At 35.0% G+C, this 72,089-nt stretch overlaps 2 protein-coding genes across 2 annotated transcripts; one reads left to right on the top strand and one right to left on the bottom strand.

Annotated features, from left to right (window-relative positions):
• The first annotated feature begins 14,883 nt into the window (after nucleotides 1–14,883).
• LOC114302215 (uncharacterized) lies at nucleotides 14,884–45,916 on the top strand. The gene is given in 32 exon segments (XM_082894896.1): nucleotides 14,884–15,078; nucleotides 16,309–16,587; nucleotides 16,681–16,900; nucleotides 17,033–17,372; nucleotides 17,480–17,593; nucleotides 17,683–17,811; nucleotides 18,074–18,730; nucleotides 19,022–20,099; nucleotides 25,707–25,828; nucleotides 25,922–26,017; nucleotides 26,354–26,506; nucleotides 27,159–27,332; nucleotides 27,428–27,672; nucleotides 27,908–28,040; nucleotides 28,181–28,306; nucleotides 28,698–28,720; nucleotides 28,722–28,740; nucleotides 28,938–29,260; nucleotides 31,734–31,830; nucleotides 32,638–32,647; nucleotides 32,984–33,140; nucleotides 33,267–33,455; nucleotides 33,636–34,069; nucleotides 34,159–34,211; nucleotides 38,431–38,557; nucleotides 42,358–42,461; nucleotides 42,555–42,692; nucleotides 44,746–44,892; nucleotides 45,005–45,140; nucleotides 45,301–45,348; nucleotides 45,430–45,568; nucleotides 45,662–45,916. Coding segments are annotated over 29 exon segments (5,694 nt in total). The 5' UTR covers nucleotides 14,884–15,078; nucleotides 16,309–16,466; the 3' UTR covers nucleotides 45,330–45,348; nucleotides 45,430–45,568; nucleotides 45,662–45,916.
• On the bottom strand, nucleotides 30,503–32,675 carry LOC145795387 (ethylene-responsive transcription factor 4-like). Its single transcript, XM_082879614.1, has one exon. It carries the CDS (start codon nucleotides 32,465–32,467, stop codon nucleotides 31,811–31,813), a length of 657 nt encoding a protein of 218 aa, XP_082735740.1. The 5' UTR covers nucleotides 32,468–32,675; the 3' UTR covers nucleotides 30,503–31,810.
• Nucleotides 45,917–72,089: the final 26,173 nt, after the last annotated feature.

Below are 72,089 nucleotides of genomic sequence, written 5' to 3'. Positions count from 1 at the left end.
TCCAAAACACATCTCTTGGCCCCCAAAACTTGAGATAACATAGTAAACTTGTAAAACATGAAGAATTTAGGATCATTTCATAAAATCATGGCCTAAGGGTTTGTTTAAAAACTCACAATTTCAACTTAAAACATGATGGATGTTCAAGAACACAACATGCATGAATTTTTCTTGTATCAAACTTCTCAAAACATGATCAAACACCACAAAACAACTTTAAACTTGATGATTTCCCTAAATGAAGATGAATTTCAAACATGCAAGAGAGGATTCATGGAAATCATGCTCAATTTGTAAGAAAATGTACATGCATGCATGAATTGCAACTCAAATCTTCCTTCTAAGCTCAATACACACCCTTAAACACATAATCTTCATGTTGTAACTTAGATTCATAATTTAGGGGTTGAATTCATACTTATAATCTTGAATTACTCTTGTTCTAGCACAATCTTTGATCAATTCAAGCTATAGCCTTCAATTCTTCTACAATCTCTTCCTTTCTCTCACTAGAATTGTGCTCCCTCTCTCTCTAAAATGTCTCACCAAATTTTTCCACTCAAGAGATAAAAGGAAATGAGCTCAAAAATGAGTTAAGGCTCATATATAAGCTTATGGTGCTAAAACACATTAATTAGAATATAAGCCTTGCCAAACGCAACTTAACGAATCAGACTGAATCAATTTTTAATAAAATTTGCCATATGGTTCTAAAAATTCCAAATAACACATCGGTATAGTCAATTTCGGTTTCGGGTGCCAATAAGGCTTTCGATTTACATATTAAAGTGGAATTCCAAACAGATATTTCCATAAGTAACAGATAGAAAGCCTAAATCATACAAAGTGCAGAATAAACGCACAATTTATTTTAATCCTCTCATTAACATCATTAAATACGGATTAGTGGCTAATTACGGATAGGGGTTGTTACAGTTTACATGGGTGTCGTTTGACGGTTTCCCGCGGGACGAAATATCCGTGAAAAGTTGTACTGATTTGAGATTTTTCCTTTTTCGTTTTCTATTCTAAAGAGCATGACTTTGAGAATGGTGATATAGACTAAGCATGTTATTGTTTTCGGAAAGATAATGTAAAACGTTTTGATATGGGCATTGCATGTGCATAAAACCTTATATCTTTGTTAAGATTCATATATTGTGTTAGATTATTTCTACTGGGTTTTGGTTCACCCTATATGGAAAAAACATTTTCAGGTGCTGGTGAGATGCCTCTACCAAGGCAATAGCTTGGGAGGATTGGAGTAAAGGCTTCATTTTGTTTACTTGTTAATATTTTGTACAAGCCTAGGGCTTTATATGTATTGGATTTAAATCCACTTTGATATAACCAAGTATAGTCTTGGAAAGTTGTAAGCTTTTAGGGCATATGATTATCTGTGTAGCTTTCATTTCTTTCTAAATCTTGTAATACATGTTGTAGATTCATGATGTACTATTTATGAATGTATATTGCATGTATCACCTTTTGTATATCAAACTCTGATTAATGAAAGCATATCTTTTCCCCTATGTTGCTATTTGTTGGTTATTATGAGATAGGTTGGTTTTATTTATTTCAGGGTGTTACATGGAGGTTCTGGTAAGGCACTAATTTCTAACCCTAGAATTGGAAGCCCACTTAAATGAGCTACATCTAGAATGGTTGGAAATATCATTCCAAATCTAAGAAGCATTAAGTTACAAGATTGTGACCAAAAGTAAGCAGCAACAACAGTTATTAGCCATTTGTTCATATCGAATTTGAGGGTCAACAATCGAATTACCTCACGAATGATTAGATGTGTCCATACATTTGAGTCATGGGCTTCAATTCATTTGACCCAATTTTTCCAAATAGAGTTTGGTTGTTACCATGATCGAAGAGGGTTTTTGATGCTCTCCCAATTCACCCAATTGAGTTTTAATTGATTAAGAAGTAGGGTTTCACCATTTGTAATTAGGTAATATGGAGCTAATTCATCTAGAAAATAGGACATAAAGGTAGGTCCCAGGGCTGCTTTGGCTACTGTTGTGGTATTGGGAATCATAGTTATGTCCAGCTTTAGAGAATTGGTGAGTTCTCTAATGGTTTGTGGGAATCGAAGATATTCATCACTTGTTTCATCTACTTTTTTTAATTTTGACTTCTTGGGAGCCATGGTTCAAAGTTTTGAGTTGTTTGGTTTCCTGGTATGAGAATTTCGAAAGAAAGATGGTGGACTTGAAGTGAAGTAAAGTTGAAAGGTTTAAGTTTTTATAGCTTGTGTTAGGCCCAGTGTTTGAATTCGTTCAAATTAAAAGTATATTATTTATTTGGGCCTAAGTGATGAATTTGTTTTAAGTCAAAAATCATTCTTATTTATTTAACCTATATAAGGAGGGACATTAATTGTACCCATTTTTGTAAAATTTCCTGTCAACAGGTGGATTAATTGAATGATGACATGTGGCAATAGAGTCAAAGTGGAGTCATTCAACATTTGGAGGGGTACATGGCATAAGGAAGTGATCACAGATAGAAAATGGTTGAGGCAATTATGGAGCAGTTACCAAACAAAGTTGTGGACTTAGTGGGCCATTTGCAGAAGAGAATATGTATAGAATGAGAAACTTTGTTCTGTCGATATGATGCTCAAAGTGTTGAGTGACACATGGCAAGATGTAGGAGAGTTAATTCGATAGGAAGATTGAAAGACTTGGTAGAGTTTGAAGGCTTGAAAGTGAGGAGGCAGTTGCGGTAGCAGTTTGGAAGTTATGCCTGCAAATTTTCAGGAAAATAGGGTTATGGGCTAGAGTTTCAAAAATAAGATATAAAAGTCAGAAATTTGTAAAAAGAGGGGACATCAACAACACAACTACTTAGATTTTATCTTAGGAGTAGATGCTTGTATCTAGGAGTAGTTTTCTCAGTGTAATTTGCCAGTTAATAATTTTGTGAACTTTGATAGTTTCATCTTGAAATTATCTTCATTTACTTTGTTTATCTTGTTACTTCTCTTGTCGATTGTAATTTTGTTTCAAAAAAGTCCTTGTACTTTCAAGGCATTGAATAAAAAACACAGTCACTTGATGTTCTTGTTTCATTGTTTGGTTTGAATTATTGTTCAATTCCTGTCAATTGGGAGGTAGTGTAATTTTTACTAACAATAACTGTGTTGGATTTTCTCAGATTATTGAGAAAATTATTCTATTCTTGTTTTGAAATTGTTTATACGTGGAAATTTTATTTTATTTTTTTTCTGATTATTGACAAAACTATTGTGTTGTTATTGTTAAATTGTTTGTCTGTGGAAACTTTATAAGCATAAAATTGATCCTTTGTAGTTTGCAAACATTCTGTAACTTTTTTTTTTTAAGGTAATTCTGTAACTGAGAAATGAAAAAGAAAATAACATGTGATTCTTTCACTTGTTTAAGACAATTTTTTTTTTTGACACCGGTTGTATTTCGTTCTGATTATGGCTCCGACCTAACTATTGGAGAATCCGATACCAGAAAAAGCTAGAGCATCGGTGTTTCTCATATCTGAATTGCGATCTCCGTGCGTAGATACCCTAATATGGTGGATGATAGAGGATAAGAACTGTAATTTCCCCAGAAGTGAAAAGCAAAGGGAGAATAGAGAATAAGTCAAAAAAAAAAAAAGAGAAGAGAGAGAGAGAGGAAAAAGAAGAAAAAAATAGAAATTTTTATTAGAGGGTAGATAAAAATAGAGATGATCTAGACCCCCACTTGGGGGTGACCCCACCACCCTCATATACACATGGGGGAGCAATGAGAGGAGGACAAACAAAAAAAATAAAAAAAATAGGACCAATCAGCATTCACTGGGTGGTGGGGATCTCACTCTTTTCTCAAATAAAAAAAAGATATTGGTTGAGGAGAGAACAAAATAAGAGTAAGGGAAGTTTGGTCTCTATTAAATAGGTCTCAGTCAATAAAATACGTGGCAAGCGGTGATTTAACCAGCACATCGACCGCACCACAATCGTGCCTTTGCAACAGTAGCAAAACCGTGCCCCTATAGTCTATATCTATATACATACATATATATATATATATATACCATGGGAATCTCTTGTATATTTTGATGGCTTGGTTTTTTGGTTGTCCATTTTATCCTTTTATTTATTTTGGCTACTTCATTATTATTTTAATTTATTTTTTGATGATTGGGTGTTTGGGTAAGTTTATACGCTTCTCAACTAATCTTGGGACTCACGCAAAGTGTCCCTTCCATGTGGATTGAAAAAATCTCTGACAGAGTCCACGAACGTGACCCCAAAGAATTTATAGTACCTTGTGAGAGCTGAACCTGAGATCTAAAAGGAGTGCACTCTCATACTCCAAGTTACATTCACTAGTCCAACCCTTTGGGGTTTTGACTACTTTATTGTTACTTTAAGTCTTTTAGATAATTTGGTTATTTTGTGATTTCTTAGTAAATTCACATTTTCTTTATTTAATTAACTTTAGCCTCACGGATGGATTAATGATTACGTTTGAGGGAATTTATTTTATTTTCCTTTTTAATTTGAGAATAGGGGAAATTATAAATACACACCTTGTGAGATTTGTTTAAAATATGATTTGTTCTTTGTAATTTTAGAAATTACATCACGTCCCTTGAAATTTATAATTTCATAACAAATCATCCATTTTATTAATAAATCATCAAGTTAATTAATAGTTTTTAATTATGTTAGAAATTTATTTCAATTAATAATTTTAGTAATTTTATCATTATATATGAGAGCAATTAGAAATTTTATTTTTTAGTTAATTTTGTTAAAAAAATTTCTGACAATTTGTAATTTTCAAAACACAAAATGCAAAATATATTTTAAGTAAATCTCAGGGAGTGTATTTGTAATTTACCCTTAAAAAATATTACAACTCCACCTTTGATGGGCCTATGGTAATTTTTGAGTTTGAAAGTTTTTTTTTATTACATTTGGATGACTTTAGTTTTATTTTTATTTTTTTGAGAAAAATTAAAAGACATATATATTGACAAAACAAAGTTCAATACAACATATTCACATCCAATATATAAAAAGAACCACCAACAACCAAAAAGACATAGCAAACAAGAGAAACCCATCAAGCAGAGCAGCAACATTCAAAACCACCAGCCACTACAGCAAAACCCTACAAAAAGATTAAAAAAAAAAAAAATACGTTCAAAAAGATAGAACTAGATGCTATCAAGACCCAAACATCTGGATCAAAGAGCTCTACGCCGAGGGGCCGAAAAAGGCTTTGATTGCTGATACTATCTTCAATTCGTGACTTTCTCTTGCGCTTGCCTTGATCATGGTCTTGGGGTTGAGGAAATTCGTCTGGATCCACATTGTGATATCTTGGGGCTCGGATTTGCTTAGAGGACCCCATACGAAAATTCACATCTTGCTTAGAGACATGTCCTAACAGTGGGTCATCAAGATCACTCACAACTGGGGAATGGTGTTTGGGCTTGGGAATTTCCTTAGCATGTGTTATTGGTTCAATGGTATCTTGTCTTGACTAATAGCTTCTGACTTGTCAACTTGAATATCTGTCAGGGAAGTCTCCTGTGTTTGAACCTCAACAACCGACAAACTTTGCCGGTGTAAGAACTTAAATGAACCAATGGCTATAAGGTTGTGCCGCAGGTTACGATCAATTAACAGGATATTCCTACCCAATATCACTTTTCTCTTTTGCTTGAGAGACCATTTGTGAGTAGCTCCACTTGTGAGACCCTCTCCTAATTCGCCACCATTGCCTTAAAACAAATCATTGCCCCCTCTTACCAAAATCAACTCCTTTGTCACCACCATTAATCGAAAAAACTGATTGGAAACTAGAACATGGATCAGAAACAACACTGCTATTCAAATCACTACTTGGACCCCGTGGCATTGTCTGGCACTACTTCGATGAAGTGTTGTTCATGACTAGGTCTTCATCCATAACATCTAAATCTCCATTAGTAAGAGTTACACAATAGTTTCCCAAAAATCATCACAATGGGTATCTTTGATTAAAGCGTTTTCAAGAGGGTCCAAACCGGAAAACAAGTCATGTGGTGTCAGACATTTCATATTGTCTTGATTTAAGTTTGTGTACATTACAGTACCTTTACCTTTCTCTTCCTTAGAGAATCGCCTAATATCCGACTTAGAGCTGAGAAGGAAGCCCCTTTTCAACATTAGTAACACTCTAAAATCACCAAGTATAAATCAAGAAGAACATAGTAGTAGCTCAACAACTACAAAGTCACACCCATAACAGTAAGAGGCAGACAATGCAGAACCAATATCAAGCACAATAGGACCAAAGAAAACAAGACTAGTAGCAACTAAACAAAAGAACAACAAAAGAACAAGCCCTAAATATGAAAAACAACCCAAAAATCCCCACGAGAGAAGTCCACAAAAAGCTGATAAAGTCTAGATTTGTTAGGATCGGGTTGGGAATCGGGATCGGGCTTGTGAGAAAAGGGATTGCAAAAAAAACTGGAGAAAGAGGAGGGGAAGACCGGGTTACCACCGGACACAAAGCCGAAAGTGGCTCAAACACAATCGGTTACTATGTGGAGTTGATCACATGTATTATTCTCATAATTTAAATTGTTTATTTTATAAGTAATTTACTGTATCATTTAGATTTCTCTCAACCTAAAATCTAAACTTGAGAGAATTGTAGACTCCATCACATGTACTATTTTTGAAGTGGGTGAAAATTAATCAAGTCTTGGTGCTAGGCCCAATGCAACACTCACTCCAAGGTGGAGCTAGGTCGGACCTCAGCCCTATGGCCAACACTTGCTCCGAAGTAAGACAATCATAGGAGTTCGGCCCAATGTACGAGCGTCACTCCAAAGTGGAGCTAGGCCCAATGCAACACTCACTCCAAGGTGGAGCTAGGTCGGACCTCGACCCTATGGCCAACACTTGCTCCGAAGTAAGACAATCATAGGAGTTCGGCCCAATGTACGAGCATCACTCCAAAGTGGGCCGAGCAACATGGTGGACCTTCTGGATGGACAGAACCACTCCGAAGTGGGTTGAGCAACATATTGGACCTTCTGGATGGACAGAACCACTCCGAAGTGGGTTGAGCAACATGTTGGACCTCCTGGTTGGACAACCGTTCTAGAGCAGACCAACTTAGAGAAGGCCAATTCACTGAAGATCTTTCTTGGGTCCACTAGAGACAAACAACTCTGCTCCTCTCCCTCTGTATGAACATAACGTGGAGACATGGAGGTGCAGAGGGACAAGGAGCATATATGACAGACCTGCGTCTGAATGGCAGGCGGAGTGGTTGTCCTCTTCCAATGAGAGATGTCCGCTAATGAGACAAACAAAACAGACCTGCACCCGAGTGTCAGGCGGAGTGGTCGTCCTCCTCCAATAGGAGACGACCACGAATAAGACACGTTGGACAGATGGCGGAGAGAGAAAGACTTGAACGACAAACAACCTTCTCCTATAAAAGGTGAACACTATTCACTCTGAAGGGATCCGAAAAATACACACACTTAACACATATACACCCATTCTCTCTTCTTCTTCTTCCTAAGTCCCTGACTTTACCATCGAAGGGGTTTCCGACCAAACCCCGGTCGGGCAGCCTCACCGTTTGTTATTCTGTGCAGGTCTTCAATTCCCAAAGCACGCTGTTCATCCACAAAGTTCAACCCTTCTTCATAGTGCGGAAATCACCCCCGCACAATTTTGATAACTTAAATTATTCATTTTGTATGTAACTTATTATATCATTTATGGAAAAAAATTAGATTGATCCGATAACTATAACATTTTATTTTTATCGCGTTTGTTAAAAAAAATAAAATGATAACAAGTATATTTTTAAAAATAGACCGTCTATTTTTTTAGAGACAAACATATTAAAATAAAATAAAAAAGTTACAATTGTTGGATCAATTTATTTTTTTGAATGGATGATTTGATATTTAATTAGTCTTATTAATTTTTATTTTTTCATAAAAAATTTAAGATTAATTCTAAAAATCAAACGAAACAAAACATAAATTTGTCACAATAAAACCAGGGCCTCCATGGATCCACTATGGAGCCTACATCCGTTCAATGTGTAGGGTTCGCCAAATACTTCATGCTTGTTAAAATTCATGTTGATCGGATATCGATAGCTACTTGATCAGCTCAAATTTGTGTCAACACTAAGTATATTTTAAAAATAAATTATAGACACAAATGTGATCTGATCAAGTGGCTATTGATATCCAATCAAAGTGATTTTTTACAGAGATGAAGTATTTGACGAGTTCTACACATGGAACAGTTTGAATAATTAAACGGACCCCAAATGGCCCCAAATGGGCAGAATTAGGCCGTCAAGTTAGAATACCAAATTAGAGAGGGTCCAATCCTCTATATATATATATATATATATATGTATATGAGATAACAGTATTTGATAAATAAAATATAATAAAAATGTAATATCATACGGGTTGTTGCCCAACTCAAGCCAATTTGATATTTGTAGGGTTTGAAAATTTTATTTTGTTCATAGAATCGGCCTAGACTAATATTTTGTGTGCATCTAATATTTGGATTGGGCTTGCGGTAAAGAGTTCTAATCTAGTCTGGTCCGTTCATTTATAAAATATTAATTATAATTTTATATTATTTTAATTATAAAATAAAATAGAATATATATATATATATATATGCACTTTGTTTTAGAATTTAAATTAAAATATTTGTTAAAAATTAAATTTATTTTACTATTAAATTTTGTTAACGTTTCAGATTCAAATAATAAATAAAAGAATTTAATAATTTAATATTCATCAAGATGAAAATAAAAATAAAAAATAATAATAATTCACAGCTTGGGATTTAATTTTTTTTTTAGGTTCAAATTTGGGATGGCTAGTTTAGACCATATGTCAAGCTAGGTTAGGTGTGAAATAACATATTCTGCTGCCATTATATTTAAACCTAAATATTATCAGTATCTTTGACTCAAATTTTAAAATTTTAATTTATATTATATTTTAATGTAAATTTACTAATAAAGACAATATATATTATATCTTAAAGATAAATTTAACTAAAACTCTTTTATTGGACTCTTATTTGGTGACAACCCAATTTATTTTGTTTCATAAATCTCCTAAGGAGGAGGCGCATAATTAAGTATAAACAAAGTAATTTTTTTTTCTTGGACAATATTGTTCATACACATACACACACATATATCACAGAACTCTTTTCATAAGAAATACTTTTATTTTGTTTAATACAAATTTAAAAATGTTGTGTTTATGTATTTTTGGTTGGTTCATCTAGTATGCACTCTATTTTTTGTAACAGTAAAATGTTATTGTGAACCAGAGTAATATGTTACTATTTACATCAATTTTGACGGTATTTTTTTTTTTTTTTAAAAAAATTTCATAGTCAACATGATTCTTACTTGATAAATCTTGCTGAGAGAAAATACTAATTTTATTAAAAATCGACATTTATATCAAAAGTTATATTATTTTAAAATTTAAAATATTAAATTACTCACTAAAGTGTATTTTGGTAATAATGGTATGTATTGGATTTTATAAAAAAAATATTTTGTATTTATCTTTAATGTATTAAAATTTTATTACGAGAGGGCTTTGCCCAATTCCCCCATCTTACAACATTATTTTTTTTTTCTGATTGTATACCTTAATCAATTATACGTCTTTGTCCTATTCAAATTTTTTCATCTTTTTTATCAAGTTTAAATTATTTTTTTTTCCTTCTTCATCGCTTCAAAATTCTAATCCATCACACCAAAACTCATCATTAGTTGCAAATAGAATGATAATAATAATTAAAATAATTTTTTGAAGCAATCTATTAGAGAGGAGGCGAATATCCATCTATTTATCTATATATTAAAGAAAAAGGAATTTCTAATGAGAAGTCTCTCAAAACTCTCATACTATTTTTTAAAAAAATTATTTTTTAAATAATTAAAAAATCTTCTATTGGCTATTTTTTATTGAATTATTTTAAAAAAAAGAGTAATTAATCCATTTATATCCCTTGATTTGTGACTTTCAAATTGAAAGTATATAATCCATTTCAAAATTCAAATTCGAAATGGATAAGAGATTTTCAAAATATTTTAAAGACAAAATATCAGTTTGACTTTAATTCAAATTTCTTTATCAGATTTCTAGCTTAGAATACAAAAATTGTTAGATATTATATGTGGTAGACACAAAATAGAGTTAAAATGTGTATAATAAGATATCATAAATACTTAATTTTTAACTGCACGAAATTAAATTTTAAAAAATCATAGGTGACATTAAACTCGTATTTAATTTTTAACTAATTATACATCAGTTCTTATTTTTTAAATTATTTTTCTTACAAATTTTAAAAAATCATAGGTGAAATTTCACTCTTATTCAATTTTTAAACTACTGCCCTCTTCCGTTCTTCTATTATTAGAGTTATATTTGATTTTTTTTTCAAGTTTATCTTATTTTATTTTTAAAATTTTAAATTTCAACTTTATTTCTTTTTTTCAATGTTCATTTGATATTTACTGAATTTATCTCTATCTCATTTTTTTAGAATTTATTTAATTTTCTCTTTCTATATTCTTATAGTTTATCTTCAAATTTAAACTTAATTTTTTTTTAATCTTTATCTTATATGTACAAAATCTACTCTTGCTTTTGATTTTCAATTGAGTTTATTCTTTTTCAATAATTTATCTAATTTTATCTTTCTATGTTCTTGTAGTTTATCTTCTAATTTAAACTTCAATTTTTTTTTTATGTATTTTTATCTTATATTTATAGAATTTCAGTTTTACTCTTCCTTTTCAATTGAATTTACCCAATTGAGTGTATTTCAAAAAAATTGAATTAGTCTTGCATAACTATATAAATATACTGAAATCAATCAAATCCATTATTTAAATATCTATCTAAATTAATATCATAATATTTAGTTAATTTTTAACATGTTTTATATTATTTATCACCTTTTGTTACTTACCTGTACATAACACATATTTTACGCTAATTCACATAAATATCAAAGTACAATTATTGATTTATGTGCTTTTTATTTTTTATTTTTTACATAAAAGCGAATATTCAACCTTTTTTCTATCATTATTGTTCAGACTTCCAGAACCGAATTCAAACTTTCAGAACCAAATAATTTTACTTTGTTCGGTTCTAGAAGTCCGAACGCGAAGTTCGCCCTCTTCTTTTGTCACGACCCAAACCCGCCCCTATGAGTTTAGCATCGTAATCGGCCAGTAATCCTTAGATTACCAAAGGCCTCTGAATAGAATAATATATAAACAGGGGCTGCAGAAGTAAATATACAAAATATAAGTGGTCCATTGAGCTGTGGAGATATACATGAGACGTATAATTTAAAACCTTTAGAGCATCTCCAATGCACTAGGCATATAATGCTTGTTAGGTAAAATGCCTAGTATGATTCACTTTTTTCAACTCCAATGCACTAGGCATGTAATTAGGCATTTTAGCTCAACTCAAATTCACTAGCTACATGTAGCTAGCCTTCAAGGCTAGGCAAAATGTATTTAATCATTAGGATTATTTCCCTCCATCTTTGTTGCTGATGTGGCATTTTATAAAATTAATAGTATTTGGATGAATAGTTAAAATGAAGAGCATGGTTGGAGCAGAAATATGAAACAGTTGATAGGCAAAATAAAATGTATACTTTATAGTAATATTTAGATAGGTAAAATGCCTATTGCCGTTGGAGATGCTCTTATAAACTTACGAGTATTGTCAAAGACACAATATCTACATATCACTCCTAGGAGTATAATGGCAAACATCTTGCCCAAGACTTAACAAAACATACCAAGTCTATTATGATTATAAAATAGCCATAAAAAAAAAAAAAAAAAACTTGACTTCTTTTGGAACCTCCTCGGGTGGCACAAAGGTTGGTTGACAAAACTCCAGGCAGCAATTTAGGCCTGGTTACGCGCTTGCTCACCTACATACATAATATAAATTGTGAGCGGAGGCCCAGTGAATAATAACAAAGTAAAGGGGTATATAAATGATGTCCCTTAATCGTAGCTGAAATAAAAGTTCACATTCATGTTTTCGTTCTGAGCATACATACAAAAGTCAAAGTTCATACTTATTCTTATGTATTACATCCATTAGTGCTAATAGATCGCACACAGAGTGACGTAAATCATACTTATCAGTTCTATAGAAGAACCTCCGGCCGGGTAAGGATAACTTGTCAGTCCCTTACAGGGACCTCCGGACTGGGAACTTGTAAACTTGTCAGTCCACTTAGGAACCTCCAGCCGGGTACAGATAGCTTGTCAGTTCCATTAGGAACCTCTGGTCCGGGAACTTACAACATACTTGAGTCAAAACATCATGTCACTTATAACATACTTGAATTGTGGCATATATCACTTGCAACATACTTAAATCATAACATAATGTTACTTGCAACGTACTTGAATCATAGCATAGCACCATATATGCTGGTTATTGTTGGACAATCATTTATAGTATAAAACATGGCATTTCTTTCAACAGATCTTATTTCGTATACAAAAAATACTTAAATTTGAACATAACTTTACTAAGTTATTACTCACAGATAATAGGCGTTGTAAGTAGGCAATTCAACTTCCTTGTGGCACTTGACCTACACAGTTACAAAACGAACATATCCCAAATTACACACCCGTAAATGATAACTTGGTCCTTTCTTGTTTTGGTGCATTTCTACCTCATTATGGGGTCTTAATCATGGCTTAGAAATGCCTTGGATGGAATGCGGATGCAAAGATGCACTTGAAAATATTTTTCAAAGTTGCTGAAAATAGGGTTCATGCTCGAGCGTGGCTTTCCTCGCTTGAGCGGACATGCAAAATGTGAAGGTTCGCTTGAGCGTAACTTCCTTCACTCGAGCGGACTGTAAACTTTGAAAAAGTACTGGTTGCTTGCATTTCACGCTCGACGGACGCTCAATACCTGCTCGAGCGTGAGACTCAGACCCTCACTCAAGCGTGACTTTTGTCGCTCGAACGTGCTACAAAATATGCAAACTTCTGGGTATATGCATTTCACGCTCGAGCGAGAATCAGGTCGCTGGAGTGGAAGTGCACGCACTCAGAGTGTTCGCTCGAGCGTGAATTCAAATTCTAGAATTTCTAGATTTGATCTTCAAGCTCAAACTCAACCTTTAAAGCATCAAACTTGATTTTTTTGGGTCAAAACTTGGGAAAATACATGAAAACCCTTAAAACAACATGAATTAAAGATCATTTCAAGAAAATCATGGCCTAATGGCTTGCCAATTATGCAACAATTCAACTAAAAGTTCATGAATGAACCAAGAACATGACATGCATGAATTCTTTTGGCCTTAAGCTTCTCAAAACATGATCAAATGTTACAAAGCAACTTGGAACTTGATGACTCCCTAAAATTAAAGTGAATTCAAAACATGTATGAGGGAATTCTTGAAAACCATACTCAATTTGTAAAGGAATGGACATGCATGCATGGTATGGCTCCCTACTCTACATTTCTAACTCAATTCTTGCATTATTCTACATAATTTTCTTGTGTTCATGCATTAGAGTCTAGACTTCAAGGCTTAAGGACAAAATTCTTAGCTAGAGGCTTGAATTCACTAGTGATAAAGTTGTAGCTCTCAAATTCTCATTAATTCACCAACAAATCCTAGCAATCTCCCTCTTTCTCTTGCCTTTGATCTAAATTTTCCTTCGCTCTTTCTCTCTCTCTCTCCCACGTTTTTGTTGTATAGGCTCAAAGGTGTATTTTCAATGAATGAAAGAAAAGATGAGTGGAGCATGTGAGGAGTTTATAGGAGCTCTCTTGGTGACAATTAACTAAAATAAATCAAATGTGCATTAAATTAATCTAATTTAATCGTTCTGAATTGAATTTCAATTAAACCTACCATAAGGTTCTAAAAGTTCTAACTAACACATAAATCAAGTCAATTTCTGTATTAGATGTTGATAAGGCCTTCAGTTCGCATATCAAAACTAAAACATGAACAGATGTTTCTACGCTGAACAGATATAAACACAAAATAATGCAATGCACATATAAGTAACTTAGGATTTCTTTTTAATTTCTTGTTAGGCACATTAAGCATGAATTAGCGTTGATTATGGGTCAGGGTTGTTACACATTTGCTTTTTCATTGGTGTCGGGTTCCCTGTTTGCGTTCCTTGTATGTATACGAACAAAATAAAGATTTTTCAAAAGTAATTTGAATTTTTGAATTTGTTTTATTTAGGTGTACCTCAAAAGGGTAATTTGGGAAAAAAATGAGGTAGCTGAAAATAAATTGTAACCTAAATAATTTAATAGGGTGTATTGAAAATTTGGGCTGACTTAAATATTTTTTGGTGTAAATAAAATTTCTTCATATTCTCTAGCTATATAGTATAAACCCAGCTTGATTCGAAATTTGTTTATCCCTATCATGCTATGGGGATGTTAAAAAAAACCAACGAAATCGATAAATTGACCTAATCTGGTTTAAATCATCGATTTCGTCTGATTTTTAGTAGTTTCTGTTCTGGTTCTAAAAATACTGAAACCATTCAAATTAGTCTGTTCTTGGTTCCAAAACTTTTGTTATAATTCCAAACTGAACTAGACCGTGACGTATTTATTTATTATTTTTTTTTTATACTTTTAAATGTAAAAATTAAAATATGAAAAGCCTATTATAACTCGTCTTCATTGTACAATTAATTATCAATAATTTGTTACTAACAAAATATATATCATATTTATTAACCAATCCAAACCGATTTTTATAATTCCATTCTAGTTCAACTCAAGGGCTTCTTTCTCACACTCCCCCTCCAAACAAAAGCCTATCTCTCTCTCTCTCTCTCAAATCTCCAGTTCACCAATCTCGATCGGTCGATCAATTAAATTTCACAATCGCAATGACACATTTCTCTTCACTCGTCTCCAATCAAATCCGGTTCTTGTTGCAGAGCCTCAACGATTCCAATTCCGACTCAGGTATTTCTTCCACATTCTCTCTCTCTCTCTCTCTATATATATATATATATATGTATGTATATATACATGCACATAATGTAATAATACACGCGAGAGTGAATGGTGATGATGACCCTGTCGTAGTCGTGATCACTTTAAACTGTAAAATGTATTTGGATTTTGATTATTCTGGTGTCCATCACAATGATCATAGCCTAATACTCCACTGAATTTGTCATTTTTAATGAGCTAGATAACTTTCTTTTACCTCATTTTTTTTGTTTACCAAACAATCGATGGTTGTTTCCTACTGCATTTTATTAACTGAATCATTACTTGAATTCGAGGCTTCCAATTCAGAGACACACGTACATTTTCATACATACATTATGTATCTGTTCACCGTTAGAATTTATGTAGTTTAAAAGAGTTTTTTTCCCCCCTTATTGGTTTGGTTTGAGTTGATTTGATTTTTCATTATCCCGAGAATGATGTGATCATAGTTGTTAAAGCCTCAACGATTTAAGCTCTTGCAAGGCGCAAAGTAAAGTGCGTGCTTCAATGAAGTAAGGAGCATGTGCGATAGGCTTGCATATTAAATACACTTGCAAATAAAAACAAATGGAAATATGTAACACGATTGAAAAAAAAAAAAGGAATAATCTTTGACATATCAGCAAAGAGAATTAAGTAAATGGATATACATGTAACTTTTGCAATTATATGTATGTATGCATCCACTAAATAAAATACCGATTGCATATTTGTAATAATGCAAAAAATATTTGTACCCTTTTAAGTATATTTGTAAACACTAATAATTATGCATTATCAAGTAGTCAAGCATAACTCATTAATGTGTAATGAAATAAGAAATATATTAAAAATGAGTACACACAGTAATATATATACAGGACCATGAATATGATATAAGGAAATTCAATCAATGAGTGGGAAAATTAGAAAGTAAAGATGAAGATATAGTTGGATTTAAAAAAAAGAAAAGAAAAGAAAAAAGGTGTATATTTCTGGTGCTTGGAGTCTAGCAGAGAATGAGACACTTTCTTTGATCTTGACTAGCTTGGTACTTTTTTGGGGGCCTAGGTGTGCCTTTAACAACTATGGATGTGATGAGTCAGTTTTAGTGTTTCTGGTGATGGGTTTGTGATTTGTGAATGGAAATATTTCATGGTCTAGTGCAAGCATTTCTAATTGATTAACTCATTGCTTGTTCTTTTTTTGTTGGTGTAGTTTGTTGAATATGGATGCGAGGGTAGCATATTGCTGCTTCAAACCTGCTTGGATCATATAAATTTTCGTGAGGGAGACGTGCACAACGTGCAGCTTAAGCCAGATTTAGTAGCTGCGATCTTTAGATATTTACTGCAATGGCCAAATTTTAGTAGACCATGATGATAAGTGAACAACTTCTCACGGATTTTTGTGATGAATTACACTTGTCGGCGTCTGAAAAAATTGGAATTGGCCTTGCTTTGGCTGACTCCGAGAATGTTGACATCAGGACAAGTGGTACATTATATGGATTATATTTTGTGGTATCCTTTCTTTGTGGTTCATCCACTTTGCAAATTATGATTTGAATAACTGTTGATTGTTTCTCAGGCCAAAACTTCTGCATGGGCCAGATTGAGGAGTTGTGGAGAAATTCTGCTGTTATAGATTCTTCCGTGCAAATTCAAAATATTATTATGTTTTTGATTAGCTCAGAGGGCCTTTCTAAGCATGTTGACTCATTTATGCAACTACTGTCTTTGATGGAGCCAAAGGAGAGGACTCCGCTAATATTAGCCCCATTGCTTTCTGATGATTTCTATGATGCCAGGTTCTCATCTCTCCATTATTTGTTCTCTTCTGATGAACCAAGAAGTGATGAAATTTATTGTTTGCTATATTCTACAGTTTAGTCTAGTAGTAGCCCTCCTAATTGTCTCTGTGCCATTTGTGGTTGCTGTAGGAATATGGAGTTATTCTATGGTTGCAGAGAAAATGAGTTTGATGCCATTTTAGCGGAGATGGTGAGTGAAACCAGCATGGCTGATATTATGTCTGAACTGGGCAATGGATGCACTGTTGACGCTTCGCATTGCAATGAGGTGTTATCTCTCTTCTTGCCTCTCACTGAAGCCACAGTTTCTAGAATACTTGGCACAATTACTCGCACTCATACTGGTCTTGAGGACAACCAGAATTGTTGTTTAACACTCTACTCTGCCATTGGTAGCAGTGCCACATGTGAGGCATCATGCCTGAGCTCTTGGAATGTTCATGTCCTTGTGGATTTGATTAAGCAACTTGTAAGTTTGATTTGCAATTTAACTTCTAATGTTTATTATCTTCTGGTATTAACAACGCGCCAAGGAAAAATTGGTTTCTTGCCTAGATTATTATTTTCTGAGAGCAGGCTCCTAACATCAACTGGATAAATGTTGTGGAGAATCTGGACCATGAGGGTTTTTACATTCCCAGTGAGCAAGCATTTTTTCTTTTCATGTCCATTTATCTTTGTGCATGTCAGGTATCATATTTATGCTTCTCTATTGGAGACTCAACACTTTTTACTTTTTGTGAAGTTAGTCCTTGATCAGTAGAAAATAATTTACGCAGGATCCCTTTCCGCTGCATGCCATATGCAGGTCTGTCTGGAAGAATGTTGATGGTCAATTATCTTTTCTCAGATATGCTGTATCAGCATCACCAGAAATATTTACATACTCTTATTCTGCTAGGAAACTGGTATGGATTGCTGCATTTTCATGTCTATTTATAGTTTTCTTAATTTGTTGTTGTTGTTGTTTCCTTTTGGGGGGGATGCGGTTCTTACCGCGGCTTACCTTATTAACCGTATGCCCTCTAGTGTCCTTCACTTCCAAATTCCTCTTGAGCTTCTTCCTGTGACTTATCCCGCTTCTTCCTGTGACTTATCGCACTTCTTCCCTTCCGCCTCGGGTTTTTGGTTGTCTGTTTTGTTCTTTTTCACCCTCGTACTCGTTGGAAGCTTGATCCTAAGGCTGTCCGGTGTGTCTTTCTTGGTTATTCTGCTACTCAGAAAGGCTACAAATGCTATGACCCTCACTCTCATAAGCTGTATGTCAGTATGGATGTCACCTTCCGTGAATCGGAGTCATTTTTTTCTCGTCCTCCACCATCTCTTGAGGGGGAGCGTGGTATCGATGAGATTGCGGATGAGACGGCATCATATCAACATGAGTTGTCTTTTTTCCTTCCTACTCAGCGGGCTGTTATTTGTGGTGAGGGGGAGCCTAGAAGTTCTGTTGATGAGGAGTCGGATATCGGTGGTCGTTTGGACAGAGCTGATCTTAAGACTTATTCATGGCGTCAGAAAGAGCCGGCTTCTCTTGTGCCACCAAGTCAATCATCATCTCCTATGCCAGTTCCACACCCAGTGTCCCCTAACTCTTCAGGTAATGATCCTCATCTCATTTCTTTACCTGTTGTTGATGGTCCTGTTACGGATGATTTGAGTCTTCCTATTGCTCTCAGAAAGGGGGTTAGAGCTTGTACTCAACACCCTATTTCTAAATTCGTGTCATATGATTCGTTGTCTTCTCCGTATCGTGCTTTTGTTTCGTCCCTTTCTTCTATGTGTATTCCGCAGGGTTGGAAAGAACCCATCAATGATCCTAAGTGGAAGGTAGCTATGGTAGAAGAGATGTAAGGTTTGAGTAAAAATAACACATGGGAGTTGATGTCTCTTCTAAATGGGAAAAAACCAGTCGGATGTAAGTGGGTGTTCACCATTAAGCACAATGCAGATGGGACGATTGAACAGTACAAAGCAAGACTAGTGGCCAAGGGATTTACCCAAACATATGGAATAGATTATCAAGAAACTTTTGCCCTGGTAGCAAAGATGAATTCCATTCGGGTTATTCTGTCATGTGCGGCTAATTTGGGATGGCCTCTATAACAATTGGATGTGAAGAATGCTTTTCTTCATGGGGATTTGGAGGAGGAGGTATATATGGATGTACCTCCAGGATTATCATCGCAGTCTATAGTTGGAAAGGTTTGTAGATTAAAGAAGGCTTTGTACGGTTTGAAACAATCTCCTAGAGCCTGGTTTGGTAGATTCCTCAAGGCAATGTTGGGATTTGGGTATCAGCAAAGCAATGCGGATCACACCTTGTTTGTCAAACGCAATGTATATAAGGTAACAGTGCTTATTGTATATGTGGATGACATAGTTGTGACAGGTAATGATGAGGAGGAGGTGACCCATCTCAAGATGCAGTTAGCCAAGGAGTTTGAGATAAAAGAACTTGGTCCATTGCGATACTTTCTTGGGATTGAAGTTGCTCGGTTTGATAAAGGCATCTTTATTTCTCAAAGGAAGTACATTCTAGATCTTTTTGAGGAAACGGGCATGTTGGGCTGTAGACCAGCTGATTCACCAATTGAGACTAATCATCATCTTCGTAGTGGAATTGGTGAGCTTGTGGAGAAGGAAAGGTACCAAAGGCTTGTGGGAAGACTGATATATCTCTCTCATACTTGTCCAGATATTGCCTATGCAGTTGGGATAATGAGTCAGTTTATGCATGATCCTCGTGCAACTCATTTGGATGCAGTCTATCGCATTTTGAGGTACCTTAAATCTGCTCCTGGAAAAGGAATTTTGTTCTCTAATCATGGTCACTTGCGGTTGGAAGCGTTCACAGATGTAGATTGGGCAGGCTCTATAGATGACCGACGCTCTACCTCCGGTTATTATGCTTTTGTAGGGGAAAATTTAGTCACATGGCGTAGTAAGAAGCAAGCGGTCGTTTCTAGATCTAGTGTTGAAGCTAAATACAAGGTTATGGCACATGGAACATGTGAACTAATGTGGCTTCAATCTTTGTTGAGTGATATAGGGCTTGATTGGAGTGGTCCCATGACTTTGTATTGCGACAACAAGGCTACTATTAGTATTGCACACAATCTTGTTCAACATGACCAGACTAAGCATATTGAGATTGACAAACATTTCATTAAGGAGAATTTGAATAAGGGTGTGATATGTATGCCTTTTGTTAAGTTTGAAGATCAACTGGTGGATGTTTTTACTAAGGGTCTTAGTAGTAAAGTCTTTCACCCTATTTGTTGCAAGTTGGGCATGAGAAACATCTTTGCACCAACTTGAGGGGGAGTGTTAAGTGTTAGGGGTAGTTTGGTCTTTATGTATTATTCTTATTAGTATAAGTAGTTATGTGTAAGGGGGAAACCCTATGCTTTTTGAATCAATATTGTACAGCAGCTTTCTCTCGTTCTATTTCTTCTTCTTATTCTTCTTCTTCTTCTCATCTATACATTCAACAGTAAACATGAAATTATGACTGTCTTGGTAAAACTTGATCTGAATAGAACTTTCATTCAAATGCCACAGCCTGAAGATCCTCATGGCAATGTCTCCTTAGACAGAACAATTATTTATTTATTTATTTATTTTTAATGCAATGTGGAAATTTGGCGTGTGATGTTTGAAAACATAAATTGTTCAATGCCAAGACAGGATCGGGTTAAAGCTTGGTGTGAATTGCCTGGCTTAGTGGACGGAGAGTGGTATCATAATAACTTATGTTTTTTATAAAGATAATTATGAATGAACATAATGTTAAGTTACTAGCTGTCCTAAAAGCTTAATCTGTTAGGAAATTAGCCCAATAATGTATATCAAGGTATTTAGCACTTAGGAGAAACTAGATGATAGAGAGTTTAGAGTATTGATTGATATGCGCATAATCAAATTCAGAAACCATTCTGACAATGAAGGTAATAAGAGAAGCCTGTGGCCTACCAAAAAAATAAAAAAATAAAAATGGAAGAAAAAGAGCAGCTTGTGATCATAGTTGTATGCATTTTAAAAGACCAGGTGGCTCCATTGGCTCCTTTCTTACTTGGGTGTTTTGTTATCATCTCCTACTCCTCTCTATTGTAATTTGTGATTGTAAGAGTGCCATCTAGATTGCTCACAACTCTATTTTCCATGAGCGCACAAAGCATTCCTGTAAAACATCGCTAACCTTATAGATGTTCTTCTTAAAATGTAAATATAATACACAGAACTATTAAAATTTCGTAGGACTTGGATTGTAATTGGATCAGATGTACTAAAATTGAGTTCAATCCATTATAATTGGATTTTGTGCTATCAAGTCAAGTCTACTCTAGCATCAAAGTAGGTTTGGGATCATAATTGGATTTGATGAACATAAATTTGAGTATATCAATTATAATTTTTTTATTGAGTTGAATTGAAACAAATGAATCTTTTTTTTTTTTTTTTTGATCAGCTTGAAACCAATGAATCCAAGTCAACATCGTAATCAGGTTTTAATTGGATCTTGATTTACCATTGGCAGCCATACTGCTAAGCATAAAGAGCATGGTTCATTTAACTTAAGTGAGTGGAGTTAGTTTTTAGATCCTGCATGTTGTGGTTCTTCTTCAGAATCATGTTTGGGATCATTTGAGTTTCGTATTATCTTCTACCATCATCAACCTCGACACCTAGAACTGAACCCTGTTAGCCAAGTCATGTCTTTCTTGAGAACTTAAAATGATGAATTTTTGACAATTAAGAAAGAAATGGGTTATACGTGGGAAGTGTCAAATTTACATATGAGAAAGAAGAAGAATAGAAGAAGAGTGGAAGAGAGTGTATGGCTGAAGAGAACAGCTAGAGTTGTATTAACACTGATTTTATTATTAGGGTTCTCCCCTTACACAAGTATTTATAATAATAGGCTAAAGACATAAACTACATAACTACCCTTAGGGACAAATAAACACTTAACACTCCCCCTCAAGTTGGTGCAAATATATCTCTCATGCCCAGCTTGCAACAAATTGGATGAAAACCTTACTACTAAAACCTTTAGTAAACACATTAGCCAATTGATCTTCAGACTTCACAAAAAACATGCATAACAAGCCCTTATTCAATTTCTCCTTGATAAAGTGTCTGGCAATCTCAATATGCTTGGTCATATCATGTTGGACCGGATTGTGAGCAATACTGATGGCAACTTTGTTGTCACCATATAGAGTCATAGGATCACTGCAAACAATTCCTATATCACCCAATAAGGACTGAAGCCACATGAGTTCACAAGTACCATGCCCTATAGCTCGGTATTCTGCCTCTGCACTAGACCTAGATACCACTGTCTGCTTTTTACTACGTTAGGTGACTAAATTTCCCCCCACGAAAGCATAGTAACCAGAAATAGACCTTCGGTCATCCATAGAATCTGCCCAATCTACATCTGTTAATGCCTTTAACCTCAAGCGACCATGATTAGAAAACAGGATTCCTTTTCCTGGGGTTGATTTCAGGTACCTCAAAATGCGATGCACAACATCCAAATGTGTTGCACGAGGATCATGCATAAATTGACTTACTATCCCAATTGCATATGCCATATCTGGTTGAGTGTGAGATAGATATATAAGCCGGCCCACAAGTCTCTGGTATCTCTCCTTCTCAATAGAGTTACCAACCCCACTGCAAAGATGATGACTAACCTTAATAGGCGAATCAACTAGTTTACATCCTAACATGCTAGTTTCCTCAAGGTCTAGAATATACTTTCTTTGAGAAATGTAGATGCCTTTGTCAGATCTAGCAACTTTAATCCCAAGAAAGTAAAGCAACGGGCCAAGATCTTTGATATCAAATTCTTTGACCATCTGCATTTTCAGATGTGTCACATTATCCTCATCATTCCTAGTCACAACTATGTCATCCACATACACAATAAGCACAGTTACCTTATTTCCATTGCGTTTAACAAACATGGTGTGATCTGCATTGCTTTGCTTATACCCAAATCTTTTTTTTTTTGATCAGCTGCTTATACCCAAATCTTAACATAGCCTTTAGAAATCTATCAAACCACGCCCTAGGAGTCTGTTTCAAACCATATAAAGCCTTCTTCAACTTACAGACATTTCCAACTATAGACTGAGATGAGAATCCCTGTGACACATCCATATATAGCTCTTCCTCCAAATCACCACAAAGAAATGCATTCTTCACATCTACTTGCTGTAAAGTCCACCACAAGTTAGCCGCACATGAAACAAGAGCTTGAATGGAATTCTTCTTTGCTACAAGAGCAAAGGTTTCTTGATAATAAATTCCATACGTCTGGGTGAATCTCTTCGCCAATAATCTTGCTTTGTACCACTCAATTGTCCCATCAACTTTCTGTTTGATACTGAACACCCACTTATATCCCATTGGTTTTTTTCCATTAGGAAGATGAACCAACTCCCAAGTATTATTCTTGCTCAGAGCTTGCATTTCCTCTACCATAACTCTTTTCCACTTAGGATCATTAGCAACTTCTTTCCAACCCTGTGGGATACACACAGAAGACAGAGATGAAACACAAGCACGATATACAAGACACAATAGATCATATGATACAAATTTAGAAATGGGGTGTTAAGTAAAAGCCCTATCCCCTTTTCTAAGAGCAATAAGGAGACTCAAATCATCAACAATAGGATTGTCAACTATTGGTGAAGAGATAGACTGAGGTGTATTACATGCAGAAGAGCTCGAAACAGGATTTGAAACCAGCATAAGGGGTGTTGATTGACTTGGTGCTGCACATGAAGTCTGCTCTTTCTGACGCCACGAATAAGTCTTAAGATATACCCTGTCCAAACGACCACCAATATCAGGTTCACTATTAATAACACCCTAAGGCTCCCCCCAACCACAGATAACAGCCCGCTGACTAGGAAGGAGAAAGGATAACTCATGTTGATAGGACATCACCTCATCTGCAATCTCATCCATAACACTCTTTCCCTGAGGAGATGGCGGAGAAGAAAAAAAGGACTTAGATTTATGGAAGGTGACATCCATACTAACATACACTTTATGAGTGTGAGAATCATAGCATTTGTAACCCTTCTGAGTGGCAGAATAGCTAATAAAGACACAATGCACAGCCTTAGGATCAAGCTTCCCACGGGTACGAGGTTGCAGATGAACAAAACATAGACACTCAAAAAACCTGATGGGGAAGAGAAGAGGTGGGATAAGCTATATGCAAAAGTTTAAAAGGAATCTGGAATTAGAGGACACTAGAAGGAATATGGTTGATAAGGTAAGCAGTGGTAAGCACAACATCGCTCTAAAAAGAATTAGGGACATTCATGGTAAACAAGAGAGAGCGAGCAACTTCAACAAGATGGCCATTCTTGCGTTCGGCAACTCTATTTTGCTGAGTGTCAACACAACTAGTTTGATATAAGATGCCATGCTCTGCTAGGTATGGTCGAAAAACTCCATCAAGATATTCAGTCCCATTATCACTTCAAAATTTTTTGATTTTAGTATTAAAAAGATTGGTCACTATTTTATGAAACATTTGGAAGCAAGAAAACATTTCACTCTTAGTTCGAAGTAAGTAAATCCAAGTCACACGGGAATAACAATCAATAAAAGTAATAAACCATTGAAACACGGAAGTAGAAAGCACAGGGGAAGGGCCCCACATATCGGTATGAATAAGCATAATGGAAAAGTACTTTTATTAATTGAAGGATAACAAGTACGTTTATGCTTTGCAAGTTCACAAGCATCACAACTAAAATTATTCCTGGGACAATCACGAACTAAAGAAAGAAAAAACTTCTCTAAAATACTAAAGGAATGATGAACCAAACGACAATGCCACTGATGAAAGAGATGAATGGAGGAGCCAGTAGTGCACTGAAGAGCCTAGGTAGAGGACAAAGATAATGTAGGATGACATCTAGAAGGTACAGGCCACCATATGCTCTACCATTGCCAATCATTTTTCCCATAACTATTTCCTGAAGGACATAATGGGTAGGAAAAAATGTCACTGAGCAATTTAGAGAAGTAGTAAGCTTACTGACAAAAAGTAAGTTAGTAGACAAATTAGGAACATGAAGCACAAATGAAAGATAAAGTAAAGAGGAACAATGAATAGAACCTTTGCTGGATACAGATGATAAAGTGCCATCAGTCACTTTAACCTTAACCTACCCAGAACAAGGAGAATAAGAATAGAAAAGATTAGAGGCACCAGTCATGTGTTCGGGAGCACCAGAATCAATAATCCAAGAGGGCGACAAGGATGTACTAAGGGCACTAGCAGGAATACCTGTGTGGAAAAAATGAGAGGAAGCTGAAGCAGAAAGGGAAGGAGCTGTGGCAGATGGAGAATCAAGTCGAGCCATCAAATGGTTGAGAGTCTACAACTCATCCCGGGAAAGAGTACTAGGCTTAGAAGAAGGACTAGCAGCAATCTCAGACACATGTGCTTGGGGACGAGCTAGACTCCCACGGACGACCATTCAACTTCAAACAATGCTCCCAATCACGTCTATCTTTCTTACAATAATTACACTTCAATTGATCCCGATCAATTAGTGTACCCTTACTCCCAAACTAAATTAGACTAGGCTTAGGATCCTGAGGGGTAGGAGTGGCAACCAAGGCAAAATGATCTTGAATAGAGGAATCGACCATTGTACTATGACTCTCCTCTTGCTGTACAAGAGCATAAGCCTCACGTAAGGTGGGAAAATGGGAACTACCCAACACTTGAACATGAATCTAATCATACTCTAAATTCAAGCCAGCAAGAAAGTCATACATATGCTCCTTGCCATGGAGAGGGCTATAAAGGAGGTAATGGTTCCGGTTGTTCAACATAGTGTAACCATAGCTATTCAAACAACGAAGGAACTTGTTTTGAAGGTTAGTATTGCCATTTTCTTTTTTCGTTCTTAGTGGTTGACATTCTTCACTATTGAGCTGTAATGTTTTCATTTTGTTTAATCTACATCCTAGGATTATGCCATGGAGTCTGATGAAACCTGTATATACAATGCTTCCCACTTGATGGTAGCGAGTCTAACTGGAAGTTTGGCCCATGTCACATGCAAGGTGTTTTTAATCCGTCATCCTAATTCTTTGGTCATTATGTAATTATTACATTAATTTTTTTTTCTTGTCTATTACATCTTTTATTGTTTCATTTTTTTGGAATACTAATCTGTAAAGTAGTTAATGATGGGGTCTACAAACCCAGAAAAAATGATCAGAAAATCACTCAGAGTTTCCAATCAAGATTTATTCATACGATGGGCCCACAACAACAACATTAAATATACACCTATTCTGAGCACTTTTCTGGTTAATTTTTCTGGGACAATAGACTTTCTGAATATATTATTGTTTTCCTCTAAATAAGACCATCTCCGGTTATATTATTACTGGCAGGAACCTCTTCGTGTCTCCATATCAAGCCAACTGAGGAATTCATTGCAGGGATTCAACATCACCAATGAAGCTCAAGAAGAAGCCGTTGCTATTGTTTTAAATGATAACCTTGACCTTGGTTGTGCAGTGATTGAGCATGCTGCAACAGACAATGTATGTTTCCATGCATCAATGATATTTCATATTCCCTTCCCTGCCTGTACATATGCGAACAAGTGTATGGTAATGTCACTGTCATTAGGATTATCATTGAAGGGTAGAACTTTTTTTTGTAATTTCGTTCAAATGTTTAAGAGTATCATATTTCATATATCATCATGAAGTAAATTAGCAAATGCAGGAGACTTAGATCAAAGCTTGACATTGAGCCCCTATATTTTTAGTGTTACTTATGGATGCACTTTCCAGAAATATTGTGCTCAGGTGACTTAGATCCGTGGTGAATGTCGGAAAAGAGATAGCTCTAGCTATTCAATTAAGGGTGAAATTTTCAAATGAATTCTAGAGTGTTTTAATGTGGAGGTTTAGGATACCCAATCTCAAGTTATAACTAACACAATGTAGCTGTGATATACTAGAGCATTATACGCATATGGTTTAGGTAGTTAAACTTGATATTAATGAGGAACTTTACTGCTTGTGCGATGCTGAGATATATTTAGCCAATCTTTTTTCAAAGACTAGATGTCTTAGACATGAAGATAAATTGGTAATCAATTTTCTTTCTACACATTGTAATGCAGTTTGAGTTTGGCCTTGAGTGGTTTTCTATAATGCATTCTGACTGCTTTTTCTGGCATTGAAGACCATCGGTAATGAAATCACTATTCAACTTTCACGTAGAAGGAAGCATAGAGAAGGTGTTGGCCCGTCATATTATGATGCAATTATGTATACACAAGGTCCTATGGGTTTAATACCAGAGGCCTTCCGCCCCAGACCTGGTCACCTCTCCCATTTTCAGCAGCGAGTTTATGAGGTAGTGTCTTTGACGTTATGCATGGAAAATTTCTGTGTGTTGATTCAAACTATAGCTATTGTTGCACTGTTACTTTATCCTTTCCGGTTGTTTAGGATTTCATTCAATTTCCCTGGCAAAATCAGTCCAGTCAGAGTTCAAATGAAGTTCCTGCTGATGTGATGGTTTCGTCTAGTGATTATGTTGGTACTGGTGTATCTCGTGCTTGTGTTTCACCTACCAGACAGCTTAACCCAGCACTCTACTCTTCTGGGCTCAGGAGTATGGGTCTGAGCTCTGTTGCTCAGCCTGTATATCTTATTTCTGAGGAGTTGGACCCTGGTTCTACCCAGCTTATTGGGTGAATTATTTCATTTTTCTTTTTTAAGGGTCTTGTTTACTTGTGCACATGTTAAGTTGGCTTAATAAGATTGTACGTTGTTGTTGCATGCACTTACAGCACTTTTAAGCTTCTTAACATGTCCCTAAAGGGCACATGCTAACAAAAACCCTTTTTAAAATTAATCGTATAATAATTGTTCAAGCTCTTATGTTAGTTTTTTATTTGCTTATCCATTCTTTTGTTCTTGTTACAGTGGTTCCTCCACTCGCATGGGGGCAACTGATGGTGTAGTTTCAGATGGTGCTAAGTCTAATAATATTGCTTCACTTTCTTCAGCAGCGACAGCCCCTGAACAGCAATTTTTAGAGACCTCTAATACTGTGAAAGTCAGTAGAAGTTTTGTTGTTTGTGATAGTTTATGATTATTATTTTTTGGTTTTGCACATGCAAGTGTACATGTGCATTATGCAGGTTAACATAGAAGTTTCTGTTTGGACTGATGTGCATATCCATTGTTTGGTGCAAGGAATTGGAAGGGGCTGTTCCACCATTGACTGCAGCTTCTACCACAGAGCACATGGCTAGTGGCATTTCAGAACCTTTATTTACCACTGGAGATGCTCTAGAGAAGTATCAAATTGTTGCACAGAAGGTAGTTTATTTCCTTGGTTAAAGAAAACATGCGTGTGTCCAGACATACAGAAAAGAAATCTGGCTAGGGGTCTGCCAGTTGCAATTACTATGAAATAACTCCAGAGGTCAATGCACATCGTAGTTACAACCCAAAGAAATACGTAGCTTCTGTTTTTTGTGTTTTAGTTTTTCCAATTCCATCACATATGGATAATGAAAAATAATTTAGACATTAGTTTTTTATTTTTTATTTTTAATGTCACTTATTTTTCTTATTTATTTATTCTATTTCATTTTCTCTTTGCTCTTTATCTATTTATCTCCTGGCTTTTGTTTTTCTCTTCATTACTTTCCCTATTAAATTCTGTATCATATCAAAAGTTATTAATCATTTGGTGCCTCTTTTTTAGTTGGAAATGTTGATAACCGAAGACACAGGAGACAGAAATTCAGGTAATAATTATTTTATAATGCCACTTAGCCTTGAATCATTTTTTTGCAAAATATACTCGCAGCTACTTTGCCAACACTTTCATGTGGGCCCTTGTTTTTGCCCTTTTTTGCCTTCCATTTGAGGTGACTATAAACATGAATTTGAAGGTGAACACCAGGAATATTACTTGATTTAAGTTTACATTTTTTGTGTACAGGGACTTATTGCCCAAATTCCCGAAATCATACTGAAATGCATAAGCAGAGATGAAGCCGCATCGGCTGTGGGCCAAAAGGTTTGCTGTCATCATGCTGGAAAATTCTATATGAGTACATTCACTTGTCTAATTTTGCAATATGTTGTTGGAACAGGTTTTAAGAGTTTATATGAGAAAGCTTCAAGCAGTTTACATGTCAGTGCTCATATTGCAATCCTGGCTTCTATTCGAGATGTATGCAAGCTAGTTGTTAAGGAGCTCACAAGTTGGGCATGTTGTTTCCAAAATCGTTATGCAAAGATGAGATGTGTTTTGTTCTTATTGTGAAATGATTGTAATTTGTGTCATTTGTTTAAATTATATTTTGTATCCATCGAACCTTTTTCCCCTCATTAAGATACTACTATGCAGCGGGAATGATATTTTGTACCTGTCACTTCTTATGCATTGCTAAAACTTTAAACCTATTGGCAAGTTCTTATGGAATGATATTTTGTTTCTTTTATTTTGTGCCTGTCACTTCTTATACATTGCTGAAAATTCAAACCTTTTGGCAAGTTCTTATCTTCATATTTATATAGGATAAAAATAGTTTTGGCCTTTCCTTCTAGCATATGTAGATGAGATCTATTTTTTGTTCTTTGAATAATTTGTCACTTAATCATTAGAGGCCAGACATTTCTTGTATAATAATGAGCATGTGTAAAGGAGCTATTCTTGAAATAAGAACAATTGCAAGATAAACATGTGAACTTTCTATAGTTGTGGGCTTGCATCAAGGATTAACACTAAGTTCTTATCTTTCTGCTTTAGATACTATATATATTTGTGTAAAAAATAAATTGATGAATGTAAAATAAATTGATGTATATTATTGATAGATATTTTAGTACAAATGTGAGAGGCTCCTTATATAGGAGATATAGGTGTAGTAGGTGAAGTGGAGGTGGTAGTGGTGTAGGTGAAGTTGAGGTGGTAGTGGTGTAGTGGGTTAGGTTTAGTGGAGTAGGTGAGGTGGTAGTGGTGGTAGGTGATGGTAAATTCTAACAGCCCCCCGCAAACTCAAGGAGGATAGAAACTAACCAACTTGAGTTTGAAGAGAGGAACAAAACAAGAAAATACATAAAAAAAGGATAGGAGACACTGTATGGTCGTGTCAGACCGTTGGTGAAGACACTGTATGGTGGTGTCATAACGTTGTAGAGGACACTGTATGGTGGTGTCATAACGTTGTAGATGACAGTTTATGGGGTCATGTCGGACCGTTGTAGAAGACAGTTTATGGGGTCATGTCGGACCGTTGTAGCAGACAATGTTGTGACAGTTGTTGTGACAGTTTACGGAGTCTTGCTGGACCCTTGTAGAAACTAACCGGAATCAATGTCGGGACAGTTTACAGAGTCTTGTCGGACCCATGAAGGAGCTAACCGGAATCAATGTCGGGACAGTTTACAGAGTCTTGTCGGACCCTTGTAGAAACTAACCGGAATCTATGTCGGGACAGTTTACAGAGTCTTGTCGGACCCTTGAAAAAAATCGCATCCTCAAAAGGTGCGCCCAATTTTTCAAAAGGCGTGCCCAATTTATCAAAAGGTGTGCCGGACATGATGGCGAGGCACGTGAGTGTCTTGGTTGGCGTGCCCGTTTGTCGTTTGGCGTCAAGTGGCGCGCGATACGCGTGGCTGCCCCGTCGTCATGGTCTTTATAAGTGGAGGCTAAGGCTGAGGCAGAGGCGGAGACAAAAAAACTTGCGAGAGATATTCTGAGAGAGATTTCTGAGAGAGATATTCTGTAATACTCTGTTGTCTGAGAGAGATTTCTGAGAGAGATACTCTGTAACACTCTGTGGCCCAGAAAATGGCTTCATCTTCCCGGAGTCTGTTCACTCTCTTTCCCGACCTCAACGAGTCAACAAGAGAGAGAACTGGTGCGGTGGCACTGGAACCTCAACCAAGCGCCTCGGAGTTTGCTCCGTTGAACTTTCCGATGCGGTCGGTGGAGCAAAGAATGGCAGTGCAGTCGGATGTGGAGGCCAATCAGTATACTTTGAAGTTATGTGTGGAAAGCATGACGGCGGTCACAAACTTGTCGCACCGGCTGCAGAGCAGGACAAATGAGGTGCAACAGTTAAACTCCTAGCTGGCTCTGCTCCAACGCATGTATAAGGATGCGCGAGCAGAGATGAGTGTGCTAAAGGCAGAAAACAAGGAGCTGAAGCGGAAGGCCACTGTGATGTTCCGATTTGGAGGTCCGCCGTATGCTGCAGTGGAGGAGCAGGGAGTAGTGATCGTGCCCAGTGGAGTGGGAAGCACAGAGGTAGCACCGTCAAGGACCGCCCAGGACGGAGGCAAGAAGAAGAGACCTGCAGTAGAGTAGAGAAGGAAAAAGAAAAATCCCACTGTGGGAGTGGTTGTTTTGTTTGTGGTTTTTTTTTTTTTTTTTTTTTTTTTTGTAAGTGTGATTGGGGTTGATCCCTCAGATGAATAAAAGAAGGGAAGGTTTGGTGTGCAAATCTTTATCACACGGCGTTGTGAAAAACAGCAATGGTGTTGGTTTTTTTTTTTTTTATTTATTTATTTAATAAATAAATAAATAAAATAAAATAAAATAAAGAAATGGAGGCAACGTGGGTGAGAGAAAAAGTAAAGAGAGAGAGAAAATTTGTTCTCCGAATTGAGAGAGAGAATGGCTGTAAAGTGTTTGGTGACAGCTATCTTCTTTAGGTTCTGCTCATGGTATACTTTCTTTAATGCCTCGTGATAAGCATCTTTACAAATGTGCTCATGCTCTCAACAGTGTTGCTGCAATTCCTAGACGTGCAACTGTTGTAAATTGCTGCAGCCAAAATCTTGAATATGGTTGTAATAGGGCTTCTATGAGGAATTTTGGTCCTGTAAATAGGGGAGCCAAGGAGGAAGACTGGGATAGAGATTAATATTGTCGCAGAGGAGATCTCGAAGAAAGTCCTGATTCATCCTCCCTGACCGCAAAATCACGTCAAAATAGAAGAGTTGATTCGCGGCCGTAAGTAAAACTCCGATCGGCGGAGAAGCATGAAACTGAGGTTGCTGGAACGGAAACCTAGAGGCGGCGGTGCCGAATCCGGTAAATCCGCAGCCGTGAGAGAGACTGAGAACGAGCGGAGGCGACGAATCGACCATCCGCGCCGGAGAGAAGCCTTCACGACTCGAAGACTCGACGGTACTGCTCTCACTCGGACTCCGATTACAATTCACTTTCTTGATTTCATTGATCTTCACATTATTATTCTCTTCCGGTTGAGGAAAATTAGTTTTGGCCTTAGCACCGCGAAACTCTCTGGCGGCGGTGTCGTAGGCTTTGGCCGCCTCCTCCGCCGTATCGAAGGTCCCCAACCAGACGCGGCTCTTGCGCGCGGGATCTCTGATCTCGGCAGCGTAGCGGCCCCACGGCCTCTTCCGTACGCCTCTAAAATGCGCCTCTTTGCCGATCGCGGCGGCGGTGGCGGTGGCCTTCACAGCTCCGCCGTCCAATTTCTCCTTGGGCGCCATACACAGTTCGTCACCTATACATACACAGTTGGAAATATGTGTGATTGATTGTGTGTGAAAGAGAGAGGGAGACGGGAGGTGTGGTGTAGCTGAAACCGGCGGAGCGGACACCACAGGAGGTGTGGCCGGAGATTGACAAGAGTTCAGTTCAGTTATGGAATTTGTGGCAGCGGAGTGAAGGTATGTGTAGAGGTTCGGCGGGCGGCCAAGGCGAGGCTGCCGCCCGCCGGTGAAGCAGAATTATTAGTTTCTCAACCTCGCTCTGATACCATGTAAAAAATAAATTGATGAATGTAAAATAAATTGATGTATATTATTGATAGATATTTTAGTACAAATGTGAGAGGCTCCTTATATAGGAGATATAGGTGTAGTAGGTGAAGTGGAGGTGGTAGTGGTGTAGGTGAAGTTGAGGTGGTAGTGGTGTAGTGGGTTAGGTTTAGTGGAGTAGGTGAGGTGGTAGTGGTGGTAGGTGATGGTAAATTCTAACAATTTGAATTTTATAAACTAATGCAGGGGTAAATGTTAAATTAGATGCTTGGGAAGGAGCTCTAGAATCAATGACCAATAAAATGAAGTTTGAATACATTGAGCATAACTTTAATAACACTAGAGATACAGATGAGCATGGGGCGCCGCATCGACGCCTGGGTGTGGTGAAAAATGGGCAAAGGTTTCCGCATTTTTCTGCATGAGCGCGGATAAAGAAGCTAGTCTAAGATTATAGATTTAGGGTAGCCACATGGAATATAGAAACTTTAACTGGTAAGACTATGGAATTGATAGATGTCTTGATTAGGAGAAGAGTTAGCATAACTTGCGTACAAGAAACGAAGTGGAAGGATGAGAAAGCTCGGGAAATAGAAGATACCAGTTTTAAGCTATATTATAGTGGTAAGGATAGACACAGGAATGGGGTAAGAATAATAGTTGCTAAGAATCTTGTAGAAAATGTAGTTGCGGTCATTAGGAAAGGTGATAGGATTATGTTAGTTAAACTAGTTATTAGAGAGAAAACAGTGAATGCTATTAGTGCATATGCCCCCCAAGTAGGATTAGATAATCAGACTAAAAGAGTTTTCTGGGACCACATTGATGAGGTATTACAGGAGCTACCCGTAGGAGAGAACCTAGTTATAGGTGGTGATTTCAATGGCCATCTATGAAGCACGGGTACTCCAAAAATAGTGCCGTATGAGTACCGGGTACTTACAGGGTGCGGGTACGCTTACCGGTACGACTGCATGGTACGGGTACGACAAAAAGGGGTTCGGTACGTTTGGTTTAATCAGGTACGGCATAGGTATGTCGGGGCAAAAAATCAAATTTATAAGAGAATTGGGGGTACCGAAGCAATTTATTTATGTTCTTTATTAAAAAAAACAAAAAACACTGTGTCATTTTCTAATATTAAAAATATATATACACCTAGGTTTTGTTTTATCCCTTCTTCCATCTCTTCGCTTCAGCAACAGCAAAGAGACGAAGCCCTAGTGCAGTCGTCTTCGTCTTCTTCTTCTTCTTCTTCAGCAACAGCAGCATCTCTTCACTTTGAAGCCCTCCGGCAACTGCGACAGCTACGCAACGAGACGAAGCCCTCCGGTGAGTGTTCTTCATCTTCTTCTTCTTCGTCGTCTTCTTCTTCTTCTTCGTCTCTTCGTCTTCATCTCTTTTCTTTGTTTTTTCTGCAGATCAGCAACTGGTGAGTGCTCTTCATCATCTTTGTTTCTTCATCTTCCCTTCGGTGAGTGTTCATCTCTCATCTCTCTCTCTCTCTCTCTCTCTTTTTGTGCCCCTGTAGATCAGCAATTTTGATGGATGAGATTATTGATCTGTGTAAATGTAGTAGATTATTGATTTGTGTAAATGTAGTAGATTATTGATCTCTATAAATGTAGTAGATTATTTATCTGCGTAATGTTAATTGCTGCTGCTGTTCTTCATCTGATTTGTGTAATGTTAATTGAGTGTTCTTCATCTCTCTCTTTTTTTTTGTGCTCCTGTTCTTCATCTGCTGTAATGTTAATTGCTGCTGCTGTTAAAAATAAATTATGATCACAGTGCATAACATCTCAAAATGAGAGATTTCACAAATATTATTTTAGTTTTCATATTTAATTTTAATTTGTAGGTTGGATCCTTTAACCATAATTATAATATAAAAAAAAAAAAAATCGGCATATCACAGCCGTACCCGTATCATACTCTTTTTGAGTTTTGCCGTATCGGCGTACCCGTACATGTACCCGTTCCCGCACCCCCACCCGCACCGTACCCGTTCCCGCACCCGTGCTTCATAGATGACCATGTAGGAGTAGATAAACTAAGGTATGAGAGGGTGCATGGTGGGTATGGTTTTGGTGATAGAAATGAGGTTGGAGAGAGTATTTTAGGTAGTGTTTGGTAGAGTTTTCTAAATATAATTTGAGAATAGAGTTGTATTTTGAGTTTGTGAGTTTTGAAATTATGATTTGAGTGTGGAAAAATTGTTTGGTTATGAGTTTTGAAAAGAGTTTTGAATTGGATTTGAAATGAATGATGTGACATGTGATATTTAATTCAAAAACTTACAACTCATAACCAAACACATAACCCAAAATCTTATTCAAAACTCATAAAAAAATTTAAAAAAACATTCTGAAAATATTTTTATTTAAAATATAAAAATAACAGGTGCAAAAAAAAAAAAAAAAAAAAAAAAACCGAACACTGTTCCGATCAACCGGCCAGACGTTCGGGAGGACGACCGGGTTAGGCAAATTTTTCCGCCTGGAAAGGAGTTTTCAAAAGTGGGTGTAGATTTATAATTTGAAAACTCAAAACAAATACCACACTAAAATCAATGGGTGGAAATATGTTTGGAGAGCTTCTCTAAACACAATATTAGATTTTGCGTTAGCTTTTGACCTAGTGGTGGCTAATACTATGTATAAGAAGAGAAATGATCATTTGATAACCTTCACGAGTGGGTCAATTAGAAGCCAAATAGATTACTTTTTAGTAAGAAAAGGGGACCATAAGAGGATTCCTGGAGAAAACTTGACTCAACATAGGATTTTGGTACTAGATTTATGGTTTAAAGGGCAATACCAAACTCGGAAAGATAGTGGGTGTCACAGGACTAGATGGTGGGACCTAAAAATGGATGAACTAAACACATTTAAGAATAGAATGTACTTGGGACTTGGAAGATGATGTTAACACTATGTGGAACTCGATGGCCAATTATATGAGGAGAATCTCAAGAGAAGTTCTGGGAGAGTTGAAAGGAAAGGGACCTAACTTTAGAGAAACTTGGTGGTGGAGGGAGGAGGTCTAAGCAGTAATAAAGACGAAAAAAGAGAGCCTTAAAAAGTGGCAGAATGATAAAACTGAGAAAAACCGTAAGCGTTACAATTGGCTAATAAGGAGGTTCAAAAAGTAGTGATGGAGACTAAAAGTTAAAAGCCTATGATGACCTATACACAAGACTAGATAGTAAGGAGGGAGAGAATAAGAAATACAAACTTGCTAATATAAGAGAGAAGAAAACAAGAGATTTTAATTAGGTTAAGTGCATTAAGGGTGAGGATTCTAAGGTGTTGGTGAAAGGATGAAGAGATTAAGGAGAGGTGGAAGAACTATTTTGAGAAGTTATTAAATGAAGAGCATGGAGGTAGGTCAAAAGAGGAGGAAGTATGCAGTAATAAAGAAAATCAGGACTATAGGTTCTATCGTAGGATTAGGGACTTTAAAATGGAGTTTGCACTTAAGAAGATGAAATTGAATAAGGCTTTAGGACTCGATAATATACCTATTGAAGCGTAGAAATGTTGGAGTAAGAAGGGGGTTGTTTGATTGATTAGGTTATTTAGAAGATTTTGTTGATTAGGAAAATGTCAGAGTGGAGGAAGAGTATTTTAGTGCCTATATATAAATATAAGAATAAAAGAGATGTCCAGAATTGCAACAATTATAGAGGAATCAAGTTAATGTGTCGCACAATAAAAGTGTGGGAGAGAGTGATTGAATGTCAATTGCGAGATATAACAGTGGTGTTAGAGAATCAATTTGGGTTTATGCCTGGTAGGTCAACAATGGAAGCGATCTATCTTTTGAGGAGAGTAATAGAAAAACATAGAGAAAAGAAAAGAGACATTCATATAGTTTTTGTCGATCTTGAGAAAGTATATGATAAAGTGCCTTGGGATATAATTTGGTGGGTGCTAGAGAAGAAATGGGTACAAAAGGTTATATTGATGTGATTAGGGATATGTATGAAGGTGTTGTGACTACTATTAGATCGCTTGCTAGAGAGACGAGTGAATTTTCAATTTCTGTAGGGTTACACCAATGATTAACCTTAAGTCCTTATCTTTTTGCTTTAGTTATAGATGAATTAACACGCAAATATTCAAGATGATGCGCTATGGTATATGCTTTTTGCAAATGATATTGTGCTAGTGGATAACACTGCCTCGTTTGGCAAGGGGCTATTTTAGCCAATTAGCCAAAAAGTTACTAAATTAGCCAAAAAGCCAACAGTCCATACCAAAAAGTCAAAGATTCTCTTTTCTCTCTACTTTTTGCACATCTTTTCGTAATTAGCCAAAAAGTCATCCCAAACATACAAGTTTTTTTTACCTACCTTTTTAGCCAAATAGCTAAAAAGTTACTAAATTAGCCTGTTGCCAAACAAGGCCTGAAGATTTAGAAAAAAATACTTGAATCTAAAGTATTTAAAATAAGCATAACTAGAGTGTAATTTTAGTAACAATCACAATGGAAGTAGAGAAGAAGTGAAGATTGAGAACCAAGAACTACCTAAGAGTGAACATTTTCGTTATTTAGGATTAATTATCACAACGACTGGGGAGATTGGAGCGGATGTGGTCCACAGAATTAAGGCAGGGTGGCTTAAGCGGAGGAGTGTGTCTGGAGTACTATGCGATAAACGAGTACCCATTAGACTAAAAGAGAAGTTCTATAGAATGACTATTAGACCAGCGATGTTGTATGGAACGGAATGTTGGGCAACTAAAAAAATAACATGTAGAGAAGATGAGTGTTGCTGAGATGAGGATGCTAAGGTGGATGTGTGGCAAGACTAGAATAGACAGAGTTAGAGAAAGGGGTAGACCTAGATTGACGTGGACTAGTGTAGTAAACAAAGATATAAATCTCTTTAATTTGACTAACGAAATGGCCTTGGATAGAGTCGAGTGGAGAAGAAGGATTCATATAGCCGACTACATTTGATGAGATGTAAGGCTTGGTTTGGTTTAGGTAAACTAGAGAACTCTATTTGTCAGGGGAAACATGCTACTATGATAGGGTGCTTCCAATACAGGTATAATGCTCTTCTAAAAATACTGGGGAAATGCTGAAATGTTTCTGGTACTTTCGGGAAACATTAAAGGGAAACTCTAAAGAAACTAAGAAGATGGAAAAATATCTTTGCAAAAACTACTTGGAAATTAATCAAATATTTACGGATTCTTTTTTGAAAGATTTTTAGCAAATATACAATATGTAAAAAACAAGTTTTAAATCTGTCATAGGAGAATGATTTGAGAAATTTCAAATGAGACACAGCTACCATTGAAATATTCATATATGTTTTCAGTAATTGTTTTAAAAGTTTCCTTTGTTTTACAAATGTTTCTGCTAATATTTCTTCTAGGTTGCCCATTTGGTTCTTCGATTGTTTTCATTTCCCGTTTTCATTTCCTCTTCTTGTTTTGTCCACATTTCCATTGTTTCCTTCTTCAGTTTCCTATTCTGGAAACTATGTATAAGATTGGTGACGATGTGAATTTCACTGAACAATTAAAATTTTAACTTTTGGCAGCTTTTAACATCTACACTATAGTCAAATCATCCATTTATCTTTCTGATATTTTTTTCTCCTATTCATCAGATTGTTGGCTTCGATCAGAGTCATATTGTTGTTCTCTACTCACCTTTGTAATTGTCTAACTCAGGTGATCTATTCAAATGAGGAGAGGAAGTTCAACAGAGACATAATTGTTGGACTTATTCACAAGGACTTACTGAACCTCACAGAATACAACATGCACATGGCAAAACTTATTGATGCTGGGAGGAATAGTGCGTGTAAAAAATAAATTGATAGATAGAGAATAAATTGTATGTATTATTGATTGTATTATGTTATGATGTATTGTATGTACATTATATAGGAGATGTGAAGTGGAGGTGGAGTGGTGTAGTGGAGTAGGTGAAGTGGAGTGTGTAGTGGAGTAGGTGAAGTGGAGGTGGAGTGGTGTAGTGGAGTAGGTATAGGTGTACATTAACAGCCCCCCTCAAACTCAAGGAGGATAGGAACTAACCAACTTGAGTTTGAAGAGAGTAACAAAACAGGAAAGTAAACTGATAAATAAAATAAAACAGGATAAGAGACACGGTATGGTCGTGTCAGACCGATGTAGCAGATAGTTTATGGGGTCATGTCGGACTGTTGTAGCAGACAGTTTACGGGGTCATGTCGGACCGTTGTAGCAGACACTGTGTGGTCGTGTCAGACCGATGTAGAAGACAGTTTATGGGGTCATGTCGGACCGATGTAGAAGACAGTTTACGGGGTCATGTCGGACCGTTGTAGCAGACATTGTGTAGTCGTGTCAGACCGATGTAGAAGACAGTTTATGGGGTCATGTCGGACCGATGTAGAAGACAGTTTACGGGGTCATGTCGGACCGTTGTAGCAGACAATGTTGTGACAGTTGTTGTGACAGTTTACGGAGTCTTGCTGGACCCTTGTAGAAACTAATCGGAATCAATGTCGGGACAGTTTACAGAGTCTTGTCGGACCCATGAAGGAGCTAACCGGAATCAATGTCGGGACAGTTTACAGAGTCTTGTCGGACCCATGAAGGAGCTAACCGGAATCAATGTCGGGACAGTTTACAGAGTCTTGTCGGACCCTTAAAAAGTCGCACCCTCAAAAGGTGTGCCCAATCTTTCAAAAGACGTGCCATCAAAAGGCGTGCCCAATCCATAAAAAGGCGTGCCATCAAAAGGCGAGCCCAAGTCATAAAAAGATGTGCCGGACATGATGGCGAGGCGCGTCACCACATTGGCTTGCGCGCCCGTTTTGTCGTCTGGCGTCAAGTGGCGCGCGATGCGCGTGTCTGCCTTGGCTATTTAACCAAGACGGATGCTGAGACTGAGGCAGAGGCTAAGACAAAAAACTGGCTAAAAACCTCTGAGAAACTCTTCGTTGTCTTAAGAGTGATACGCTGTTCGTTTGCTGAGAGAGATACTCTGTTCGTTTGCTGAGAGAGATACTCTGTAACACTCTGTAACCAATCCTTCTCTGAAAGTACCAGTCGGAAATCGCTGCTTCGCTGAAACACTCAGCAACCCAAAACATGGCCTCGTCTTCCCGTTCAGCTACCCAGAATATGGCCTCTTCGTCCCGTGGTCTGCTCACTCTCTTTCCCGACCTCAACGAGTCAACAAGAGAGATAACTGGTGCGGTGGCCAGTGAACCTCAACCAAACGCCTCTGTTTTTGCTCCGTTGAACTTTCCGATGCGGTCGGTGGAGCAAAAAATGGCGGTGCAAACTGATATTGAGGCCAATCAGTATACTTTGAAGTCATGTGTGGAGACCATGACGGCGGTCACAAACCTGTCGCACCGGCTGCAGAGTAGGACAAATGAGGTGCAGCAGTTAAACGCCCAGTTGGCTCTGCTCCAACGCATGTATAAGGATGCGCGAGCAGAGATAAGTGTGCTAAAGGCGGAAAATAAGGAGCTGAAGCGGAAGGCCACCGTTATGTTCCGATTTGGAGGGCCGCCATATGCTGCAGTGGAGGAGCAGGGAGTAGTGATCATGCCCAGTGGAGTGGGAAACACGGAGGCAACACCGGCAATGGCCGCCCAGGACGGAGGCAAAAAGAAGAGACCGGCGGCAGAGTAGAGAAGAAAAATCCCACTGTGGGTGTGGTTGTTGTGGTGTGGTTGTGTTTGTTTGTTTTGGTTTTTTTTTTTTTTTTTTTTTTTTTTTTTTTTTCTGGTGTAGAATGGTGATCAGGGCGAAGTCCCGATAGAAATAAAATGAGTGTATTGTGCAAATCTAAATAGCTTGAAGGTACAAGACTGAGCAGAAAAATGAGATTGAACGAATAGAAGGTTTTCTTTTTTTTTTTTTTTTTTTTTTTTTGGATAAAATAAAATAAATAAAGGAAAAAAAAAATAATTAATTTTGAAAGCAAACGGAGGAAAGAGAGGGACAAACTCATGTGGATGTCATGATAAGAAAAGGCAAAAGAAAGAAAAAAAGAGAAAAATGCAAACAGGAGTGGAGACAAATTGAGTGGAATTCGGTGGAAAGAAGAGAGAAATTAGGATTATAAATTGCTTTGGCTAGTGGTAGGGCTCACCAGCACTATTCACTTCAAAAATGTGGAATGGTGAGCAAGAGGTGGAAACAACAAGCTTGTCTTTACCCACGATGCCCTCAAGAGTCTGCAGCAGGCTGAGAGATGTTAGGCCTGAATGTTATTGTCGAGACTTACTTTGCTGATGTTCCAGCTGAGGCATTTAAAACCCTCACCAGCCTGAAGTATGTCACTGGTTTTGGTTTTGATCTGGTTCGCGGAGCACAAACTCTTGATTTGATTACAAGTGGATTCCCGTCAGGAAAATACCTCTTTGCTGGAGTGGTTGATGGAAGAAACATATGGGCCAATGATCTTGCTGATTTTAGCTCAGAGTAGGCAGCAGTGAATGCTTGCAATTGGTGAGATTCAAGATCCTTCACAAGGGTGGGCTCATCAAACTGAATCCATGATGCACCAGCGGCCTTTAGCTCGGCAACAACTTCCTTATAGATTGGAAGGATTTTGTCTAAGAGGGAGAGAAGAGAAAATGATTTCTCGACACCCTTTGCAGGTTTTGAGAGCAACAAATAGGACACAGGGCCAACAAGGACTGGAACGGTATCTACTCCAAGCGCCTTAGCCTCCTTATATTCATCAACAGCCTTGTGGGAAGCATATGAGAACTTGATCTCAGGTCCCAACTCAGGGACAATGAAATGGTAGTTGGTGTCGAACCACTTGGTCATCTCCATAGCAGGTACAGAGGCATTTCCTCTAGCCATGGAGAAGTAAGTGTCAAACCCAATCTCACCACCTGTCCAACCATATCTAGGGGGAACAACGCCAAGCATCGCGGTTGTATCAAGCACCTGATCATAGTAAGAGAATGTGTTGCTAGGAATATACTTGATGCCAGCACTGGCCATTTGCTTCCAGATGGAAGACCTCAGATCGGCTGCGACCTTTTTCAAATCCTCAGCACTGCTCTTCTTATCCCAGAAGGATTCCAATGCAAACTTGAGCTCTCTCTTGGGGCCCATGCGAGGATATCCAACGATGTGGGAGGCCATTTTTCTTTAGGAGGTAGAACCGGAAGAGAGAGAAATCTGCGACTGGTTCTTGGTGAGTGAAGGCGGAGGAAGGCGGAGTTTCGGTTCAGTTATGGAATTTGTGACAGCGGAGTGAAGGTATGTGTAGAGGTCCGGCGGACGGCCAAGGTGAGACTGCCGCCCGCCGGTGAAGCAGAATGACTAGGTTGCTAACCTTGCTCTGATACCATGTAAAAAATAAATTGATAGATAGAGAATAAATTGTATGTATTATTGATTGTATTATGTTATGATGTATTGTATGTACATTATATAGGAGATGTGAAGTGGAGGTGGAGTGGTGTAGTGGAGTAGATGAAGTGGAGTGTGTAGTGGAGTAGGTGAAGTGGAGGTGGAGTGGTGTAGTGGAGTAGGTATAGGTGTACATTAACAGTGCGTAAGAGGAACATCAATTGGGTTCTTGTTCTACTCTTAGGCATTCAACATTGCTAACTAGTTGCTTATGCTATGCAGAATCTGCTACAGAATTTGCAATTTCTCTTCTCCAGACTTTGTTGATTCAGGAGTCGAGCGTTAGTGTATCTGAACTTCCCAATTTGGTTGATGTGTTGGCAAAGGTACATAATTCTTTGTTATGTGTGTTATTAGTTATTAAGGATTTTGTTCTGATGTTTAGTGTTATGGGATTGAAAGCTTTTTCCAAATTGCAGGTTGCAACTAGACCTGGAGCTTCTGACTCTTTACAACAGTTGGTCGAGACTACAAGGAATCCTGCTGCTAATGCAGCAGTTCTTTCTGGGTTTTCTCTTGGCAAGGATGACAAGGCTAAATCATCCAGAGAAAAGAAGGTTACTGAATATAGTGCTGTTTTTTATATATTGACAGCTGACTAGGATCTTTGAAATCGAAGATTTAACTTATTCGGCTGACAGAACAGGGCTCTGATAATGCTACTATTCTAACAAGAGAAGAATATATCAATGCCGATTCTGGGGCAGCAGATGACCCTGCGAGCTTTCATAATCAGTTTTCTTCTGAATGCTAATTAGAAAACATATGTTTGAGTTTGATTTCTGGTTCTGAAAAGGAAAATGATGAGTAGATAATATGACATTTCTTATATTAACTGCATTTATGTGTAGATGGCACTTAGTTTTGATTTCATTTTTTTTCTCTCTCTCTCTCTCTACTTCCTGTCCTAGGGAACTGCAATGTTTATTCTTATCGTGAGAGTCCTATGATGAGCAAGAATTGGATGGATCTTTTAGCACAGTTTGGTTTTCTGAAACTTAGTTGTGCAAGTTTCGAGAAATATTTGTTCACATATTTAGCTCTGAAACTTATAGGCTACACATAATGTGCATTTGATAACTTATGATTCCTTGTGATCAACATTTTATAGTTGTCGTGAATTGTGGTGGTGAAAAGATAGAGGAGAACATGATTTTGTACATAGACTGCGAGTGACAAACCTGCCAAAATTCAGGCAATGTCTGGTTGGCCTTGGCAGACCTGATTATTTAATTTCATGCATGATTCTCTCACCTCAAAAATCTGTTCCTCAGTGCTCATCTTCTCTCTGTCCCTCCCTTACTTTTCTTTTCTTAACTGCAACTCCACTTGTGCATGCAGTAGGTTTCCGTTTTTGGCAGGTCTGATTAGTATCAACTTTCATCTCTCTGTTCCTTCAGTTCCTTCTCAGCATTTTCGGCAGCTCCAATGACTTTCAACCTTCATGTCAATCTTCCTTCCAAATTTTACTCATCGGGAATGAATTCTTTTTCTACTCTTCACATTTTGTAGCAAGTTTCATCTCTCTTTCTCTGTATTGCTCTCACGTGCTTTCTGCAGATCCCCAATTAATATGAAATGAACAAAGAGAGTCTATAGTTACTTTTCTCTTCTGAGTTAAACAGACCTGGAGGTCATTTGTGTCTTTCAAAATATGGGAAGGACTAAATCTAATTTAAATGTGAAATCTGTTGGCTATATATACAGATATGCATGTAAATATGTATTTATATATGCTTACATTTTTCTTATAACCGAATGGGTAATTGACCTGGATAGCTTACGTGATACATGAGGTTTATGGGTGATTGTGTATATTCTCAAGAAATGGGTCAGGAACACATTCCCATATGCATCATAGAAAGATATAGATAATAATATTTAAAAAAACAAACAAACAAACAAACAAAACAAAAATAGTGTATGTATCAGGTCTTTTTTTTATTTATTTTTAAATTTAAAAATTTTGAAGTCTGTATCCATCTTGCATCTTTTAGTACAAAATAATGGTGTTTCATTAATTTGTTGTGTGAATGTATTGTAGGTATCCATGCTATTTGCAGAATGGTACAAAATATATGAACTCCATGGTACAAATGAAGCAACTTGTACTCGCTTTGACATATTAACATTCACATTGACATATTAACATTCACATTGATATTAACATTCACATGTATTGGAGGTCATTTGTGTCTTTCAAAATATGGGAAGGACTAAATCTAATTTAATGTGAAATCTGTTGGCTATATATACAGATATGCATGTAAATATGTATTTATATATGCTTATATTTTTCTTATAACCGAATGGGTAATTGACCTGGATAGCTTACGTGATACATGAGGTTTGTGGGTGATTGTGTACATTAATATGAGGTATCTCATCTCAAGAAATGGGTCAGGAACACATTCCCATGTGCATCATAGAAAGATATAGATAATAATATTTAAAAAAACAAACAAACAAACAAACAAAACAAAAATAGTGTATGTATCAGGTCTTTTTTTTTTTTTTTTAAATTTAAAAATTGGGAAGTCTGTATCCATCTTGCATCTTTTAGTAAAAAATAATGGTGTTTCATTAATTTGCTGTGTGAATGTGTTGTAGGTATCCACGCTATTTGCAGAATGGTACAAAATATATGAACTCCATGGTACAAATGAAGCAACTTGTACTCGCTTTCTCTCACAACTGCAGCAAACTGGTTATTTTAATGGAGATGACATGTCTGATCGTTTCTTCCGTCATCTCATGGTAACATATATATTTTTTTCCTTTCATGTTTGAAGCTGCTTTCTTAAATAAATGAGTTGCACTTGTTTCTTGTTCTTCATCATCATCGTTAAGTAACATTCATTGGTTTCAGGAACTTTCTGTCGCATTTTGTCTCTCAACTGAGGGGATTAGTTCCAGGTCCTTGTCTTTCCAGTCTTCTCAATCATCACAGAACCTATCATTTCTTGCCATTGATGTGTATGCAAAGCCTGTTGTTTTTTTTGAAGGTATTACAATTTCTGATGCTCTTCTTGCTGTTCTGATAGTAGTAATGTATAGTATTGTCAAGATCATAATTATTTGTCCATTTATTCTATATCATTCTGTACTTTCATGTGTTCTTTATCCTCTGTCTGTTAGCATGACTTGCGGCTTGTTTGTTTTCAGTACTGTGTGGCAGAGCATGGACCAAATAAACTTCTTCTTTTGCCAAAGGTCTAACCATACTGTATTTTGTCTTGGTTCTTTTTATGCTTTCCCAGAACATGAGTTTAATGCTGCATATGAATTTGGCAGATATTATCAGTGAGTCATTCAAAAAGATGCTGAGGAAAAGAGAGCATCTTTTAATCCGAGGCCATATTTCAGGTTGTTCATTAACTGGTTTTTCAATCTTCTTGCTCCTGATTCCATCCTAGAAGGTTGTAACTTTCAGGTAAGAGGCATATTTATTTCATAGAGGCACAGGTATTTCAATCATCATATCTCAGTCTCTGCATAACTAATGCTGCGGATTGGGTGTTTCCAGGTAACTGCTTTTGCAAATGCTTTCCATTTATTGCAACCTCTTAAAGTTCCTGCTTTCAGGTCAGCATGCTGGACATTCGGAATGTGCAACCCATGTTTTTTTTTTTTTTTCACTTGTTTGTCTTTCATTTGAAGTTTGTAGTATGCAATTCATGACAGATCAATGCTGTATTTTCAATTTGTTGAATCGATAATATTGACTGGAATTTGTTTGAACATTCATGTTTAGAATGCTGTGGTTGTTACTGATGTGAGCTGTAAGAGGTTTCTTACTATTAGAAAGAATAATGACTCGATTACTATTTTGGAACTTTTAAGATGATTTCAGTCCTGTATGCAGGATTAGTGCAGGATTTTCAGTTGATATTATTCGTCTGTTATGGCATCACTGTGAAATATTTTACACTCACAAACTTTGCACAAACAGACTGTTTTCGCACCTCTGTTTGCTTATCTAACTAATAATCTGATGCTGCAGACCTCCACTGGTTTGGAATTGTCTGATCTGTTTATGGGTTTCCTAAACAGCCCGCTTACTGTAATTTAAGACACTTGTACTGATTTGGAGTTTCATCAGCTCGTGTAATACTTCAATTATTGAGAAGATGTTTTAAGAAGCCAGTTCTGTGCTGGTTTGAATTAATTTCTGGTGACCTTTGTACTTTTTTAATATACTTTTTCTCACATTCTATTAATTTGCCTTTTTTTAATTAAAAAACAATAATTTACCTGTTTGGAGTGACATCATATTATTTTTTGTTAATTTTTTGCAAAATTCAATTAATTTTATTTAGGAAAGATGAATCAACTTGTTTGTTTTCACTTTTCAAAAAACACTTTTCAGAAAATTCTACTTTCTTATTTTCGATATTTTTTTGTTTTTACTGAATTTTTAAAATATTTTAAGCAATTATTTTATTTTTTAGACACCTAACACAAATACACTTAAAAAGTAAAAAAATTGTAAATTTTTTTTTAAAAAAAAATTCACTAAATAACAAAAATATAAAAAATACAAAAATTCAGTACATTTTTTTTTTGTATTTTTATGTATTTATTAATTTTTTAAAATATTGTTTCACAATTTTTTTTTTTATTTTTTAGATACATCTAAGTAAGGTGTATTTAAAAAAGTAAAAAAATGTTTTAAATTTAAAAAATATTCACTAAAAACAAAAAAACACGAAAATTAAAAAGTCAATTTTCAAAAAATTTAATTTAGAAAACTCAAACCAAACACACTAATTGATTTTTTTATTTGGTTTTTGAAAAATGTTTTGGAACTCTAATTTTTAAGTTCTAAAGGTAGCTCTAATGAGTTGGCAGTGAGCTCTACTCACAGTGATGTGATGTTTTGGTCTTGATTTGTTTTTATTTTATTTTTTTTATTCATTATCATGTCATTAGTGTTCTATTAGAGTACAAAAATTAGTAGTCTAAATAATTACTGTTGGTTTTTACAGCTTTTTTAATTGAACCACTTTTGGAGTTTTGCGAGCCTGGAACATTAAAAATTTGATCCGTACCTTGCTTTTACTCCCCAAATGGACAAAATCCTATCTACGGTTTGGAAGGGACCTTAAAATGTTGTTTTAATAAAGAGTGTTCAAGAGTAATGATTCATCCCCTTTTCCCCACACCTCCTTTGACCCCCTCTCTCTTTCATTGGTTACCATTTCTTTTTCTTTTTCTTTTTTTTTTTTTTTTTTTTTCTGCTCCTCCAATCACCCTCTGCCACGTGGCAAAGGAGGTGAGGGGTGACCCCCAAAAGGGGGTCCCAAACATTATTCAAATCAATTTTTGTTGTCACGAAAATAGTCGGTAAAAAGTCGTTCAAAAAAGTTAACAAAACTTGTAGCTACAAAATTTTAAAAATGTCTCTAATAAATATATTTTTAAGGAAAAAAATAATTCATTCCCAAAAAGTTTTATTTTTTTAGACTAAATTTTTGGTTGCAAAATAATAATAATTCATTATTAATGTCTAATTTTTTTGCTAAAAATATAATAATGATACTTTTGATAACAAAAATATTTAGTCAGTAAAAAGTGATTTTATCCATAAATTTTTATCTCTAAAAGCTTAATTTGTTGTAGTGACAATACCAGTATACCATGGAGTATAAAAGCACAGTAAATACTACTATACTGGTACTCCTTCCCAGTCAAATTTTTGACAATTAGTGTTGTAAGGATTCCTATGTAGTTCATAAAATTAGATTGTCCTCTTATATTATTAGAAGAAAAATGCTTTGAATTTACCTTAATCAACACATAATTTATTTCGAATATAGTTGTGTTGTAAAGATTAAATTGATGAAGTGTATAGTTTATGAATAAAATAAACTTAAATTATTTATTATTTTTTTTGGATAAATTTTAGATTCATAAGTTTGAATTTATCTTCTTGTTATTAGAATTATCAAATATGACTTTTAACCAAAAATATGTAGTGGAGATTGTTTACAGTGTGATGAAAACGTACTTTTTTTATTTGCCAATTTTTCCTTTTTATAAAATTATTCCATTGATTCCACTAATTGACAAGTATGCTTTGTATATATTTCTAATTATATATTTATTTTGCATTATTAGTTATAGGATTAAAAATTGTCAAGTTTGTTGGATAGAATATTTATCGAATTCTAATTCAAAAATTGTAACTAAACAATAAAATGTGAGTATCAAAAATTAATAATATCAATTATATATTATAATTCATTCAATCAGACATGCCCTAACTTATGACATTTTGGCTGTCATCATGTTGTGCGTTCTTCTATCTTTAACATTAGAGTAATGATACATCTCTCTAATTTTGGAGCTCTAATTGAGCTCTAATGATGTGACAGAGAATAAAAAAAATAAAACTAAGGCTAAAACATCACATCCCAGCGGGTTCACTCCCATTATGAGATTGCATGCATGCTGACATGTTAAAAAATAATCATTTAAAAAAATGTCCCTATCAACTCCTGGTTAAGTTCTTAAATAATTTTCCAATATTTGGTATAAGAGAATTCAAATCAACCAACAAGGACCGTGATGATCATATTGGATTGACTTTAGTGGTGCCGTGGACGAACTGCTGTTTCATATCTACGTGCATGACTAAAGGTAAGTTTGGAGGCCATTTAAAATAATTAAAAAGTTAAAAAAATAAAAAAATTATTATTAAAAATTAATTTTTTTATTTTTATTTTTCTATATGTGTTTTTTTTATAAAAAAATTAAAAAGTTAATTAAAATAGTAATTCTTAAAACAATCCTAAGTGGTGCCTCAAAAAAAGGTATAATTGATATAAATAATGAATTTATCATTTTAATACCACATTTTTTTTTTATTGATAATCCTGTGTCAAACATCTGAATTAAACTGCCAGCCAGCCAGCCAGCCAAACATCTGGATTATGAGGTGAGAAAATAAAGAAACTGTGATTTTTTTTTGGAAAATTTACCCATAAGTCCTAGTTTCTGAAAAGTTGAACCATTTAGTCCTAAAAGTTTTCTTATGCTCCATTTAGTCCCATTTGCACATCAATCTAATGTTTGAAACATTAATCTGATGTTCGAAATCTAATGTTCGAAACATTAATCTGATGTTTGAAACATTGTAATGGGACCTTTCAGTCTATAAGAAAACTTTTAGGACTAAACAGTGCATAAGTTATTAATTTGAGATTTATTGGTGCATTCCCTTTTTTTTTAACGTCCTTGTTTAAATGAATAATGATTAAAAGAAGATATATATGTCTTTTTATTTTATTTGCTCTATCCAAGTCCAGAGGCCTAGTTAAAGTACATGTTATCCTAATTAATTACATTAAAGTTAAGTTTGTCATCCTTAAAAAAATCTAAAAGGTCAAAAAATTACATAAAAAATAAAAAGATATATTACTATTCACAAATAAAAAATATTAAAAAATATTTTGTATATATTTATAATTCAAAAGCACTGCGCATCGCGACAGCCCTTGACCAGGAAAAGGTTCAATTTTCTTTAGGAAAAAAAAAAAATTCCATATGTAAAGTTTATTAGTTTGATGGTAATATTGGGCCCTTGGATACCCACTAAGGGTTCCTTTTTTATAATTCGAACCGTGAATATGTAGAACTCGTCGTGTAATATATGCCTGTAAAAAATTACATTGATCGGATATCGTTAACTATATGATCAAATCAGTTTTGTATAAACAAAATCGATGGTGTGATAGTTAAATGTTAGAAAAAAACTAATTCGATCATATAGCTATCGATATCCGATCAACGTGATTTTTTTTAGGCATATAATAATTGACGAGTTGTACATATAAAACGGTTCAGATTACACTACAACATTTTCTTAGTTTAGTGACATTTGAAAGTGCCACAAAACTATTCTTCTAATGACATTTTTTTGGTCTTGTGGCATTTTGAACAAGTGCCACTTCTATCGGTGCCACGGTAGATACGAGTGCCATGGTAGATACTTGCAAGTGCCACTGCACCATCATGGCTGAAAACTTTCAATGACATTTTAATATTATGGTAGATATTATTTGTGGCACTATCAAGCGCCATTAAAAAAAGAGTTAGTGACACTTGTAAGTGTCATTACACCATCAAGACTATAAAACTTTTCAGTGACACTTTAATGTCATGGTAGGCACTATTCGTGACACTATCAAGTGCCATTCATGACAATAATTCGTTGTAGAACAATTTGATCCGCTCTTGCGGAGACTCGAACTGCCAACCTTCCGCACCATAAACCTTATACACCACACTCTTCCCACTACACCTCTATAGCACCACATGATTATATATGCAACATATATTATTTATATAGTACATACATCCATATTAATATAAAAGTATATGTATAAACATAATTATTTTATTGAACATGATTTATGTAAAATAAACTATTTCTACCAAAATAAAAAAAGACCACTTTTGGCGACTAAAAATATTTTTTAGTCGCCAATTCTATACTTTTGGCTACTAATTGTTTTTTAGTTACTAAAAAACTTAACTTTTGTCGACCAAAATCGGATTTGGTCGCCGAAGATGCACTTTCAGCTACCAAAATTTTGGTCACAAAAAAATTTTATTCCCGCCTTAGGATTTTAGTTCTCCCGTGCTAAAAATGACCACTTTTGGCGACTAAACTTATTTTTTAGTCGCCAATTGTAGACTTTTGGCTACGAAAATTTTTTTAGTCGGTAAAACCCATATAATCAGCGACCAAACTTATTTTTAGTCGCCAATTGTAGACTTTTGGCTACTTAATTTTTTTAGTCGCCAAAAAGCTTTACTTTGGGCTACTAAAAATATTTTTGGGCAAATTACATATACCTCCCTTGAGGTTTGGCTAAATTATAGATACTCCCCTGAGGTTTCGAAAATTACATCCCGCCCCCTAAGGTTTGTATTTTCATAACAATTTGCCCCCTGAGGTTTAAATTTCATAACAAATTACCCCCTAATTTGTTATGCAAATATAGCATTCAGGGGGGAATTTGTAATTTCTCAAACCTCAAGGGGGAATAATTTAGCCAAACCTCGAGGGGGATACATGTAATTTGCCCAAAATTTTTTAGTCACTAAAACCCATATAATCAGCGACCAAACTTAGTTTTAGTCACCAATTGTAGACTTTTGGCTACTAAAATTGTTTAGTCGCCAAAAAGCTTTACTTTTGGCAACTAATGCTGTTTTGGTCGCTGAAAGCTATACTTTCAGCAACCAAATTTTTTTGGTCAGGAAATTTAGTCGCCGAATATGCTTTTTCCTGTAGTGTATATTGAGTTTAATTCATTTATTTTTAATCATTTACTGCATTTTAAAAATTTTAAAAATATATTGGCATTTTTTGTTTTTTCAAAAATGTCATTATAAGCTTAGAAAGTTTTTGGCTTAGTGGCATTTCTCAAAATGCTATAAAATATTTGTTTATGACACTTTTCACCTAAGTGCCATAAAAAGTAATTTGCACCTACCTAGTGTCCTGACATTTTTTAAAAAATGCCATTGCAAATATTCATAAAAAGTTTTTGTAGTGACATTTTTGTTGTAGCGAAGTGACACTTTTTTTAATTGAAATGCCACTAGAGCCTTGTATGTTTGTGGCTCTATGACATTTTTCTAAAAAATGCCACCAAATATTCTTTTTGTGACATTTTTTAAGAACATACCACTAGTATGGTGTCACTAAAATATGTTTTTGTTGTAGTGTTGTGACACTTGTTCATTGAAATGTCACTAGAGCCTTTTATGTTTGTCGTTTTGTGGCATTTTTCAAAAACGCGCCACTAAATATCATTTTGTGGCATTTTCTAAAAATATGCCACTAGTGTAGTGCCACTAAAGTATGTTTTTGTTGTAGTTTTGTGACACTTGTTCATTAAAATGTCACTAGAGCCTTTTATGTTTGTCGTTTTGTGGCATTTTTCAAAAATGTGCCACTAAATATCATTTTTTGTGGCATTTTCTAAAAATATGCCACTAGTGTAGTGCCACTAAAGTATGTTTTTGTTGTAGTGTTATTAAAATGGAACCCATGATGGTCACCACGGATAGACCATCACTGTCTAAAAGTTATTTGCCCCGAAAGAGTTGATTATTTTCCTGTATAGACAGGCTGGGGCAGCCGCAGGCAACCGTACAATCAACCACCAATCTTCCACTACACACTTTATTTATACAATTTTTTATTACACATTTTTTCATAAAAAGTCAAAAAATTAACCCAAACATCTATCTTTTTTTTCTCAAATTTTTAGTTTAAAAGGACAAAAAATACACCCAAACAACTCCTAATTGTCTCATTCTTCTGAGTTGGATGCAGTTATGGGCATGCAAGAGGAGGGGCTACTGCCCATAGTGCCATAGATAAGTGGTTACAGGTTTACAACTTTGCCTTCACAATCACCAATCATATTTATTAAAACAATCCTAAGTGGTGCCTATGATGATGAAATGATGATGAAAAAGGTGTAATTGATATAAATGATGAATTGATATAAATGATGAATTTATCATTTTAATGACATTTTTTTATTAATTTGTAACATTCACATTGAATAAATTTTAGCCGTCAATTGTCATGGTGTTGGCTAGGGACGAACTCATGACACTGTTCTATTTATTTGATAAAAATTAAGTTGAACTATTAAAATTTAGGCCCATTTTAAGAATAATAATAAAAAGTCAGTTTTTTGACTTTTTAATTTTTTTTAACCAAAAAAGCAAGCTTTTCTACCAAAAACAGTTTCACTTTTTGTTAAAAAAACACTAAAAAAGTCAAAAAATCAAACAGTCAATTTTTTACCAACTTTTTAAAACACCATTTAATTTGTAACATTCACATTGAATAAATTTTAGCCGTCAATTGCCATGGTGTTGGCAAGGGATGCACTGTTTTATTTATTTGATAAAAATTAAGTTGAACTATTAAAATTTAGTAGTAATTTATCCAACAATAAAAACTGCCACGAAATTAAAGAGGTTGGTGGATGATGAAGAAATGATGATGAATGTTTAGTGGCTTATGGTACACGCTTGTCAATTTTGCATGAGGTTTCGTTTGACCAAAACGCACATCGTCATCACTCCTGACTTGCCAACCTTACCAACTTCCTTACTCGAGACAGCATTATGATTGATTGGTTTATACTTGTCAGTTAGTCGCTTTCTTTATATCACGATTTTTATAAATTATAATTAAAATTTATAATTAATGATTTTTTTGGTAATAATTTTTTTAAATTATTGTGAAAGTTAAAATAATTTTTTTAAATTATCGCTAAAATTTATAATTAGTGACATTTTTTATGATAAAATTTTTAAATTATTATTAAAAATTAATAATTAATGACTTTTTTTAATAATATTTGATAAAAAATATCATGAATTCTCACAATATTTATTGAATAAATCCATCTATTAAAAGTAATACGTAAGTTCCTTTATTGTCTGGAGGGTTGATTTCATTGTGATGGTATTTTGTGTGAGGAATAAGGAAAATGTTAGGCCCTTATAATGTAAAACTCATGGTTCATCTACAGTATCATGGAAGATAGTAATTAGAGCCTTTGCCTTACTAATTATATAACATTATTTTGTGGTGTGAGATTGTAAATTTCACTCTTATAATATATTTGGATTATGAGATGAGAAAATAAAGAACTTGTGAATTTTTTTTACCTTCTTGTTTAAATAAATAATGATTAAAAGAACATATGTATGTCTTTTTATTTTATTTGCTTTGTCCAAGTCTAGAGGCCTAGTTAAAGTACATGTTATCATAATTAATTACATTAAATCATCACAATCACAAATCATATTTATTAAAACAATCCTAAGTGGTGCCTCAAAAAAGGTATAATTGATATAAATGATGAATTTACCTTTTTAATATTACATTTTTTTTATTAATTTGTAACATTCACATTGAATAAATTTTAGCCGTCAATTGTCATGTTGTTGGCTAGGGACGAACTCATGACACTGTTCTATTTATTTGATAAAAATTAAGTTGAACTATTAAAATTTAGGCCCATTTTGGGAACAATGATAAAAAGTTAGTTTTTTAGCTTTTTAGTTTTTTTTAACCAAAAAAACAAACTTTTCTACCGAAAACAACCTAACTTTTTGTAAAAAAACCACCAATAGTAAAAAACCCAAACAACTAGCTTTTTACTAACTTTCCAAAACACTATTTAGTAGTAAGGCCAAGTTTAGCATGTGCTCAAAAAGTCAAAAAATTACTCAAAAAATTAAAAAGTTATCACTATTTATCAAAAGTCAAAAAGTACGGCTGCACAACCCCAATCCTAACTTTTCCTTACACACTAATTTATACAATTTTTTAATACATATTTTTTCATAAAAAAATCAAAAAGTTAATTCAAACAACTATATTTTTTTCTTCAACTTTTTAATTTAAAAAATCAAAAAATAAACTTATTTAAGACATCCTAAACCACCCTTAATTTATCCAACAAGGAAAACTGCCACGAAATTAAAGAGGTTGGTGGATGATGATGAATGTTTAGTGGCTTATGATGACACGCTTGTCAAACGCACATCGTTCACTCCTGATTTGCCAACCTTACCAACTTCCTTACTCGAGACAGGATTATGATTGATTGGTTTATACTTGCCAGTTAGTCGCTTTCTTTTTATCCCGATTTTTATAAATTATAATTAAAATTTATAATTAATGATTTTTTTTTGTAATAAATTTTTTAAATTGTTGTGAAAGTTAAAATAATTTTTTTAAATTATCACTAAAACTTATAATTAGTGACATTTTTTATGATAAAATTTTTAAATCATTACTAAAAATTAATAATTAATGACTTTTTTTAATAAGATTTGATAAAAAATATCATGAATTCTCACTTAATCCATCTATTAAAAGTAATACGTAAGTTTCTTTATTGTTTGGTGGGTTGATTTCATTGTGATGGTATTTTGTGTGAGGAATAAAGAAATTGTTGAGGCCCTTATAATGTAAAACTCATAGTCCATCTACAGTTTCATGGAAGATAGTAATTAGAGCCTTTGCCTTACTAATTATATAACATTATTTTGTGGTGTGAGACTGTAAATTTCACTCTTATAATATATTTGGATTACGAGGTGAGAAAATAAAGAAAATAATTGTGAATTTTTTTTTTGTTTTCTTGTTTAAATAAATAATGATTAAGAAGATATGTATGTCTTTTTATTTTATTTGATCTGTATTTGCTTTGTTCAAGTCTAGAGGCCTAGTTAAAGTACATGTTATCATAATTAATTACATTAAATCATCACAATCACAAATCATATTTATTGAAACAATCCTACACTACTAGAAATATGGTTTTTTGCGTCTTATTTTTTGCGACGGATTGTTTAACCGTCGCAAAAAATCATTTTTTTACATCAAAATCTAATTTTATTTAAACTCCAAGCGTGTTTCGCTGTTACTTCCCAATTTCTGTCTTCATTTCGCGCTCTCTTCGGCTGAAGAAGAGACCTCCAACGGTATGTCTCTCTCTCTCTCTCTGAAAATCTCACTCTCCACTCTCTCTTGCTCGACTCTCTTTCGATTCTCCACAGTGCAACTCTGATTTTAACCAAGTCACATAGGTCCTCCAAGTGAGGTTTAGCATCCTGAAAAATACACTCATTTCGCAGCTTCCACAGAGACCAAAACACAGTTGAGGGAATGACTTTCCAAAGCAATTTTTCTTTCTTGCTAAGCTTCACACCTTCCCACCAGTGAAGAACAGCTTCCACAGATCCGGGAAGGGCTCCTTGCACCTCCCACCAATTCAATATTGCAGACCAAACCCTCCAGGAAAAATGGCAGTGCAGCAGCACATGGCAGTTAGACTCAGCCACAGTTTTGCAGAAAGCACAAAGAGCTGGTGAAGAGGCTTGAAGGACTCCAATTTTCTGAAGAAAGTCTGCTGTCTTTACTCTGTTTTTCCATGCTAACCAGGAAAAAAATTGGACTTTTGGAGGAGAGAGATGGTTCCAAACTAACTTGCTAGTAATAAGGAAGGGGCCAAGGGAGACAACTTCACTCCAATAGATAGATGAGACAGAAAACAAACCAGAGCCTTCAGCCAACCAGACTGGTTTGTCCTCCAGATGATCACAACAATTTGAGCCAGATATCAAAAGCTCCTTGAGTCTACTGACTTCCCTCTCTTCCCAGTCATACAGCCTTCTTCTAAAAAGAAGGCTCCAATCCCCTACTGCAACCCTCCTATCGTGCATTAGACGCAAAGTTACATCCTTCTCCATCACTAATCTGTAAAGAGTAGGGAATTCATCTTTCAAGCAACTATTGGAGCACCATCTATCCTTCCAAAAGAGAATTCTTTTCCCATCCCCTACCTGAACAAGAAAATTGTTATGATAAAACAACATCAGATTACCGCTCCTCTCTGCTAAGGAAATGATACCTTTCCACACACCAGAATAACTATTGTTTGAAATAGGAGAGGGACACCAGCTTTTAACATCTAGTTTATATTTGCTACAAATGATTTGTCTCCACAAAGCATCTTTCTCTTTGGCAAATCTCCACCACCATTTTAATAACAAGCAATCATTAACCAGCCTTATTCTTCTGATGCCCAAGCCCCCTTGATTTATGTTCTTTGCTAAATCATCCCATTTAACCAGGTAGATTGGTTTTCTAGACCCCACCCCGCCCCAGAGAAAAGCAGCTTGAAGCTTCTCAAATTCTCTTGCAACTCCCACTGGCATTTTAAAAAGAGATAGATAATACGTAGGCAAGGCAGAGGTTACAGACTTAATAAGAGTGAGCCTTCCTGAAAATGATAGCAGCTTTCTTTTCCAACATGCTAATCTGATTTTGATTTTATCAAGAACTGGTTTCCAAGTTGCCTTCTTATTTGGATTGGCCCCCAAAGGCAACCCCAAATACTTAAGAGGAAGTGCCTTAGACTTACAATGCAGCTTGAAGGCAAAACTAGATAAGGATTCTTCAGGAACATTAATACCGCACACCTGACTCTTATGATAATTTATTTTCAGCCCTGAAATCAGTTCAAAACACCTTAAGACCCTCTTAATATTGCACACCTCCATCTCCTTAGCTTCACAGAATAATATGGAATCATCTGCAAATTGTGAATGTGTTAACTGCACCCTATTAGAACCAATCGTCACTCCTTTAATCAAGCCCAACTGCTGTGCTCTTGACATAAGAATATTAAGACCCTCAACTGCTACATTAAACAGAAAAGGGGACAGGGGGTCACCTTGCCTTAGGCCCTTCTGAGGGCAAAATTCCTCAGTTGGTGAACCATTAACCAACACTGAGAGTTTTGCTGTAGTAACACATTCTTTTAACCAACTAATCCATTTTGCACCAAACCCAAAATTGAAGAGCATGGATGATAAGAAGCACCAATTAACCGAGTCAAAAGCCTTTTCAAAATCAAGCTTAATAATCAGACCTCTCTTTTTGGTTTTTCTCCAGCCATCAACCACCTCATTTGCAATTAGCACACCATCCAGGATGTTTCTTCCACCTGTGAAGGCTGATTGGGTATCGCTGATGATGTGAGGAAGCACTCTTTTTAGCCTACTAGACAAAACTTTTGCAAGGACTTTGTATACTGAACCCACTAGGCTGATAGGTCTATAGTCACCTAGCCCCACTGGATTTTCGACCTTTGGGATTAGTGAAATAAATGAGCTATTAAGACCCCACACCAACCTTCCATGCCTATGAAATTCCTTAAAAAACTTCAGTAAATCAGCTTTCATCAATAACCAAAATTTTTGAAAATAAGCCAAGTTAAAGCCATCTAGTCCGGGGGCCTTGTTACCATCACAGTCCTTCACAGCAGCCCTAATTTCTTCCTCTGAAAAGTTTGCTTCCAGCCCATCAAAGCTAGGGCAATCTTGGACAGATTTAAAATGGCCACTTAGCTTAGGTAGTTTCCTACTTTTATGTTATCTTGTAAGGGTATTTCAGTTTCTTTCCGAGTTTGTTTCAATTTCGTTTTGGATTTGGGTTTGTTTGTATTTTTTGAGTTTGTTTGATGTTCCCACTTTTGTATTAACGTCAATAAATTTAATCTTTCTGTTTAAAAAAAATAAATATATAGATAGTGTTGGATATATTGTAAGATTTAATCATGATGATCAAATTTTTATTGCTTTCATTTTAAAAAAATATAAATATTAGATACTTTTGAAATATCACGTGTGTATATTCCTTCACCAATCATCAGACACTATATCTTCTCATGTTTCTCAATTACTTAACATAAAATCATAATATCCCGTCTTTTCTATCAATTATAATATTATAGAACACTACGTGGCTATCATTGAGTCTACTCAATAATCACCATCGTTTTAATGAGTGCTCTTTATCAGTTTAGTTTGGAAGAGATTAGCTGCATTTCTTTTAGGTTTGGTATTGATTTATCTGTGACGTATCCATCTTTTTACTCATAGGTTTTTTCGACAATATAATTCTCTTTGCCAGTTCCAAATAATAGTAATAATAAATAAATAAATACTGCGTATAGATATGAATTCTTTGCTAGTTTTTGTTTATTTATTGGATATGTCTTACTAGTCCATTTCATATCTTTGCGTGTCATTCCCAGGAATGTTGGGGCATAAGTTAGATTTTGGTCATACTGGATCCTACTGACCAACCTCATCCATATTAAATGATATGATATGATTGCTATTCTCAATGCATAATTTGGTCTTAATTTTTAGAATGGGTGAATTTTATATCATGTTTCGACGTATCATTTTATAGTTATAATTTCAATTTAAAATTGAACCACACCATCTAAATATATGTGTAATTTGCTATTTATCATAAACATTCAAATACTTCGTGTATGTGTGCATAAATTGTTAATCATTACATCTCATATTTTGTTACTCCTTTATCTCATTCCCATCTTCAAAATCTCTCTCACAGCCGGTTTACACTGAGCGATTTGGGAAGAAAATAAAAGAATTGCATTTCTCTTAACTCATATTACTCGTTTGGATAAGCCAAAAAAGAGAAATAGAGTGAAATGAAAAGAAATTTAGAGAAATTCATTTGTCTCATAGTCCTATTTTAAATGTCTCCAAAAGGGGAGAGATTGGGGGTGGAGAAAAACTAAATAAATATTATTTTGCTATAATACTAAAACTACCCTTTTAGATATAACATGATATCATTTATTTTTCTTTTTCTTTTTTATTTTCTTTTATATAGTTTAACCAAATAAAATATGAGAGAAATCAATATATTTTCCTTTACTTTTTCATCTATTTACCCAAACAAAAGGAAGATAAATCATAATATTTTCTTTTCTCTCCTAGGTTACCAAAGTGTAGACCGTAGGTCAATAACAAATACTTTTAATTATAAAAAACTTTGTGCAACTTCAATTTCGAAATCATTCAAGTATTTAAATTGAAGAAAGTAGATGTGAGTGTGTAGTAATAGAATTAGTTTTAAACAATCATATCAAGAATTTTTATTTGAAGGATGATGATATAATGCTTTATTTTTTGGTAAATTGTGAGTAATATTTTGTGAGCGTGTTGTGAATGGAAGTGGGTTTCCAGAAATTGTAGTTCCAAATCTAACTTAACCGGTTTCAATTCAGTTTAGTTCCACGGATTTTATGATTAAATTTAGTTTAAAATTTTATAAAACCATAAATAATAGTTAAATCTTTAATTTTTTTCCCAGACCAAGTTAGATCGAACTATGCTGAACCCTACTTGTTCGCCCAACAGATTGTATTATGTAATTGTGGGTGGCAACTGCTTTTGTGGAAGTGTTTGTTTTCACCCCGAATTGAGGATTGAGCAAGGTTAGTGGATATGTCATTTCCATTTACAATCAAACCGATGCACTGGATTATGTCAATAAATTTTAGTTTTTACAACTGCTCCAAAGTATATTGATTGCTCCAAATAACTAATCCTAATGAGCAAGGATTTAAATAACAGTATTGAGAGATGAATTGATATTAGTTGTGGTGTAGCGATATTTTGAAGTATTGAGCGATACATATAAAAATCAACTGATGTAATCGTAAATTTTTAAAAGACATTAGTTGCTGAAAAGAATTGTACATATGTTTTGAGAATTGGTCAAAAAGCATGTGATTTTTTTCCACCTATACCTATTTATTGCCATGTATTAACATCAAAAGAGCCAAATTTCGATATGTGTCGGCCAATAAAACACATTTGGGCATTGTTAAAAACCAATTTTTACGTGGACTATAAGATGTTCAAATTGTGCCTCGTGAACAAGACTTAAAGAGTTGCTATTCCGTTCAGTTGAGTAATTTTAAAATAAGATTAGACTAAACAGGTAATACGTTGACCTCAAGTTTGGATATGTGGGAATTATTGTAAATTTTGAAATTGTTATTTTAATTTTTAAATTATTGTTATTATTTTTTTATATTTTTTATGAAGATGTCCATTTACTTTCCCTCACATATTGATCTCTGCCTTTTTCTTTTTACATTGCATTGAGCAGTTTTGCTTCAAACTAACCCTTTTTTTTTTTTTTTTGATCGGCAAAAGAAATTTATCTTTGAGAGGTAAAGTCTGTGCAGAAACTTATAGAGTTCAAATTTGAGGATTATATATATATATATATATATAATTTGCAGAATATTGTGCAATTTTTATAGGTATAATTTGTATACATTTAACAAAAGAAGATGAATAGGATATTATTATAATTTGTGTAATTTTTCAATTTGTTTGTATATTATTATTATTATTCAATTTTCAAATTTTAATTTAGCTATAATTGTCCCCATTCTACAAAAATCTTGAGTGATTGACTATAACATCGTAGTGTTTTGAGATTTCTTGTCCATCAAATTCGTGAATTTATCATTTTAATATGACATTTTTTTCGTCCGATTCATTCCACTAATTGAACAAGTCATTCCATCATCATTTCAAAATGATTGACCATTCTCTTTAATTTCGTGGCAGTTTTCCTGGTTGGATAAATTACTACTAATTTTTAATAGTTAGATTTAATTTTTATCAAATCTTATTTAAAATAAATCTTAATAAAATCATTAGTAAAAATCATTTTTTATGACAATTTTTTGTATATGTCACAAAAAACTGACAATTAGTGGCTTTTTTTTGTCACGATTTTTATAAATTGAATTAAAACTTACAATTAATGACATTTTTCTATGACGAATTTTTTAAACTGTCATTGAAAGTTGAGACAATTTTTTTAAACTGTTGCTAAAACTTATAATTAGTGACATTTTTTATGATAAAATTTTCAAACCATTGCTAAAAATTAATAATTAGTGACTTTTTTAATAATGTTTGATAAAAAATATCATGAATTCTCACAAAATTTATTGAATAATAAATCCATCTGTTACAAGTTATCCGTAAGTCTCCTTTATTGTTTTGTGTGAGGAATAAGGAAAATGTTAGGCCCTTATAGTAAAACTCATAGTTTTTTTTTTTGAACGGCAAAATAAATCTTTATTGATGAAATCAAACAAGAAAGATGGAGAACATCAATAAAGAGGAGCTCAAAGCTAGATGAAGCTCGAAACTCCAGTTGGTGAGAAACCAACAAGAGGAAAAGAGGAAGAAAAAACAGAAAGCAGCAGCAAAAACATCCAAAACAGAACACTCCTCTGAAGATGCAGACCAAGATCATGGAATTCACCAAGAAGGAGGCAGCATAACAGAAATCAACTCAGAATTACAGAGCTTCACCCAGCAAATCAACAGAACAAAGAACAAGAGCATTCAACAGATCAGTCAGACAAAAGGGAAGCAGTAGATCAGTAACCCTCCTGAGAATAACAATATAACATGAGCTGTGCGGAAGCCCTGCACGCACACAGATCAAACCCAGCCCTTCTATATCAGCAGAGATCTGTAACAGATAATCTGATAGGAGGCTGACAGCCAAGCTGTCTAGCCAAACCTGTGCACCCTAACTGTGGAGGAGCTGATGCATCAGTGAGCACATCAGCAAAATGCAAATTAACAATAGAATCAGACCTAAACAAAGCCAGAACAGAGCACCAAGGAGGAACAGGCTACTGCAGCAGACAGCCACCCAGACTGATAGCCGAACTGCCTTCCAGCAGGAAGAACAGACTAAAATAGCCGCAAGGAGGGTCAATCTGAGCCCCTGATCTGCTTCCACTTGAAGACTATATCATCCACTGAGAAGGGGAAATCCTTGACTGATGCTTTGAGCCAGAGGGCAGATCTAAATTTGATGAGATCCAGCAGACCTGGAAAATTGGGCTTAGCCTTAGAAAAGACACACTCATTCCTATGCTTCCAAAGAGACCACAATATGACTAAGGGGAGGGCTTTCCAAATTATTCTAACATACTTCTGAAATTTCTCACTCATCCACCAATGAAATAAACCAGCTACTGCATTTGGAATGCACCATTGAAGCCCCCATTCTTTAATCACTGAAGACCAAACCAACCAAGAGAAAGGACAATGAAGCAAGACATGGATATTAGTTTCAGGTTCTGAATTACAAAATGGACAGAGAATTGAAGTGTTGCTAGCAAGTATGCCTATCTTGTGCAAGAACTCTGAAGATTTCACTTTATTTTTCCAGGCCAGCCAGCAAAAGAAGGAAACTTTTGGGGGCAACAAAGAGTTCCAAACCTGTTTGCAAATTCTTAGATTAGGGCCAAGGAGGGAAGAGCTGTAAGCATATAGGTCAGCTACAGAGAACTGATTATGGGCTGCAGCATCATTAGACCATATAAGGTAATCTGCATTTTCATTACATAAAGGAGGAGCATAGGATAAAGCTGCAATCAGATTAGCTTCTTCAATCAATTTCCAATCATACAATTCTCTTCTATACGGAAAGTTCCAGGCACATGAGCTGGTTTTCCTGGCAAAGAAGTGGTGGAGAGAGCCTTCTTTATCAGTTGAGAGATTAAAGAGAAGTGGAAAGTCAGTATTCAGACAAATATCACCATACCATCTATCAGTCCAAAACTTAATTCTATTCCCATTCCCTACTTTAATTAGACAATTGGACAAGAAGAAATTAGAGATGGAGTTGCTGGAGGCCCTGATGGATAAGATGTCACTCCATATTCTAGAATGCTTATAAGAGGGCCTTACAGGAGGATGCCAACAGTCCTCAATAATCTTGTATTTGCTGCAAATTACTCTCCTCCAAAGAGCATTGATTTGGGTCCCAAATTTCCACCACCATTTAAGTAGTAAACAAGAATTTACATCTCTGATTCTTCTGATGCCCAGACCCCCTTGGTCAATACTTTTTGTAGTCTCCACCCATTTCACCAAATGAACTTTCCTTTTTAGATTATTGCCACCCCACAGGAATGCAGCCTCAATCTTTTCCAGTTCTTTAGCCACACCTTCAGGCATTTTAAACAGGGAAAGGAAGTAGATAGGTAAGCTTGAGAGTGTAGACTTCATCTACAATATCATGGAAGATAGTAATTAGAGCCTTTGCCTTACCAATTATATAACATTATTTTGTGGTGTGAGACTGTAAATTTCACTCTTATAATATATTTGGATTATGAGGTGAGAAAATAAAGAAATTGTGATTTTTTTTTACCTTCTTGTTTAAATAAATAATGATTAAAAGAAGACATGTATGTCTTTTTATTTTGGGTAATGCTAGAGACACCAAATTTTCTACCAAACAAATGACCAAATGTCTCACATGGGTGTGGGGTCCGCAATTTTGTGGACCCCACACCCATGTGAGACATTTGGTCATTTATTTGGTAGAAAATTTGAGACCTCTAGCATTTTCCTTTTATTTTATTTGCTCTGTCCAAGTCCAGAGGCCTAGTTAAAGTACATGTTATCATAATTAATTACATTAAATCATCACAATCACAAATCATATTTATTAGGAGTAATTAAAGAATGTGCACAGGAGAGGGGGTGCAAAATTGTTTGTAGTTAAAATACTTCCAGAGCAAAAGTGCTCATATATCTTATTTTAGTATAGTATTTAAAGTAGTATTTATTTTAACTTTTACCTCTCTTATATGACACCTATGTGCGACTTTCTATCACTTTATAGTTTAAAATGTCACGTTTTAAGGTTTTAAGGATATTAAAGATGGCGTTGTCAAAAAGTCAATTTTCTCAATCTGATATGACTTGTTTTAACTGTGCATCAAAAGGGAAGTAGTCGATCGGTTGACCGGCTGGTGGGCTGGTAAGGCCAATTTTTTTTTTTATAAATTTTTTTTGAACCATTTGAACCAGTTCGCAAGCCAATTTTTGCATGAGCCGATCGACTGATTGGTCAACCTGGTGGTCGACCAGGTAGTCGACCACTTAGTGTAAAATTTTCATGAATTTCTGCTTTAACGATTATGCACAGTGAATTGGTGAAAGGAGCAAGCCGTCATCAATTTGGTGAAATATTTGATATTTTCTTAATTTGATACCAATTTGCTGAAACCATTGGAGCTCCAAAAAGTGATTTTTTTCACCAAATTTCAAATCTGATGCAAGATTTGATGAACCGTTGGAGATGGCCTTATTCCATCAAATTCATTATTCATATAAATTCTAGGGTAAAGCACCAGTAATACTCTATATATATACATCAAACAAATCCAACCATTTAGCAAATTAATTTTTTTTTTAAAAATTAAAATTTAATTTTTAATTCTCACACCCACAATAACATACTTTCCATTCAATTTTTTTAAAATACTTTTTTTTTTGTCAACTTCAGTTTCAATGTACATTTAATTGCAGAAGATTAAAAACAGAAAATTAAGTAATTAAAAAATTCTGTAGTTTTAAATTACTAATTCTATTTCTCCATCTATTTTAATCACTAATTTTACTATCAAACTGAGTGTTTTCTTTACTATTTTATATTTTAATATTATATAAATTTATTTAAGTTATACCTTTATAGTACGATTGGACTAAAAGTAAATTATATATATTATAACATATATTTTAAAATAATTTTATATATGTATACATATACATATAAATAAATAATTAACTACAATAATCTCTCTCACACACAGAGGTGGAGCCAAAAAATTAAATCAGAAGAGGCATTTATTGATTATAATTTTAATTTTTTTTTCCATAACCAACAGTAAGAAGATAATAACATTTTTTGAATTAATAATAAGTACAAAAACTTAAATAAATTATTACAAAAGTATTTCACATAAAATTTTATAATTAACTTCGACTAAAATCGAAAAGAAAGTATTGTGTGTAACTAGTGTATTATAAATAATGTCAAGAAGTCATATATTTATGTCTTAAAATAAATTATATAATGGTAAAATAAATCAAATTTTTATTAAATTTAAGTAAAAATTTCATATAATAGTGATATCGCATCATTATTGATATATAATATCACCAATCAATAGTAAAGTAACATATGAAAGGTAAACTCCACATGTAAATATAATTAACACTCTAGTAATTTTTACATTTATATAGTAAGATTAATTATATTTGCATATCAATAATGATGGATATTACTTTTATATTGAGATTTTTTCACAAAATTTTTATATATAAAAATATAATTTGTTGTAATCACTTCATTTTCAATAAAACAATCACTATTATTTTCATAAATTTGAAAATACCTTTGACATTTTATTCTATATATTATTTTTGTTTAAAATTTTATATATACATGTAAAAAAAAAAAAAAAAGGAAAAATCCAGAGGGGGGCACGTGACCCCCCTAGGCACCATGTGGCTCCGCCACTGCTCACACACACACACACACATATATATATATATATAAATTATATTTTTATAACACAATAATTTAAAAATTACAATCCTATATTTACTTTTTAAAATAATTTTATATTATATATGCATATAATATATATATATATATATATAATTAAATTTTATGAAAAATTAATTTGAAAGATTTTTTTTTTTATTTATATTACGCACATCACACGGGTCCATTACTATATATATATAATATGTATATAAATATATAATTTTCTACTTGTATTTTTACAAATATAATTTTATGAATAAATTATTATAGATATATTTTGATTTACATTATAAACACAATTATACAACTATCAGATTTAACATTCAAGTTTGTTATATATGTTAGTCGGCGTTTGGGTTTTATTTTTTTGTTGATTTTTTTTTTCTCATCTTTAGTCAACATGTTTTAAAATTTTTTAAAAAAATTTAGGTTTTTGAGTTCTATTCGATTAAAAGTACTAGAAAAGTACCAAAAAATTTAACAACAATTTGGAAAAAAGCCGAGAAAGGATAAAAACATTTTCCATTTGTTTTTTTGGGTCTTTTTTTGAATTTTTTTTTGGGGATTTTTTTTCAAGGGAAAAACACCAATAAATTCCATTTCTATATCTTAGTACTTAATGAGTCCTCCCAATAATCTAATGAATCCGACAATCCTATATGTGTGGAAATGACAGTATAACCCTACAATTTACACTTGTGAATGTTAGTTAATACTCATAAATGGCCAAAATTGCCAGTTTGAAATTACACATTTATCTAAAGTGTATTAAAGGGTTTTTGTATTTCTTTGGGAATGTTTGAAAATTTTCACATTTCAAGTCGTTTCAAATCAAAACCCCACAGTTTGAAATTACACATTTGCTCAAAATTTACTAAGGAGTTTTTGTACTCCTTTTGGAATGTTTGAAAAATCTCGCATTTCAAGTTATTCTAAATTAAAATCACACAGTTTGAAATTACACATTTGCCTGAATTTACTAAGGGATTTTGGTACTTCTTTTGGAACGCTTGAAAAATTCCACATTTTAAACATTCCAAATCAAAACAAATTCTCTATCAAAATCCACCTTAAATTTGAACGGTTTCGCTATGAAGCTCGAATGAGGCTCGCCCCGAATGGCTCAAATTCCAAAACGATGTCATTTTGAATTTTTTTTTTCTTTTCTGAAACAGAGGCGAAGATGAAGATGAAAAAGATGAAGAGAGAAAAGGGAGTTGGGGGGGAGAGAGAGAGACAGAGAGAGCATCAACATCAACAACACCACATCATCATCAATACCAACCAACAATAAAAAATAAAAAAAATTGTAGAATCAACACATCATCATCAACACCAGATCTGTGTGTATACACAGATCTATATATATATATATATATATATGAGAGAGATCCATACATCATCATCATTATCAATCCCAGATCATCATTATCATCATCAACACCAGATCATCATCATCAACATATACACCAGATCTGTGTGTATACACAAATCTACACACACACACACATGAGAGAGAGAGAGAGAGAGAGAGAGCCATCCACCGGTGTCGCCATCACCGTCTCCTATGTGTGTATACACAAATCTGTGTATACACATACAGATCTGTGTGTATACAGTAGGGGTGAGTAACGGATATACAGATCCACCTAAACCGACCAAACTGAACCGATCTGTCGTATTTTGGACGGAAGCGTGATAACGAGCAGACGGTTGCAGATTGATTTTTTCCAATCCACCTAGTTTTGGACGAATGATGAATTTGAGGTTCCTTTGGTCGCAACCGAACTTCCAAACCGCGAGCATCCCTAGTAATTTATAAGACTTCGTGTTTTCAATTTGTTTAGATATTATATTTGTGTTTTCAATTGAAAAAGAGTTTAAATATTATGTTGAATATATTCTATTGAAAAAGAGCTTTCAACTTGAATATATTTTTTGAATTAAAAAAAAAATAAATGTATTATTTATCTGTATTTTTTTATTTTTAAATCTAACTCTAAAAATAATGGATTTTGTTTTGAAAAACAAATATAGATGTAACAATACAGAAGCATACAATCTCTACTACTACTATGTTCATGGTTTTGGTGGTTTGAATTATTTTTATATTTTAAGAATCACAAATTGTAATACTTTATGTGGATGAGACATGCTATAATTCTAATATGTGGATGATGCATGCAGTGATTGTAATATTCTAAAGTTTCAAATTTTCTTTCTTTAGATGAGGCATCCAACGATTGTAATACTTTTTTAAGTGATTGACTATAACATTTATTTATTTATTTATTAGGAAGTGTATAAGTTGAATTATATTGAACACTTATAAAATTTAAAACCGTCAAGACGATTCTTATCCATCCGCTAATCCGCTTAATCACATCCGCCGGATTGGCGGACAGATGCGGATTGATTTTCTCTAATCCGCCAATCTGGTAGACAGATGGCGGATTGAAGGTTCCGTGGCCGCAACCGATCCGCACCAACCCCTAGTATATAGATCTCTTTATTCTCCTTCTTTTCATCTTCTCTTCCTCCTTCTCTCCATCTTTTCTCCTTCTTTTTCTCTCTCTCTCTCTCTCTCTCTCTATTTCTTCTGTTTGTCTCAGAGAAGAAAGGGAAGGGAAAGAAAAAAAGAAAAAAGAGAAAAGAGAAAAGAGGAAACCCAAAACGACATCGTTTTGGGTTTCGAGCCAATTCGGGCCAATTATTTTTGAGCTACCAAGTATTATTCAAATTTGAATACCCACACCCCACCTAAAAAAGATTCTCTCATCAAAATTGTTTTTTCTCAATGAAAATTAATGTGGATTTGTGCCACTAGATTCACTCAACTGAATTTCACAAAATAATAGGTTGCGCATCTTACCTTTCTCACAAAAAAAAAAAAAAGGATTTAATCGTAAACTCATTTTTGAAAGTATATATTAAATTCATATTTCCAAATTAATAAGACTAATTGGTAAAAAAATCTTTAGGACTAAACGGATTACCATTCCTCAAAATGGGATTTACGGATAAATTTTTCTTTTTTTTCAGAGCTTTTTTTTTTAATTATTATTTTCGTACATAAAACGTAGTGGAGAAATTAAAAAAACAATGATATAATTTAACAAAAGGTGACTAATGATAAGGAAAATTGAAAAAAAATGTGACATTTTAAAGTTGTTCTAAACACACCCCTGGTGACGTATCATACGTAGAGGTGGCAAATCCAGTCTAAATCCATAAATTTATTCATAATTCTCCTTAATTATATCTATTTAAAACTCATATAAACTAGCTCAAATTAATAAATGAGTTTAAATGAAGAAAAATATTTGGTGGCCCGAATTTATGTGGTCTGAATGGCTCGAGTATGTCAAAACGATGTCATTTTACATCCAAAATGACTTCGTTGACATACGAGCCATTCGAGTTATGAAAATTCGAGCCACCTAGCATTGTTGTCAAATGAATTATTCATTGTCAACCCAATTAAAATTGAATTTACGTGGGTTGGACATGAGTATCCATTTAAACTCGTCTAAATAAGCACCACTTTTATCACCAATCCACCTCCACTATTGCCACTTCACCACCACCTCCTCCACCATCACCACTGTCACTTCTAGTCCACCACCACCGTCTCCTCCACCACTACCACTCCACCACCACCACTACCGCCGACATAATACCAACATCACCTCTTCCTCTACTACCGCTACTCCACCACCACCGCTCTTCCACCGCCATCGTCGTCATAAAAATAAAAATAATGATAATAAATAATTTAAAAAATAAAAAAATAAAAAATAATTATAATTATAATTATAAAGCAAATGAAGTAAATAAATGAGTTGGTTGGGTTCATTTGTACAACCCGATTTCCAATCTAACCTAACCCGTTTAAGCCCATTTATTAACCAGATGAGTTTGGACTATCAATTAAAAAATTATCAATAAAACACTTTTCTACTTTATTGATGTAAGTTTCACTTGTATTTTGCCTTCTTCATTAATAAATTTTTTCATTTTACTGACCAAAAAAAAAAGAGTTGATCGAGTTGTAATTGGTTGCTCAAATTAACCCTATAATTTATTGATTTGAATCGGATATGAGCTTTTTTATGAAAAATGTTAGAGACCCCAAATAATCTACCAAATGTTTTACCAAACCTCTCATATGGGTGTGGGAGCCACACAAACCCACATATGTGTGGATCCCACACTCATGTGAGAGATTTGGTAAAACATTTGGTAAATTATTTGGGACCTCTAGCATTACTCCTTTTTTCATTTGGTTTTTGTCAGACGTCATTTTCAATTCTTAGTTATTCCCCGGCAACCCTAAACCATAAAAAGGGCCATACCATCTCATGTTAAGTGTCGAGAAATGATCCTTGGAAGCCATTGCTCAGTGGAATAATGGTAGCCAAGAAGCCATTGCTGAAGTATATAAACCTTGGAAGTTGAAAAGCCATTGCTCAGTGGAATAATGGCTTCTTGGTTGCTATTAGCCATCAAAAGCTGTAGCCTTGGCTTTCTATCTTTCTTTAAGGTAGAGTCTGTTGATGTTGAAGCTATTGAATCTTCAGGTAATGATTCTTTGCTGAGCTCACTGCCAATGATCTTAACAACTTCTTCACAGACCCAAATTCGAACGTACTTTTTTTTTTTGATCGGTAAAAGAAATCTCAATTGATGAGAACATACAAAGTATGAAAATTACATCAATAAAGAGGAATTTGGAGCTAGCTCAAGCTCCAAGCTCCAGTTGGTGAGAAACCAACAAACAAAGCTAAAGCAACAAGAGCAATAAAGGCAACCAACAAAACAACCACTAGAAGCAGCCCCAGATGAGCAAAACAGAATAGCAAGACAACACAATTCTGAGCAGGACATCACATTCCATAAATAACTAGTAGAAAAGCACCAAGACTAACACGAAGACAAGCAGACAACATAGTAACATAACAGCAAAGCAAAGCATACTAACAGATAGTTCAACCAATACACCCTCTAATGAGGCACTAAGACCAAGCAGCCACAAAAAGCAGCCACAAAAATCTCCTCTACTTGATACACCAGAACTCCACCAAGATCATCCTATGATGCTGATAACCTATTGTGCTGCACAAAACAACCAAGACAAAGTTGTGTTGCCTTCAAATCAAGAAAAACTGAGTTCTAGGGAAATAACAGTTACTAACATTGGAAAGCTGCTGCTGTGAAGGAAAGACAAAACAAAACAACCACAAAACCAGCATCCAAACCTGCATTGACAGTAACTGAACTTCAAACCAACAGCCACAACACTCCCGACTTATACTTTCTTGATACATAACATACCCCCTAGGCCCTTCCACCTAAGTAATACCTGATTTGTGAAATGTTGAAGAGGAAGTCATTAATTGAGAATTAAGACCTCTTGGACGAAGCTTTATACCAGAAAGCTAACCTGGTGATATTGAGCTCTTGAAGCTCCTGTAGCTGAGGTTGTGAACCTTGGAAGAGACACTCATTTATGTGTTTCCACAAGGACTAAAGAGCCACCAGAGGTATTGCACTTCAAATCCTCCTTTTTTCTTTTCTACAGCAGTGCCCTGCCCATCACTGAATTAGTCTTTGTACAGACCCAAGTACCACCCAAGCTACCCCCCACCACTGCAACAGCCCAGACCAAACTCTCCACACCATACGGCAGAAAATTAACACATGATCAATTGATTCTTGCTAAGCCTTGCAAAAAGTACACAGGGTAGATGAGCCCCTACCCAAAATTCCAAGCTGCTGCAAGAATACTAATGTTTTAACCTTATTTTTCCATGCAAGCCAACCAAAGAATTGTACTTTGGGAGGGAGATAATTGATCCACACCCTTCTACTGAAGCTGACATTGCCCCCAAAAGCAAGATTGGTATGATTATAGAAAACAGATACAAGGGACTGACCTGGTTTAGCAGCAGTCCATATTGCTATATCATTGACCTCTAGAGTAAATGCAGGTGCTTCTCGTAACATTCCATTGAGTTGAGTAGCTCCTCTTTTTCCCATTCAGATAGGGGTCTACTAAAAGTAAGTGGCCAATTGTAAGAGTTGCCTGTGATCTCTACTAGGTCCTTAATTGATC

This window comes from Camellia sinensis, chromosome 1, assembly GCF_055761805.1.
Source record: "Camellia sinensis isolate YWXY chromosome 1, ASM5576180v1, whole genome shotgun sequence".
Classification (NCBI taxonomy): domain Eukaryota; kingdom Viridiplantae; phylum Streptophyta; class Magnoliopsida; order Ericales; family Theaceae; genus Camellia; species Camellia sinensis.
The sequence above is the reverse complement of the archived record's forward strand: the minus strand, read 5'-3'. Positions and strand labels throughout refer to the sequence as shown.

What these genes read in the sequence shown, in the direction of transcription:
- LOC145795387 (XM_082879614.1), bottom strand. Translation starts at nt 32,467, where the DNA reads ATGGCGCCCAAGGAGAAATTGGACGGCGGAGCTGTGAAGGCCACCGCC.